Source organism: Hyperoodon ampullatus, assembly GCF_949752795.1.
Source record: "Hyperoodon ampullatus genome assembly, chromosome: 1".
Taxonomy (NCBI): domain Eukaryota; kingdom Metazoa; phylum Chordata; class Mammalia; order Artiodactyla; family Ziphiidae; genus Hyperoodon; species Hyperoodon ampullatus.
This window is the reverse complement of record NC_136914.1, coordinates 136,946,477-137,018,565: the sequence shown is the minus strand read 5'-3', so window position 1 is coordinate 137,018,565 and position 72,089 is coordinate 136,946,477.

The window sequence follows — 72,089 nt, the reverse complement described above, 5'->3', positions numbered from 1 at the left end:
AGCTCATAGGGCCTACACTCCTGAATCTATCTAGAGTTCGGTGGTGACAAATTGGTTTTCTCCTCATTGCCATTGGATGTGATTTTCCTCCTTTCTAGTCGTACTTCCTTCCTTCTAGACATACTTATAGTCCTTACGTATTGTGATTCAGGGTCCCGGATGCCTCCTGTTTTTACCAATGATAGAGTTTATGTTTCTATGTTTTATTCTTTTTGTTTTAGAGGCGATTTTTGAGAAGAGGGTACAGAAATATCTTCACTTTGTCATCTTCACACTAGGAAGTTGCCTTTTTAAGGGTCATTGTTATTTGATGACTAATCTCTTTTGACAGTGCTATAAGAGCAAGCTGACTAGCCTGATAAAATTCTATCACAACATTCATCAATAATGAAAATGGCCTTTCCAGCAAAGACAATCATTTCATGACATTTTCAAAGCATTTACATATCCTTAAGGAAAATATGAAATATTTTACACCTTTCAAATTCTCCTGTCCAGGGAACACACCATGTTATTTTTTTTAAATCCCCTAAGTGTCTGTATAGAGCATGGTTCTCCTCTAAAAATAAATAGATCTCCATATAAGTTAAAGGGAAATGTGGACCTAGAGTTGGGCAATAATATAGTTGAAAATTAAGTCAACAACTGGTCAAAATTTACTCCAGTGTACATGAGAGAGAGTGAATCATAGAGATTTCCATCTAAAAGTTACAAAATCTATGCTTTTCTTAATTAATTTGAAAAAGAACTGAATTAGATAAAAGGTATTCAAATACACTTGAGTATATATAATAATCATTAATAATATTCCTGCCATGTTATTATATGTGAATTATTATTCTTATTAAAATAAAGGAGAGAGTCCTTCTTTCTTCCCTTTGTCTTTCCTGCCTATTTTCATCTGTCATGTATTTGTTACCTGTTATTTTACAGGCACTTTTCTATGTTCTGGTAATCCATCAGCGGACAAAGTAGATGAAAATATTTGCCTTCATAGTACCTGTGTTCAAGTGGAATAATAATTTTTAACTCATGTGGGGTTTACTGTGAGCCAGGTATGGTTCACTGTTCCTCATGCACTAACTCAACTGGCCAAAACCTGAGAGGAACTATTAATGTTTCACAGATAAGGAAACCACAGCCCAGAGAAATTAAGTAACTTGGCTAAGTTACACAGCTAGTAACTCATAGCATTGGGACTGGAACCCAGGCCATCTGGTAGTCAGAGGCATTAACCTTAACTATTAGACATATATATGGTATGAGTGCTGGTCTAATTTACATACAAGAATTAGTCAATTATCAATTGGAGCTGTACTCGTCTTCATTTTCCCCTTCCATATTTCAACAATAATATATGATCTCTGCAAAAAACTAGAAAAACATAGAAAAGTCATAAGAAGAATAAAATAATCTGGATTCTATGACCTGAAGACAGTTAACATATATGTAGATGTATATATTTGCATATATAGGTATTGCGTATGTGTTGCTCAATATGTAAGGTTTTGGAATCCTCATTTTCACTTATATAATTATTTTAAGCTGCCAGTAATCTGTTATATGAATATATGTTTAGCTCTTAACACAAAAAAGAACGTGTTTAATAAAAATTTAAGTACCATAAATTCTTTAGCTGTATCTCTGTTGTTGGATTTATTTTTCTATCATAAACAAAACTGGAGAGAAAAATCTCTGGTTTTCCATTGTTAGGGTAAATTCTTAGAAGTAGACTTTTTTGGAGAAAGTAAGAGAACTTTTTAAAGATTTTGATCCATATTTCCAAATTTTCCCACAGTAAAGTTTGTTTACCAATGATACATACGTGTTCTTATATTCTCACAGTCTGTTAATCCCAGACATTAATGTTCTTTTTAATCTTTGCCAATCTGAGAGAAAACATAGTACATTGGATTTTTTTAATAAACAAATATTAACATTTATTGTGGCTTTGCTTTGATAGACTTATTTTTCATTTATTACACTGATTTCAGTTTTATATTTTGAGAATTTTTAAATTTTTGCTTGCTTTCTGTTATTACTGGAATTTCTTTTCACCTAAATAAGCTTACTATAATTTCTTTTTAAATGGATATATAAAAGTTTGTAAGGAAGATTTCTTTGTGATGTCTTTCTGTGACCAAAATGACAACACATTTTATCAATGTTAGTCACCTTACTAGAACATTTCCTTGTCAGATTTGTTTACCTTACCACTGATTGGCGAATGAGATTCAAAAATACCAGATTCATTATTCTATAAAGGATAAGAGTTGCCTTGTGTAAACTTATCCTTTTAACCTAATTGGAGAACATTTGAAATAAAGAAAGCTTTCATTATAAATTAACTACTTAATAATGATAATAATTAATGAACCTCTGCCAAATATGTTAATAAAATAATTGTGGGTTTTTTTTGTTTGTTTTTTTTTTACTTCCCCTAACTTATAATCATTCAGTCCTGGTTTTATCCATTGTGTCAAAATAGGAACAAAATACTCCCAATTTCCCTAATTAAATTAATAGCTACATAAAATTTCATTTCATTCCAAAATGCATTTCTAAATATCTTGTGGACTGTTTAAAAACATGTAGACATTATACGGGCTTCCCTGGTGGCACAGTGGTTGAGAGTCCACCTGCCGATGCAGGGGACACGGGTTTGTGCCCCAGTCCGGGATGATCCCACATGCCACGGAGCAGCTGGGCCCGTGAGCCATGGCCGCTGAGCCTGCGCGTCTGGAGCCTGTGCTCCGCAACGGGAGAGGCCACAACAGTGAGAGGCCCGCGTACCGCAAAAAAAAAAAAAAAAACCACACAACAAAAACATGTAAACATTATGATAGACTCTCAAAAAATGTAATAAAAACAGTAGTAAGTAAATTTAAAATATGCCCTTTTTTCCAACAAAAACAAAAAAAATTAACAGGTTATCCTAAGTTTCTAGAAACAGTTATCTTACTGGATGTGGCACCTCTATCTGCTGTCTGGTAGGTTTCTATTTTTATTAAACAAGCCTAAACTCTCTGCCTCTGCTTTAGTATCTAAGAGAGAAAGAAGGCAAAGTGAAGTAAAGCAAAGCCACATACCCACAGTTATCTGAAAGCCTGCACTCTCACCCACTGCCTTTTTCCCCATTAGAACTGTGGTGGCCCTTTAGGAGGTACCATTTTAACTTGAGTCCTGCCTGCCCCTGTTAGACTCTCAACACCCTTTCACCTTTTGTGTCCATAACTCTGGCTGATGTACAATTTTCAAGATAAATAGTAGCCATTGTAGGACCAAGTCATCCCCCACGTCTATCCAATATGAAGTCATCTGTTGGACTTATATCAGCTCTTCAGCCAAAGACCTGACCTCACCTGCCCTGCCCTGCCCTGGCTGCCTTTCAGTCAGTATCCATGAAGCTTCCTGGACAGCCACGTCTTATTCAGGGGAAAGCACTAAAAAAAAAAAAAAAAAAAAAAAAAGCCAATCTTTCCTTAATCAGTTGTATATCTTTTCTTTTTTTCTTTTGCGGTACGTGGGGCTCTCGCTGTTGTGACCTCTCCCGTTGCAGAGCACAGGCTCTGGACACGCAGGCTCAGTGGCCATGGTTCACGGGCCCAGCCGCTCCACGGCATGTGGGATTTTTCTGGACCGGGGCACGAACCCGTGTCCCCTGCTTTGCCAGGCAGACTCTCAACCACTGCGCCACCAGGGAAGCCCAGTTGTATGTCTTTAACAAACAACTTAAAAAATTTCATTCTTCTTCGAGACATTTCTTTCTTCTCCTAAAGTGAGTAAAATTTGTGATAAGGAAGAGACTTAGTAGCACATGGAAAAGTCTGTTGATGTCATTTAGAATCACAGAAGAACAATAAAATCTTTACCTTCGTGATGGCTAACTTGCTTCTTCATGGTTTGACATGACTCCACAATTAAGCCGTAACTTGTCAGCCTACATTTTCATGTGGTCTTTGATTTTAACAGCTGCATGCTATTGTGCACTAAAAGACTAGTTTACATCCTTGGCCAAATGAAAACTAAGGATGGGAAGAGTTATTTAAAGGTAGTATTTATTTGGTTATTGGAGATTATTACCATTTAAAAATACGTAGAGGAGTATGTTTGAATCTAGTCATGTAGAAACAAAATAATATCATTAATGGGATAGCTGAATATTGCAATGATATTTGTAATACTGTTATGGCTGTTTGCTAGGAAAAAAAAAAAAATCCCTGCCCTATTGGATTCAATTGGACAGAATTATCATGTCTCATAAAGCTGTCAAGTTAATCTGAATCATACATGTTTGACAGGGAAATAAAGATAAAAATCATTGTTCCAAAAATTGGGGATTATAGATCCCTTACAGAACTATACATGTTCAATTTAATAGTGATAATCCTTCAATTTAGATGAGCAGCATTATCTGCTTGATAATATTTTTTAATATCAAAGGCAGGATTTTATCTTCCACGTCAAAAATACTTGGAAAAATTATTACCTGTGGACCCTATGCACACTGTAAAAGTAAAAGTAATGCTGTAACAGAATTTTTTTTCTTAGAGATGTGAAAGTGGAATTAGAAACTCTGCATTTATAGGTTAAAAATAATCTCTTGAAGCTTATTTTCAATCAAATTTTATAACAAATTCCAACCACTTTGTCTCTCTTAAGGGAATTCATCACTAAGGTTATTTTTCCTCTAAACCTGTCCTTTTAAATCTCTAAAAAGTGGAAGAACGATTTACTACCTTAAGAATGTTTACTGAAGGTGTTTTAGGAAATCGTGACCTTTTAAGTGTGCAGCTTTCATATGCAGGCCTTGTGACTATTTCATTTCATGACATAAGAAAAAATATAAAGAAAAGTAATGAGCAAACATAATCAAGTATGCTACACTGCTATTTTAATCAGATTTGCTAATAGCTTTCATTCTTATATTTGATGATAAAATTAAATTATTTTATATAATGTAATACGAAACATCCAATATGAGTTCTTGTTTCAGTGAGGATTAGAAATTGCGGAGAATTTTTCTTTCTTTCTTTCTTTATTTTAATAAAAAAGACTTAATTTTTATTCAGCTTAAGGCTGGAACTTTCTTAAAGGAAGGAAGAAAGGGAGGGAGGAAGGAAGATCTTGATTCATGTGTTTAGCCAACTTTTATTGCAGGGTTCTATATGCCATATTTTGTGTTTGAAATCATTCCATTTGGGTAAGGTCCTGTAACTAATAATAGGTGGAGGTAAGATCCAGAGCACATTCTCTTTACACTACCACCTTGCTTAACTGGTAACATTAAAAGTTGTACAGAAATCAGATGTCAACAACAAGGAATGGTCAGTGAGAACTAAAAAAATATTGGGGTCACAAAGACAAATTGACTGTACTCATTCAACAGTGCCATGGGAAATGGGCAGGATTATACACTTATTCTACATCTCTTTTTATTTTTATTTTTTTTGCCGTACGCGGACCTCTCACTGTTGTGGCCTCTCCCATTGCGGAGCACAGGCTCCGGACGTGCAGGCTCAGCGGCCATGGCTCACGGGCCCAGCTGCTCTGCGGCGTGTGGGATCTTCCCGGACCAGGGCACGAACCCGTGTCCTCTGCATTGGCAGGCAGACTCTCAACCACTGTGCCACCAGGGAAGCCCTTTTATTATTTTTTGAACTGAGTAAATGTTTAATCAGAACACTGTATAGTAAAAAAACAACCGAAAAAACAATATTTGTACTTGCCTTTAGCAATGACTGCAAATATCCATTAATATATTAATGAAAGATATTATGTTCTTTAATAGAAAAATTATCATGTTAATATTTTTATTGAGTTACTTCAAGGGAAAGAATCAAGCACATAATCTCTGAAACTGTCAAATTCCAAACGTTTGAAGGCATAATTTAAATAATCAACGAGGCAACTTTTAAAGATTTTATTTTATTGTGGTAAGGATACCTAAAATGAGATTCATCCTCCTAAGATATTTTTAGGTATACAATACAGTATCCTTAACCATAGGCATGATGTACAGCAGATCTTTAGAACTTATCCATCTTGCATAATTGAGACTTTATACATTTGATTAGCAACTCCTCATTTTCCAATTCCCCCAGCCCTAGGCATCTACCATTCTATTCTCTGATTCTATGAGTTTGACTATTTTAGGTAACTCATGTAAGTGAAATCATGTAGTATTTGCCCTTCTGTGACTGGCTTATTTCACTTACGATAATGACTTCAAGGTTAATTTATGTTGCTGCATATTTAATAATTTCCTTCTTTTTTTAATGATGAATAATTTACATTGTAAATATATTATAATATTTTCTTTATCCATTCATTTGTGGATGAAAATTTATATTGTTTCCATGTCTTGGCTATTGCGAATAGTGCTGCAGTGAACACAGGAGGGCAGATATCTTTTTGAGATCCTGATTTCAATTATTTTATATATATATCCAGAAGTGTGATTGCAGGGTCATGTTAATTTTTGAGGAACCTCCACACCTTAAAGTATGTAGCAGCTGCACCATTTTTACATTCCTAGCAACAGTGTTACAAGGGTTCTAATTTCTCTACATCCTCACTAACACTATTGACTTTTTTTTTTATAGTAGTGGGTGATTATACCTCATTATGGTTTTCATAGGCATTTTCCTGATAATTAGTGACATCAAGCATGTTTTCATATACCAGTTGTCCATTTATATGTCTTCATTGGAGAAATGTCTATTCAAGTCTTTAGTTCATTTCTTTTATTTATTTTATTAAAAACTTTTTTTCATGGAAAGGCATTTTATTTTAAATATAGCAGTGTGTACAAGTCAATCCTAAACTCCCAATTTATCCCTCCCCCCACACGCCCCCCCAGTAACCATAATTTTGTTCTCTAACAAAATTATGTGAGTCTGTTTTGGTTTTATAAATAAGTTCATTTGTATCATTTTTTTAAGATTCCGCATATAAGCGATATCATATGATGTTTGTCTTTCTCTGTCTGACTTACTTCACTTAATGTGATAATCTCCAGGTCCAGCCATGTTGCTGCAAATGACATTATTTCATTCTTTTTTACCACTGAGTAATATTACATTGTATATATGTACCACATCTTTGTCCATTCATCTGTTGATGGACATTTAGGTTGCTTCCATGTCTTGGTTATTGAAAACAGTGCTTCAATGAACATTGGGCTGCATGTATCCTTTGAACAGTGTTTTTTTTTCCAGATACATGCACAAGAGTGGGATTGTGGGATCATATGGTAGCTCTATTTTTAGTTTTTTAAGGAAACACCATACTGTTCTCCATAGTGGCTATACCAGTTTACATTCCCACCAACAGTGTAGGAAGTTTCCCTTTTCTCCACACCCTCTCCAGAGTTTATTTTTTGCAGATTTTTTAATGATGGCCCTTCTGACAGGTGTGAGGTGATATCTCATTGTAGTTTTGATTAACATTTCTCTAATAATTAGAGATGTTGAGCATCTTTTCATGTGCCTCTTGGCCATCTGTATGTCTTCTTTGGAGAAATGTCTCTTTAAGTCTTCTGCTTATTTTTTGTTTGGGTTTTTTGTTTTTTTGATATTGAGCTGCATGAGCTGTTTGTAAATGTTATTTTTGTTTTTGTTTTATTTTTGTTTTGCTAGAGAGTAGTAGTGGTTCTATATATTTTTGGGATATTAACCCTTTACCATATATATATTGTTTGAAAATATTTTCTCTCGGTTTGAAAATATTTTCTCTCATTCTTTTACTCTCTGGTTTTCTTTGCCATCACAGAAGAATTTTACTTTGATTTAGTCCTACTCACCTGGCTTTGCTTTCTTTACCTATGCTTTTTGTGTCATATCCATGAAATTATTGCCAAGACCAATGTCATGAAGATTCATTTCTATGCTTTCCTCTAGGAGTTCTAAGGTTTGGGTCTTAAATTTAAGTATTAGATCTGTTTTGTATTGAATTTTGTGTATGGTGTAATTTAAAGGTCCAATTACATTCTTTGGCATGTAGATATCCAATTTTCTCAAGATCATTTGTTGAAGAGACTGTCACTTCTCCATTATGTATTCTTGGCACACTTGTTAAAGATCAGCTGACTGTACACATGCGGGCTTAGTTCTGAGCTCTCTGTTCTGTTTTATTGGTCTATATGTCTGTTTTTATGACAGTGCCATACTGTTTTGATTACTGTACTTTTGTAAAGTATTTTGCAGTCAGGATATGTGAGACCTCCAGCTTTTTTCTTCTTTCTCAAAATTGTTTTGGCTATTCAGGGTCTTATGTAGTTCCATGCAAATTTTATTATTATTTTTCCTTTTTATGTATTTTAATTGTAAAATATGTACTAAAAATTCAGTAACATATTTAGATATTATATCTTTTAAAAAGTATAAAAAGATCACCAGACATTATTTTAGAAACTATTCTTTATAAAGTAATATAAACTTCATGCATTTATCCTTTTGTGGTCTTGATGACTGACTGCTCTTAACGATGTTGTTTCATTTGAATCATACAACCATGTTTGATGGAACTAACAGGTATCATTATACCTATTTTTTAGATTGTAAATCTGACTCAGAAAGTTAAAAAAATATTTTCAATATCACACAGCTAGCAATTGAAGGATACAGGGCTTGAAACAGGTTTATTGACTCTTAGATAGGGATCTTTTCAAAAAAATTTCCACAGACACTTCACTGTGTATTTATTTTGAGAGCACTAATAAACTTTGTTATGTAAGGATCATATCTGTGATGCCATAGATCTTGATCTGTAATAAGCTATCTTAGGAAATTCAATTCAATATTATTTATAGATTGCTTGCTATGTGCCTGGCACATAGCTTGCTATGTGCCTAGATTAACCCTACTAGCTTATGGCTTCACATTGGCACACTTTAGAAATGTACCTATGCTTGTAATGAATCTACCCAGGGTTAGATCAAATTTTAACAACACTGTATAAACAAAAACCAAAGGGCCAATAGTTTTTCCAGGGATGAATTAGGATAGGAACAGGCTACTCATCAGAAGCAACTGAGGAATCAGATTTTAGTAGCTGTAGTTTGGTTATTGTTTTTGTCTTCTATTATTTATTGCTTTGTCTTTTAGTTTTCCATTTTATAACTTTGGGTCTTTTAAAAACTGTCTTTCGACTTTTAGCATGTAAGGAGCTTGTATGTCAACACTCCATCCTAACAAACAAAGGCTGAACAAACTGAAAAATCAACAACTTTTTTTTTTTTAATAAATTTACATTGTTCACTCAGAGTCATGTTTTTTTTTTATGAATATGTTGAAGTCCTAACTCTTAACTAATTAATTTATTTTTGCTGTGTTGCATCTTCGTTTCTGTGTGAGGGCTTTCTCTAGTTGTGGCAGGCGGGGGCCACTCTTCATCACGGTGCACGGGCCTCTCGCTATCGCGGCCTCTCTTGTTGCAGAGCACAGGCTCCAGATGCACAGGCTCAGTAGTTGTGGCTCACGGGCCTAGTTGCTCCGTGGCATGTGGGATCCTCCCAGACCAGGGCTTGAACCTGTGTCCCCTGCATTAGCAGGCAGATTCTCAACCACTGCGCCACCAGGGAAGCCCAACAACTTTTCTTAATAAAAGTCTTTAAGACATTTATCTCTCTTCTTAAAGAGAAGTGAGGTCACGAGGCCAACTGCTGACCCCCAAATTGAAGAGAGAGACAGGCAAATACAGAGAATCACAACTTACTGGAGCAGAAACTTGCATGGGAACCAGAGTTGAGTTGGGAAAACCTAAACTGTCATTGACAAGTTGCAAGAGGCTCAATGTTGACAAGTCTGAGAGTTCAAACTCTAGAGGGACATAGAGAAAGTCTCCACATTTTTGTGTTTTGTCTCCAGTAGCTTAGCCTAATTCAATATCAATTAAAATAGAACTGCCGTATGATTCAGCAGTCCCACTTCTGGGTATATATATGAAGGAAATTAAATCGCTGTCTTGAATAGATACCTGCACCCTCATATTTATTGCAGCATTGTTTATAGTAGCCAAACATGGAAACAACTAAGTGTCTGTTGATGGATGAATGGATAAAGAAAATATTATATATGTCAGCTAGGTGGTTTGTGACCACCTAGAGGGGTGGGATAGGGAGGATGGGAGGGAGGGGGATGCAAGAGGGAAGAGATATGGGAACATATGTATATGTATAACTGATTCACTGTGTTATAAAGCAGAAACTAGCGCACCATTGTAAAGCAATTATACTCCAATAAAGATGTTAAAAAAAAGAAAATATTATATATGTATTATATAACTCTCATTACACACCAAAAATGGTAGTTATGTGTTGTGATGGGTGTGTTAACTCACCTTATTGTGGTAATCACTGCACAATATGTCCGTATCAAATCAGGACATTGTACATCTTAAACATACAGTATTATATGTCAATTATATCTCAATAAAGCTGGAAAAAATTAAAAATTGATTTCCCTAAGTGTTTGTCTTTAGGTCTGTTTGAAATGCTGTTTCCTTAACTTCTCTGATAGCATAAGTGCACAACATTTCTCCTACCACTTTGCCCACTGTTTCCCAACCATCTTTAAAGCTTTTTTCTTTACTTATGTCTTTAATATTGGAGCTCCTTAGCATTTCGTCCTATGTCCATATGTCTTCTTTCTCTGTAGTTTGACCTTAGATAATTCCATCTACCGCTCAATTCAAAGATTTATCTATATCATGGCATCGAACTCTGGGAGTATATTTTCATAGTCTTGCAAAATATTATCACCTAGGTGACCACATACACCTAAAATTTAATATGTCAAAAGATGGACTCTTTGTACTTGCCTCTCTCAACTTCATGTTTTTTCTTCATTGTTTCCCATCTTAGAGTATGATCCCACTCAGTTGCCCAAACTAGAAACTTAGTTGTTGTCCTTGATTCTCCATCTTTGTTCATCTTGATTGCATCTCTTACACATCTTTAATTCATCTACTTCTTTACACTCTACTTCCAGTAGCCTGGTTCGGACAACCTTCAACTCCAGCTTCAATTACTACCAATGATTCTAACTCATCTCTTCCCTGTTAGCCCACCCTCTGTATTAGAGCTGTAATTATTATTGATATCTTCCTAAAATATAAATATGTTCATTTCACTCCTTAGCTTAACATCATTGGCTCATTCCCCATTACCTATAAGATAATATCCCAACTCTTTTAACAACAGCTTAAAAATCTCTTCCTGCTCTGGACCATGTCTACTTCTTTAGCCTTATCCGCACCACTTCCTCCCTAACTGTATGATCCAGCAATATTATTTTGCTTTTATTTAAAAGATCACCTCAGTTAGGATTTCACTGTCTCTTTTAAGTCTCTCCTGATCATCCAAGTCTGGGTTAGGCATTAGGTTCCTCCAGAGAACACTGTTATCTCCTTCTCTGTGGCATGTATCACATTTATTTGTACTCCACTATTCACTTGTATGCATTTCTACTTGGCTGCACAATTTCTGTAAAGGAGTGCCCCCCACAGCGTTCCCCCTTATATTCCCAGAACTTTATATGAATGTGTGAATGAATGAATGAACTTGTTTTGAAGAGTTTACATAAAGAGGCAAGGGGAGGGGAGAACTTAGCAGAAGGGAAAATATCATTTATCTAACACAAATCATTATGCTAAATGTTTTTAAATGTATTACTATTTAAAAATTCTTATTAAAAACAGGCATGATCAAACTAATGTTCAGAAAGATTAGGCAATTACTCAAGACGTACATAGCAATCAACAGAACCAACAGAACTGGGATTTGAACTCTAAAAGTTATAGTGTTTTGTTTTTTTAACATCGTTATTGAAGTATAATTGCTTTACAATGGTGTGTTAGTTTCTGCTTCATAACAAAGTGAATCAGTTATACATGTACATATGTGCCCATATCTCCTCCCTCTTGCATCTCCCTCCCACCCTCCCTATCCCACCCCTCTAGGTGGTCACAAAGCACCGAGCTGATCTCCCTGTGCTATGCGGCTGAGTCCCACTAGCTATCTATTTTATGTTTGGTAGTGTATATATGTCCATGTCACAGCTTACCCTTCCCCCTCTCCATATCCTCAAGTCCATGCTCTAGTAGGTCTGTGTCTTTATTCCCATCTTACCCATAGGTTCTTCATGACCTTTTTTTTTTCTTAGATTCCATATATATGTGTTAGCATACAGTATTTGTTTTTCTCTTTCTGACTTACTTCACTCTGTATGACAGACTCTAGGTCCATCCACCTCACTACAAATAACTCAATTTTGTTTCTATTTATGGCTGAGTAATATTCCATTGTATATATGTGCCACATCTTCTTTATCCATTCATTTGTTGATGGACACTTAGGTTGCTTCCACATCCTGGCTATTGTAAATAGAGGTGCAGTGAACATTTTGGTACATGACTCTTTTTGAATTACGGTTTTCTCAGGGTACATGACCAGTAGTGGGATTGCTGGGTCGTACGGTAGTTCTGTTTGTAGTTTTTTAAGGAACCTCCATACTGTTCTCCTTAGTGGCTGTATCAATTTACATTCCCACCAACAGTGCAAGAATGTTCCCTTTTCTCCACACCCTCTCCAGCATTTATTGTTTCTAGATTTTTTGATGATGGCCATTCTGACTGGTGTGAGATGAAATCTCATTGTAGTTTTGATTTGCATTTCTCTAATGATTAATGATGTTGAGAATCTTTTCATGTGTTTGTTGGCAATCTGTATATCTTCTTTGGAGAAATGTCTATTTAGGTCTTCTGCCCATTTTTGGATTGGATTGTTTGTTTTTTTTGTTATTGAGCTGCATGAGCTGCTTGTATATTTTGGAGATTAATCCTTTGTCAGTTGCTTCATTTGCAAATATTTTCTCCCATTCTGAGGGTTGTCTTTTGGTCTTGTTTATGGTTTCCATTGCTGTGCAAAAGCTTTTAAGTTTCATTAGGTCCCATTTGTTTATTTTTGTTTTTATTTCCATTTCTCTAGGACATGGGTCAAAAAGGATCTTGCTGTGATTTATGTCATAGAGTGTTCTGCCAATGTTTTCCTCTAAAAGTTTGATAGTGCCTGGCCTTACATTTAGGTCTTTAATCCATTTTGAGTTTATTTTTGTGTATGGTGTTAGGGAGTGTTCTAATTTCATTCTTTTACATGTAGCTGTCCAGTTTTCCCAGCACCACTTATTGAAGAGGCTGTCTTTTCTCCAATGTATATTCTTGCCTCCTTTATCAAAGATAAGGTGACGATATGTGTGTGGGTTTATCTCTGGGCTTTCTATCCTGTTCCATTGATCTATATTTCTGTTTTTGTGCCAGTACCATACTGTCTTGATTACTGTAATGGTTATAGTGTTTTTTATTCTACATTACTTTTTTATTCACACCGGAAGTTTGGGAAATAATTAGGGAGAAGTGAGAGGCATTAGGATTTTTTTTTTTTTTGGTAGGAATCCATTTAATACTCTTGGGACATCTCATAATGGTGAGTCTGTGATGAGCTGTTGGTATCTCGACACTTTCAAAATCTCACCTCGTGCTATTATTCCAGATCCTATGTCAGCAATATGAGACTTGTTTTTATTACTCTGTCAGTTATGGTCTTATCATTCAGTATGCTGAACTCAGTTCAGAGATATTGATGCTTTTATCCATCATCATATCATTGGTGACTTCTGTCCTAAGGATGTATGAATAATCCAGTGACACCTAGTGAGAGTAAGAGAAAGGGGTTGAAGGTATTGATCACCATCCTGAAAAATCTGATTCAGAATTCTATGATGCTAAAGATGAGACGAGCCCTGCTATACAATAGTAGTTGCAAACCTTCTTTGAGTAAAATAATGAAAGGTCATTCACATAATACACTTTTACATATCAGCCACTGTTCTGCATGCTTTACATTTATTAATTCAGCCCTACCAACTCTCCAGTGATGAGTTATTCTTCTTCAGGTTTATTTAGGAATTTGAGGCAGATATTGCTCAAGATCACATAAATAAGTAATTGAGTTGAGATCTGAACCCAGGCAATCAAGTTTTAGGGTATTATAACCATGGTGCTAGGCTTTAGAATGGTATTTTAAAGTATATTTTCTTATGATACTTTGAATATAAATTTTATTTTTAGAAGCTGTTGCTGTTTGTAGTTAGTTAAACTCCTTGTTCTCATCCCTACTAGGGATCATCACTAGGCGAGATATGTTGTATGCTGTATTTCAATTCTCTTGGATGGTAGCAAGATAACATTTGTTTCTAAATAAAGAGCTGAATTTCAAAACCATTTTGCTTCATTTTGTGCCCTATTATTTTTATAAATATATTTCCATAACCATTGATCAGGATTACCTTAATGGTCCCTCAGCTTGACTAAACTGTAAGTAGGCTTCTTCCTGACTCTACGGCTCTGAACTCCCTTTTCTTAGAGCATTTACTTTAAAAATCTTGTAATTTTGTTTTCTCTGCCAGTTTTACAACCCAGGAATATGTTTCTCAAGGATCTGGGCAATATCTCTTTGAAATGTCATCAAAGGAAATAGCACCCCCTTTTCCCAGTCTCCGTTTGACAGTATGGCCTAACTTTGATGGGTGTCTTGCTACAAATTGGTAAAACTACTTCCTGTTGAAAAGGTAAGAAAACTTTCCTTTTTCTTTGGGTAAGGCCAATTAGCAAACAAACACAGATGGCCTATGAGCTCCCACTCACTGCAGCCTTTAAAAACTGCTACCCTTTGTTTCAGTGCAATTGAGTTCACACTTAAATCTGGCCTCTTTCATCTATTACAATAACCTTGAATAAAGCGTCCTTTGCCTGTTTAACTTTTTCAGTCGCAATTTTTGCTTTGACACCATATCTGTAGGGAAAAAAACACATAACAAAATCAAGATTTATATGTTGACATTAGAGATCCGTCTTTTCTAGTCTTAATTCTTTGCAAACATTCAAAATTGCAAGACTTTGGTGAAGAAGATCAGGTTTGTTATTTTATATTTTTGAAAGAAGAAATTGAGCCTCAAAATACTCTTTGGTAAGCTCTGTTTAACATCAAATGAAAAAACCTATTCTGGAGAAGAAAGTAAATTTCCCCCACTTTTAGTTTTGGGCTCAAGGTATTACATCTCTTTATAAAGGTTGAGACGGTAAAGCTGTGAAAATATGTATGAGTGTAACCATATCATTGTGAGGATAGGGGCTGGGGGAATTTTAACCATAAGAATTATATAAACCAACAGAAGTTAAGAAACATATTAAAAGAGAACACTTGGGTTTAAAAGATTAATAGTGCTTAGTTTAGTCATATATTTCCTTAGGCAATAACATTTGGTCTCTTCATTTGTTTGGAGGGAAGAACCAACAGCAGGATGAGATAGATACCTGAGGGAATTACTATTGTTTATAACTGCCCATGGTCATTTACATATATCTAATGTAACCAAAAGAGAGAGTTTTCAGCTATTCTGATCGCTACTTTTGTTTTATTAGAAAATTCTCTTGCGGTTTCCATTGAAGATTGAATGGAAATCACTTTTTTTCCTTTGGAAGTTTTCAATTATACTCAGTTATTTATCTGGCATTTTCATAGGGATCTGAGACTTTTTTTTCCTTCAGAAATAAAAAGGGCAGTACGCTCAAGTAGGACACATTTTATTTTTTTCTCCAATGTTAAAAAACCCAACACAATGTTTGCATATTTTTCACATTGCTTTGTGTGCTTTCTGAAGCAGTGCTAAGCAAATCAGCACATTTATCTAAGGAGGAAATGATACCCTAAAATATACTGAGAAACTTAACTTGTTAAAGAGCTTCTTAGTGTTCATGAAAGAACAGTACAAAACCTACAAAGTATAAAAAGATCACAAATCAATTCATCAAGTTAATGGCTTCCTTTAGGACACTTGATCAGATTTTAAAAGTGTATTAAGTATAAAAATTAAAAATCGAATACTCTGGGGAGAAAACATATATCATTTGAGCAGAATAGTTAACTGATTTGGGGAGAAACAAAAATAACAGGAAATTCAACCCACCATAGTTGAGAAAATATTTTTCATCTATCTGCTCTCAGGGAATAAATAATAAGTGAAACTTTGATTGTTTTCTCATAATTCCCATCAACTCCAAAAGCAGGCACTATTTGGCTTAATTTTTTTTAACCCAGGAGTGGTCCCTTTTCAAGTTATATTTGTGAAAGCTGTATGAAATCTAGTTTAAAATGTAATATATAAACACCATGAGGTGGCTGCTTTTGATCAGTCATTTTGCTTCTTGTTTCTGGAATTGCTTACTCTGAATAGAGAATATAATAAGGGTGTGTTATCTCTTCCATTAATTTTGGGACCAAACCATAGGGATTTTAATCGTTAATTCAAAGTAAACACTGCCTATGAAAAAATAAGCTTCTTCTGGAGAAAGTTCTTACAATTCTCCAAGCATTTTGGACATGGGCACTTATTAGAACTTCTACCTGAAAGTGGTACTCAGGAATGATTCTCTGCCAGAGCCACCCCTGCCTAGAGGGTTAGAGCAAAAGCATCAACATCAACAGATTTCTCTTCATGCTCACTCTGTTTGACAGTTTAGAATAGAAATATCCACCAGCTGTTCCATTTCCTACCTTTCTTGGTTTTGGTAAGGTGACAAATATAACAGATTTATCACCATTTTTTTTCTATAGTTAAAATGTCAGAGTCAGCTTTCTAAATACAACTTCCAAAAAAATCCCCTGAAAACTAGCTTTTAAAAACTGTCAGGACTTCAAGAACACTGCACCTAATTTTTTAAAAATGAGACTACCCACAAAATTAAACATAAATATAAGCTACTTTTCCTTTTGAATGACTACAAGAGGAGAAAATAAAATTACAGTGCTTCCTATTAAACTTGCAGAGTATACAAATCTCCAGAGAAAGGAGAAAGAAACAAAGAAAAACACAGCTCATGATTACTTTGTAGCTGAGATACACCTTGACAGGGGAAGGGGCTGAGGGGAAATAGGAAAAGCAGTGTATGGACTGCTTCAAAATTTACTTCCTGTATAACCTTAGACATTTCCCACAACCTCTATGAACTTTCATTTCCTAGTTTTAAAATAAAAATAATACTTGCCCTTCCTATCTGAAAGGATTTAAATGATGAATGATAAAGCTTTACATATTGTAAGGCACTGTACAAATGTAAAAAAGATTACTTGTTTTTGAACTCATTGAATATGTAATTTAAAAAATAATCAGTAAAAGTTTACCAATATTTTTCACTCTTTCACATACTTAACATGGGGTGTGAAACTTAGTTGAGTCCAATAGAATCTTGATTTGGAACTAGGGAGGGTCCAGGTGGTTCTTGCTCATTGTAATAGGTCTCTGGTTGCACTGCCTGACTCACCACCCTTCCCTAATCTTTTACCTGGTCTTTCTCTTCCTAGCTAAGTTCATTGCAAGCATTGACAAAGTGCCAGACACTGAGGAATCTTCTGTGTTTCTGTCTAAGAATGCAGTGGAGAGATCTGAATTAAGGTCTGGCTGGGTCCGTACCAAGGGATGGAGAATGGTTGGAAAGTAGGGAGATAGTGAAATCTTATGCTGACCATATGTTGGGTCTTGCTTCTTCTTGACAATGGGGAACTGACCTCTGCAGGCAACCCTAGCATACAAGCTGCTTATGAGAACAACCAGTTTTCTGGATAGCTGCATATGCTTTGTAGCCATTATTTATTCTTAAAATGTGTCTGAATGAGATCTGGAATGCTGTGAACAAGTTTTCATTCAGATGTCATGTGCAGATTGAATCCCCTGTTCCTCTAAACTTTTAGTTGGAAGCTTCCCTTGTGAGGATGCTGTTTGGGTTATGGGTGTGGGTGGTAGCTTGTAGTTCCTCCAGCATGTTGAGAAAACCTCGCTGGAAAATGCAAGGAGGTCTAGACATTGTATGGGGAATGTAGTCAAGTCTAACGTGTCAGACAAGTTGCTACTCTTTGCTACCAGTCACCATGACAGCCCAGCTGGTTCTGTCCCTTTATTCTCTGCCTCAGACTAAACCAGACAGTGCCTACCTTAAAACAGAAAAGACAAGCCAATACGTGCTCAGAAGAGGGCATGAGGCAAACACTGATCCTAGGAGAGGAGAGATTATATTATTCGGCTGAATGTTGCATCATTGTCTCCCACTCTGTATTATTTCCAGCCCAATCGTATGGGTGTGGTGAATTACAGTGAAAGAGGTCAGGGGGCTGTGACCCCATTGCCTCTAGGAGACTATCTACTCACCAGAAGGCCAACAGCAACTCTTTTCTCACTAAGTGAAGCTATTAGAAATCTGCAAGACAATCCTCCCTTTAGTCTTCAGGAAACTTCTCCATAGAAGGTCCCTGCATTCAGATGATGTTCTAAAGGCCTGGGACAATAATCCAGGAAGACAAATTCAGTCATCTTAATGATCCCTGAATGATTTCAGTTATCTAACCAGCCCCTCAAATAAGACAGTGCTTCAAAGAGGTACAGACCCGTTAATCAGACATCCGAGAATGATCGCATTAGAAGAGACTTTAGTCAAAAGTCTTCTAAAACAAGTAGTAATCCCTTAAAATAGCACCGTTGGCAAATTGTTATCCAGACTTGATCACCCACAACAGCAGGGAGTGCACATGCTTTCGAGCTTTTTGGTGTAGGAGAAAGCACTCAGCTTTGGGGGTTAAAAGAGACTGGTTTCAACTCTGCCCTTTAGTACTTTGGTAACATAGGCTAGATGGTTTACCTTTGGATTCCTGATATGTTTATAACGACAGTGAAAATCATATTGTTTTCATTGCGGTCATCTGAGCATGAGGTGAGACAATATGAAAAAAGCATCAAAGAACATTCTTAATAATTGGTAGTTTTCTTCCCACCCTTTTCATGGTTGGAATCTGCCTTCTGCCTTTAAGTATTGCCACAAACTGTAGCCTCAGGAAAAATACTCTACCTCTCTGGACCTCAACTTCTTTGGTTATAAAATGAGAAACTTGGACTGATTGACTCTGAGGTCCCTCCAAGGACATTTTTCACTAAAATATGAAACATCATGGTAGATTTCTGAAGACATTACCTTCGCTTTTGTTCCCTGATAGCCAGCCATCTGTTATCATAGGCTTGGCTGGGCTAGACATAATTACTTTTTCCCTATGGAGTCAAGAAACAAACTAAATGGCAGTGTCCTGAATAATTTATTTGACTCCTAGAATTAGTACATTATCATTGTTGCTATGAAAGAAGTAATTTACATTTTGAAAGGGTATTTTACTTCTTTTATCTCTGAATGTATTTTAATCCTTTTACTACTTAGGAGACATGAGTCCATTATTTTATGTCAATACTTCCCATATCCTGTGATTTGGGTGGGGTCAGTTATTATGTGCAATGTCTGATGAGGTTAATGCACTGGGACTCTAAGTGCCTACATTTAGTTAATGAATTTGCAGCAGAGTCTCTGGAATGTGCATACTGGCCAGTACCTTATCAGCCCCTAAGCTGTTGTTTGCTTTCTGTTGTGTGATCTGTAGAATAATAGTCTGTATGTACACAGAGTTTAACAATGAAGAGTAGGCGTCAGATTTGGAAATAGGTAGTGCTACGGAAAGAATATATAGTCTGTGATCAGACATAGATTCAAATCCAGACTTCACTTATTATCACTTCACTTTGGCTATACACTATACATATCTAAATTTCAGTTCCTTTCCCTGTAAAATGAGGACAACATTGATCTCCAAGTTGGTTATGATATTAGGTGAGAAATGATTTGTTAAAGAATATTATTTTTTATTATTGTTATGTGTTAGAGAAAAACAAATATGGTATCACTTATACGTGGAATCTAAAAACCAATACAAATGAATCTATATACGAAACAGAAAACAGACTCATAGGCATAGAAAACAAAGTTATGGTTACCAAAGGGAAAAGGGAAGAAGAGGAGGGATATATTAGATGTGTGGGATTAACAAACACACTAAGTACTATACATAAAATAGATAAGCAACAAGGATTTTCTGTTCTGTACAGGGAACTATATTCAATATCTTGCAATAGCCTATAATGGAAAATAATCTGAAAAAAATATATATATATACACACATATATAACTGAATCATTTTGCTGTACACCTGAAACTAACACAATGTTGTAAATCAACTATACTTCAAATAAAAAAGAAATTATTTGTTAAAGTAGCTTTTAAATATTTCTCTATACCAATGTAATGCATTATTTTGATTAGTAAGATTATTTGATTGCTATGTATCAATTCCTGAGAACATTAGCTTGGAGAGAATTACAAGGTAAGAGAAGGTGAATAAGATTTGTGTGTTATAGAATCATTGAAAATGAACATCAGTAAATGAAAGTTGTTAGAATAAATGCCCTGGAGTTAGTATAGATATGGTAAAGAAAGCACAACACAGGATAAGAGGAAGCCCTGAAAATGGGTATGAGAAACTCATTTTTAGCCCTTTGAATCCCTAATGATAGTAAATATATGTGGTCAATATGGTTATTTACCAATATTGTGGTTCTCCTCACTCCAGAAACACTCCAGGGTTGCACTTCTTTGCTCCTTTGAAATCGGATGAGGCCACGTGACTTGCTTTAGCCACTGAAGTGTGTATGATTATGACATGCAGTTATGTCCCAGATGGTTTTCACTCCCTCAGCCTACCTCCCCCCGAATAAGGATAATGTGGAGTAGAGTCCCCAGCTGACCTATGAAAGTCATGAAAAATGAGCAAGGAATAAGTGTGTCATCTTAAAATATTTTATGGGTTTTTGTTAGTTCAACATAACCTAGATTCTCCTGACATATGGAATAAATTATGGTCATTAACTCATCCAGAGGCTTAAAAGAACCTCTGCTCTTTCACTTAAGTGAGAAGCCAGAAGCAAGGTTTGGGATGGATCTTAATCTGGGGGGGGATCAGGAATGTGAGCATGAGAGAGAATTGCCCTCTTCAGACAAAGCGCCGTTTCAGGATCCAGTGCTGTGCCGCACACAGCGGTAAAAGGTCAGTGGCCCAAGTTCTGCCCACTGCCCAGTGACCACTCCTGTTTCCACGGTTTCCACTGTTCCCTTTCTATCCCAGGTGTAAGGGATAGTCATTATATGTGTTAATAGCGCAAGAGGAACCTCACAATCCTTTGAAGGCTACACTTATTACATAGCTAGGTGTATATTAAGGAATACAGAGAAGTTAGGTTTAGGTGTTTTCACTTGGTTAGATAAGGGAGATCATGGCAGCAGTGCACACAAGGGGGAAAGTGTAGCTTTCATTTATTACCTCCTTATGCATATACTTGAAGACCTTTCCATCCTACATTGTCTAACCTCACTATCTCTCCAGTCTCATCTCATGCAGTCCTCACTTTTCTTCCCCCCCGCCTTTTTAACTTTTCTTCACCCAGTGAACTTGAGTGAATCCATCTTATATCAGCTCACTTGTCACTTTTCAGATGCCTTCCTTGACGAAAATACACCAAATAACCATATTATCTACTCTCATACTTGTATGCATTTTTCTTTTGCAGTACTTACCACGATCGTGATTTTAAATTTAGTTTTGTAATTGCCTGATTAGTGACTGTCTCTCTCATAAGCCTGTAAGCCACACTGGGGGAGGAGGCTTTCCTCTGTGTTTAATCACCTTTGCTTACTCTGACACTAGTATAGTGCTTCACACGTGGTTGCCCTCCACAGATATTTGTTAAGTTAATAATGAATGTAAGTCATGGGGTGGTCACCTAATGTGCTCATCTTTTAAACCATTCAAAAACCCATGAGATAAGTTGCTATGTCTTCATTTTAAAAAATGAGGATTGGTTAAAAGATTTGCTCCAGGGGTTCCCTGGTGGCGCAGTGGTTGGGAGTCCGCCTGCCGATATGGGGGACATGGGTTCATGCCCCGATCCAGGAAGATCCCACATGCCGTGGAGCGGCTGGGCCCGTGACCCATGGCTGCTGAGCCTGTGCGTCCGGAGCCTGTGCTCCGCAACAGGAGAGGACACAACGGTGAGAGGCCCGCGTACCAAAAAAAAGAAAAAAAAAAAAAAAAAAGATTTGCTCCAAATCACACCCTTCTAGATGGTGGAGTCAGATTTTGAATTCATGTTTATATGACTTCAAAGCCTGTGGTCTTTCCATTACAAGCCTCAGCTTTGCCAGAGACTAAAAGAAATGCTTTAATTTTGAGGGAGTTAATAATGCATGGGACCTGAATTGAATATAATTTTATGCTGTTCTGCTCTAGAAGAATTTTTTATTATCCAGCTGTAGCTTTGTGCCTTCATCTCTTATCAAGAAGAGATAATTATCTTCATTATCAGGCAACCCCTTTACTGCCATATAACTTTGATGCAGTTGGTAAAACTCTATTTTCTTTCCTCCTTGCTCCCTGTGAACTACTATCTTGAAAAGCTGTCAAAGTTTGCAACCAGATGGCCAGCTATTATTCACTCTTTAAGTTCCTCTGCAGCAATGCATCATCAGGTCCATCAGCAAATAGTAACATATGAAAATGTATTGTCTCATCTTCAGTATTTCCAAATGTCGCTTTCACATTTGTTATTCCACTCTTGTTCCTAATTAAAGAAAGCTCATTTCCAATTCTCCTGACTGATATCTACCATTTCAATAATGCTCTTTATGTTTGTCCTGGAATGTTCATCATTGTCTTATTAACACAGTTGTTTTCAAACAAAATTTTAACTAACAAAGTCCTTTCTTGACTTTCCTGCAGTCTGTGATTATTTCTGTTTGGCATCTTCGTCTACCTTATGGTATGATTCCACCCTGGATTCGTATACAGTGACATCTGCCATCTGAAACCTGATGGGTGTTTTTACCTTTTTAAGCTCTTTATCACACTTTATCCAGCTACTTCTGCTGCCAGCCTGAATGGTATCTTTCCTGCAGCTCCCAGGCACTGTCCCCTTTTCCATCTTACTTCCCTGGCTGTTTATCTCACACACTCAGCCTGCCCCACTCTTTGCTTAGGTTTGCTGAGGTCTAATACCTCTCATGTCACTCATTTTACTCTCATATTTATTGAGCTTCTTAAGAAGATCAGCTCATCTCTATGATTTAATATCTAGTCCTTAATTTTATACCTAAAAGATAATACTCAAAATTATTCTTACCTTCTCTGCTCTGTGTTTGAAAGGCATTTGATCCTATCACAGTGACATTGATTTGCATTTTGAATTTATTGCCATTTAAAATAAATTAAAATTTTGTCTTAGCTTATAATCAGCTTATAGTAGCAGCACGAATCCACCTGACTTTAAAAAATCTGGAGAGAGCCATTTGCTTGAATAATAGGTCAACTCAAATAATATCATTTTGCATGTATATTGTAGTGCTGGTACCAGTATTTTGTGATAATGACATTGCTTCTAAAAAATTAAAAGATTTGACCATGAGAAAAATTCCTTTAATAGGACTCTTAAATTCTAGAGAGCATGTGGCTATTCTTTAAAGAGTAGATGGCAAGATATAGGATGTATTTGCTTTTAGTGCTCAAAACATTGGATGGGAGGTGAAGGACTGACTGTCAGGGTGCCCCTATTAATGCTCCCATAGGCTTGGATTGTTTATGAGGCAGTCAGTGTCACAATATGGGACATTCAAAAATTTGGTAACAATGTCCTATTAAAGTCACAGAAATTAACTTGATTTAAATGCCACACAGAAGTCAAGTTTCTTCTCCAGGTATAAAACCAGGTCAAAAATGGATTCAAATTAGGGCTACTGAAAATGAGAAGATAGACCTAAATATATTTTACCCACCATTTATTTGCAAACATTTTAGTGGGAATATTATTTCTAGGGAAAATAAGTATATTTTCTAAGGATATTTGTGAAATAGAAATAAAGGCACTAATGAAATGAAGTAGAGATGAGAAGAGCTTGTTAAATATGAGTTTGGTCAATACAGATTTTGCAGAATATTATCTTTGGACTTTTTAAGTAGAAAAATAGGAACATATTCAGTTATACCAATAAAGTATATTAATATAAGAATACTGCCTCATTGTTTTCTATATTGGTCAGCACAAGGTGAAATTTGATCACAGGTACAGATCAAATGTGACTTCCACGATTTTAAAATTGGACAATGATAAAATAGAGAATACAAAGAAAGATGGCCAAGATGGTATAGAATTTGGACAGCATGTTATGACTATTTATTCATTCACGTGATAAGTTCATCTAGCTCCCTGCCAAATATTGGAGATACAAGGACCAGTATGGCAAACCTAGCTCCTACCTTATAGAGGAAATGAGAAGACAGAGAATTGAATATCACAATGAGGTGATTAATGATATGGGAAAGAAAGCAGAGAAAATGAGGAGAACATATAGAAAGGAGCTTCATCAAATTTAGGATCAGAAGAGATGGAAGGATGAGGGAGTGAATGAAAGAAAAGCATAAATGATTCTCTGCAGAAGGCTTAGCAGATCAGAGAAAGTGTGGTCCTAGGAGGAACTGAAAGTAAGTTAGGAAGTTTGGTGAGTAATGTCAAGGGAGAAGAGGAAGAAAAATAAAGCAGAAAGTGTAGTGGGGCCAGATACTGAGAGTTCTGTAAGCCAGGCACTGGAGCTTGCATTTAATCCTAGGAACAATGGAACAGGCCTTGTCACTCAGCTCCAATGAGTGATGCTTACATTGTAGTCTAACTAAACAACAACCTACAGAGTGGTATAGTGCATAACTTGGGCAACTAACTGCATTGGCCCTAAATGGAACGTATTTTCATAGCTGCAAGGAAAAGAGTGATGTAATTAGGCTTAGGTTTGTAATTATAAAAGAAGACATTTGCTGTTACATGGAATATAGGTTGTAGGATATAAATATATTTATTCACTCATAAATATTTATTATATAGATATTATGTGCCTGGAACTGGTCTACTTAGTATGGGATTCAGCAGTTAGTAAGATAGTCAAGGGCCCCATAATTGTGACGCTTCCATCCTAGTATGAGGGAGATAGGAACTAAAACAAATAATTTATCACTAAGTAAACACAGTAGTTTCAAACACTGATAAGTGTTATGAACAGAAAGAGACATCATTTGAACTTAGACTGGAAAGATCCCAAAGATTTAGCCATGTAAATATCTGGAGGCACAGGACATTGGGAATAGCAAGCATAAAGACTTAGGCAGGAATGGGTATTTTGGGATCAAGGAACAGAAAGAAGATGAGTGTGACTATAGTATAGTATGTGAAAGAGAAAGTGAAACGAGGAATTTTAAGAGGTAGGGAGGGGTCCAACCACATAGGGGCTTGTAGGAGTGATTGGAAGAACTGGGTGTGTGGATACGTTCAAGAGAAAACAAATTGAAAACAGAATAAATATGTTCGAATACGTGGTGGTAATTCACTTTAAAAGGGAATTAAAACTAATTTTATGTTGCTACACCCAAGCCAATTAGGTGTAATGGGTGGTTGTTAAAAGAGGGAAGATTTTGGTTCCACAAACTGTCCAAGCATGAAGGGAGCTGCCTGTCCCTTGAGAACTTATGCAGAGTCAGTAGAAGGAACTTGGACTCTGTGTGAAAGTCAGGGCTAGTTTGCCTCTAAAGTCTCTATAAATGCTTTAAGTTCATTTGGTGAAAATGAGGTGCACAAAGGTTTCCTAAATTTAACAGGAACTTTTGTCAACTATGGTTATTGCATGTAGTTACAGTGCACAGAGGAGAAGGAGGGCCAGTGTTTCTGTCATTCTGAATCCCTAGTTTTTTAAACACATGGGTGGTTGGGTTTTCATTGTGATTGCTTATAAGTAACATAATTCTGTCCTGTCTTCATAGGTCAGAGACAGAAAAAAGGAGCATTTTCCTACAAAATATTATTCAAATAGGATAATCACACTTTAGGACAGAAAAAAAAAACCTCCACATTTTCCACATTCTCAAATAAAAGCACTGATCAATTTTCTTTTTCATTTTTCCCTTTCTTTTGAATCTTGAAGCTTGTATAATTTTTTAATCTATGTTTCCAGATTATACACAAAACCTTTACACCTGTTAACATGTTCAAAAGGAGCATCATAATCTTTCTAAGATTACACTTATTATACAGCTAGTAATATATTGTTTATTAGAGTTACACAGAAGTTATGTTTGGGGTCATTACATGGTTTGGCCATAGATGATTATTTTAAGCAATGGGTACAAAAGAGGACAGATTAGCTCTGTCTGAGAGCAGACAGAGTATTGCTGTAACTGAGTATCTCCTCATGGGCATACTTCAATATCCTTCCACTAATCTTAGGATAAAGATAACCGTTTTCATCTTGGCTTGAACAATCCTACCTGCCCTTGAGCCCATGGCCTCTCTAGAATCTTCTCATACAAAGTAGAGACAGAATCAATCCTAAATTAATTGAATTACTTGTTTTCTTAAAATATATACACTGATATATTTACTTTAAGTTTTTGGTAAGGCTTTTCTAAAATATAAAAATCTAAACATTTAAATATCTTAATCTACTTTCTGTCTCAGTGCAGCAGATAATGTAAGTGGACTTGATATGGACCAGTGTTCTTGGCCTTCCCCAATCAATAGAAATTTACTAGAGGCCAGACACGAAATTCATGTAAGGCTTTACTGGGGCCCCTGTGGCTGCAGGAGGGGGGAGTGAGAATAAGTAACAGGTTCCCTTACTGGCTCCCCGAGTGGAGGACGAGCTTGTTCCTTATATGGGGTGAGGGTAGAGGTGTCCAGGGGTTGAGCCAGAGGGGTGGCTTAGGTGGCCTGCCCACCCCTTTGGTGGTGTTGAGTGCAGGGGACATGCTCAGTACCCTGCTTTTGCTCCCGACACCCTGATTTTGCTCCAGGCTCTTCAAAAGTGGCAGTTGGTTTTTTTTAAATCTTTTTGTACCTTATTGTCCAGAGTTTGCCCCACCTGCACATGCATGCAGTTATTTTTAGACCCATATAGTTTATTTGTATTTTGTTGCTCGAAGAGACACTTGTCCAGGTGTAAGCATTGCAGCACTGCAGCAAAGGGTCCCATGTCTCAGGTCCACTCCTGTCTCAAATTCATCTTAATCTCCATTTATTACAGAACCTTCAGGACCCTGAGGAGTTGGGGGCAGGGAGGTACTCATAGACAAGGGTCCCTTGGCTGGAGGATTTTAAAAGGGACAATTGTTAATGTTTTAATGTGGTACTGTGAAAAGTTTTGTCTCTCCCACTTAAAATATTGTCATATAAAATGTCTTATATAGGAAACATTGCCTTTTGACAAATTGCAAAAATAGTTCCTTTAGAAGGGGTAGGTCCCTTAAGAATTTTGTGAACAGCAGAATTTCTTTAGGACTGATGGATTGCTTTTAATCAATTTAGTTTTCTGCTTTTGTGAGTCCTGCTGCTCCATTTTTCAGAATTCATTTAGTTTTACATTAGCCTGTGTCCATTTAGTACAAGATGAGGAAAACGTTCTTTTGCCAGATCATCAACTTTTAAAGGATTCATCGTCACTAATAAAACAAAGTTGAGGAGTATGTCAATTAGCCCAATAATTGGAGCAAAGACTGAACTTTTCTGTATGCCTTTTTTTTTTTTTTTTTTGTGGTACGCGGGCTTCTCACTGTTGTGGCCTCTCCCATTGCGGAGCACAGGCTCCGGACGCGCAGGCTCAGCAGCCATGGCTCACGGGCCCAGCCGCTCCACGGCATGTGGGATCCTCCCGGACTGGGGCACGAACCCGTGTCCCCTGCATCAGCAGGCGGACTCTCAACCACTGAGCCACCAGGGAAGCCCTCTGTATGCTTTTTAAAAAGATGTTTTGAGCTGGGCTGTAATATTTCATTAGAACTATAAACAACGGGCTCGTGGCTTTGGTGAAGTACATTTTTTATTTCCTCTTATGGGCTGACTGGTCAGGAGAAACTCTCCATACCTAAGTGCAACATTGCCATTTAAATTTACAAAGTTAATCTTGCACATTAAACTATTTTAAGGGAGCTCCCTGGTTTAAAAGTCAACAAAAGCAAACAAAACCTGAAACACTAAAGAAAAACAAAACACTTGAACCCAATCCATTTAGACACATAAGCAATAGCTAATGTATAAGATTTAAATGTTTACCTTGATTTCTTTACTGTGACATTTAGATTTTAGTTTCTTATGCTTTATTAAAATAGTGCTGATTGTGTTGATATTTTAGCTCCATGTGCTGTCATCTATACATTTTATTTCCTTTTTGCTGTTTTGAATTTTTTAGATTGCAGTATAAAGGAGGTCAGAGAAATGCATTTTGTATAATACACAGGTGGCTGATATGAATTAATTACGGATAATATTTATAAATTTTTTTTCATTTTCTTGAATAGTTGGGGCTTGAATGTTCTTGAGAAAGTTTTCAAAAGGATTTTCATCCCTGTAAAGTGAATAAGAGTCTATATTTGCCCATAAAACTCTTTTCTTTGTGAAAAATTTCAGCTTTTAAAAATTAAATAATGGAAGGAGTTTGCATAGATTCATGCTCCCTATGCTAAAATTATGTTAGAAATGAAGACTGCCTGAAAAGAGAGACAATACAATGTAAATTGGTCATTGCATGTCATTAACCTGACATCTATGATGTGCCTTGCTCAATTTCAATACTTAATAAGTGTCCAATTTCTTAAGTATGAATAAAAATTAGAAACAATAACAAGTAAGTTACTTTTCAATAAATAGACATGTCCTTACTGATTTAAGAATAGTAATTAGGTGTAGCACATTAACTGAGTGGCCTAGAGCAATTTTATAATAATCTTCTAAGAGCTCAGAAAAAAAATCAACACTTTATTACTTTTAACACACTGCAGTTACTATTTCTTTTAATTCATTTTAGTGAGCTGTTGATAAATTTCACTCCATTAGATGCTGAATTTAATTAGCTCCAGGGTCACAATTTATGTGATTTCTAGGTTGTGTGCTATTTACAACATGTAGTAAACGTTACCTATGGCAACATAAATATATGTAATCTATAGCCCGCAGTGGACAATTATTTTTCATTCCTTGGATATTAAGCATTCAATAGTGCTCTTTCTGATTATTTTCTGGACTTCTCTGCTATGTTATATGGGGATAGGAATGGCTACATAATTTGAGATTTCTAATGTACAATGAAAACACCGGGACCCAGAATTTTAACATGGCAACAGTAGAGCATGAGGGCAGGGCCCTTTTGAGCTCGGTATTTCATGGAACTGCCCAGGTTGTAGAGCCCTTTGTGCAAGTGTAAACATTTTTAACTCACAACAATCTCTAATGTGTAAAAATTATATTCTTGGTATATTCTATCGCTGAATAAATAATAGTAACTGGAGATTGGCCTGCGATTTATAAAGGCAGGAACTCTGCATTTTCTTTGACTTTCAGCAAAGGTGACATAAGTTTATGATGTAACCAGAACAGTCCTTAGGAAAAGATAAATTATCCTTTGATCAAGTGTTTGATCTGAAGATCTGTGTCCCAAACTAGTGGATTCCAATACTGTGAATTATTTTTGAATTTCCATATCTTATTCTGAAACAAGAACCTGTTCAAGATAATTGAGCTTTTCTTTGGAATTGTGATTTGGTGAGACATTCTGGTGACCTGCATGTTCTCCATTCTTCTGTCCTATTTTTGGTATCAGAATACTGGCAAGACAATATGCTGAAAAGCTAAATTTACATCCTCCTTGAAGACAGGTGTGACCAATACATTTTAAGTAAAATCCCTCTGCTAGCCCCTCTCTCCCTGTCTGTAACAACTGTGAGGGCTGAAGCTTCAGCAGTTACCTTTGAACCATGCAGCAACCTTGAGGATGGTAAACACAACTTAAGGTGGAACAAAAAGACAAAGTTATCCTGCTCTCTTGATAACTTTAAAGAGATTCTAAATCAGCCCAGAATTGCCTGTGTAAATAAATTACACCCTAATTTATTGAAATCTCTGCAGCCCATTTTGTTAGTTGCAGCACAATTTTGACTGAAACAGGAGATAACACTCTTCTTTTTTTAAAAAATTACATTCTACTAGATCCTACTTTTGTTGTGGTAATAACAGATTAACTCAAAAGCACCTATATAATAACATAAAGCAGAGAAAAGTTATTAAAGGCAAAACAAACAAACTCCACTTCTTTTTTGTTAGAATGACTTAAAATCTGGTCAATTGTTTCCTTTGCTTGTTTTATACAGTTGATTGGAGGTTTTATTTTGCTTTTGTTTTTTGGTTTTGTTTCTGTGCTTGGCTGTCTATTTTCTTGATTTCTTGTAGCCTGTTGCAAATTAGTATTTATTCGTTCATCTAAGCAGTACACCATACCAAAGATACAAAAAGAGTAAGGTGTGGCATCTTCCCTTAAATGACTCATAGCGTAAGGAGAGATCAAATATGTAAAAATGTAGTTTAAAATACAACCCAGTAAGAGATAAAATAGAAGAGAAAATATTTATGGGTCTCCAGTTCCACTAAGGCAAACGTCTGTATAACTTACTAGGAAATTTAGGAGGGCCAGCAAATATCCACTCTGAGAGAAATATCTTCCAGAATTTGGGAATTTGATGTCCCTTGTCACACTGATAAATAGATAAATCTTTATTCTTTGACTTTTTCACCTTTAAAATAAAAATATTAGATTGAATTCATACACTATTTCCCCTCAACATAAAATCTAAGGATGAGATTTAGATTTTAAAAATTAAGCTCCCTCTGTTTTTTAAAGGATAAAATTGCTTTATTTCAAGAAGCAGAGAAAGGTTCATAAGTATTAGTAACATGCATTTTCTTGGGTAAAACCTATATATTATACCTGCCAGAAGGTGACATTAGCTTTTAAGTCACTGTTACTTAGGAAGTATTTGGTTACACTCTAAATTTCATACTTGGTGTTTCTGCCATTCATTAATTTTCAATATTTTAGTGGAGTTATGTCCAGCTGAGGTAATACATTTATTTCTCAACAGGATTCTGTAGTAGACTGCTGAAAAGTATAATTTCACACACATATGATGAAAAAAATAAGGAAAGCAAAGCTGCATTTGATAAGAGAGTAGACTAGTGCAGGCTTCAAAATAGATAGAGGATGTAGCCTTTATTGATAGATAAAACTTCAATGACTACTACCGTCTTCATTTAAAAAAGCAAGAGATTCACTCTTGCATTCCTATACACTAATGATGAAAAATCTAAAAGAGAAATTAAGGGAACACTCCCATTTACCATTGCAGCAAAAAGAATAAAATACCTAGGAATAAACCTACTTGAGGGGACAAAAGACCTGTATGAAGAAAACTATAAGACACTGAGGAAAGAAATTAAAGATGATACAAACAGATGGAGAGATATACCATGTTCTTGGGTTGGAAGAATCAACATTGTGAAAATAACTATACTACCCAAAGCAATATACAGATTCAGTGCAATCACTATCAAACTACCAATGGCATTTTTCACAGAACTAGAATAAAAAATTTCACAATTTTTATGGAAACACAAAAGATGCCAAATAGCCAAAGCAATCTTGAGAAAGAAAAACGGAGCTGGAGGAATCAGGCTCCTGGACTTCAGACTGTACTACAAAGCTACAGTAATCAAAACAGTATGGTAGGGCTTCCCTGGTGGCGCAGTGGTTGAGAGTCCGCCTGCCGATACAGGACACACGGGTTCATGCCCCAGTCCGTGAAGATCCCACATGCCATGGAGTGGCTGGGCCCGTGGGCCATGGCCGCTGAGCCTGCGTGTCCAGAGCCTGTGCTCCGCAATGGGAGAGGCCACAACAGTGAGAGGCCCGTGTACCGCCAAAAAAAAAAAAAAAAAGCAGTATGGTACTGGCACAAAAACAGAAATAGAGATCAGTGGAACAGGATAGAAAGCCCAGAGATAAACCCACACAAACATGGTCACTTTATCTTTGATAAAGGAGTCAAGAATATACAGTGGAGAAAAGACAGCCTCTTCAGTAAGTGGTGCTGGGAAAACTGGACAGCTACATGTAAAAGAATGAAATTAGAACACTCCCTAACACCATACACAAAAATAAACTCAAAATGGATTAAAGATCTAAATGTAAGGCCAGACACTATAAAACTCTTAGAGGAAAACAGGCAGAACACTCTATGACATAAATCACAGGAAGATCCTTTTTGACCTACCTTCTAGAGAAATGGAAATAACAAAATAAACAAATGGGACCTAATGAAACCTAAAAGCTATTGCCCGGCAAAGGAAACCATAATTAAGACCAAAAGACAACACTCAGAATGGGAGAAAATATTTGCAAATAAAGCAACTGACAAAGATTAATCTCCAAAATATACATGCAGCTCATGCAGCTGAACACCAAAAAACCAATCCAATCCAAAAATGGGTAGAAGACCTAAATAGACATTTCTCCAATGAAGATATACAGATTGTCAACAAACACATGAAAGGATGCTCAACATGACTAATCATCAGAGAAATGCAAATAAAAACTACAATGAGGTATCACCTCACACCGGATACAATCGCCATCATCAAAAAAATCTACAAACAATAAATGCTGGAGAGGGTGTGGAGAATAGGGAACCCTCCTGCGCTGTTGGTGGGAATGTAAACTGATACAACCACTATGGAGAAGAGTATGGAGGTTCCTTAAAAAGCTAAAAATAGAACTACCATATGACCCAGCAATCCCACTACTGGGCATATACCCTGAGAAAACCATATTTCAAAAAGAGTCATGTACCACAATGTTCATTGCAGCTCTATTTACAATAGCTGGGACATGGGAACAACCTAATTGTCCATTGACAGATTAGTGGCTATAGAAGATGTGGCACATATATACAATCGAATATTACTCAGCCATAAAAAGAAACGAAATTGAGTTAGTTGTAGTGAGGTGGATGGACCTAGAGTCTGTCATACAGAGTGAAGGAAGTCAGAAAGAGAAAAACAAATACTGTGTGCTAGCACACATATATGGAATCTAAAAAAAAAAAAAAGGTTCCGAAGAACCTAGGGACAGGACATGAATAAAGATGCAGATGTATAGAATAGACTTGAGGACATGGGGAGGGGAAAGGGTAAGTTGGGACGAAGTGAGAGAGTGGCATTGATATATATACACTACCAAATGTAAAATAGTTAGCTCGTGGGATGCAGCAGCCTAGCACAGAGAGATCAGCTTGGTGCTTTGTGACCACCTAGAGGGGTGGGATAGGGTGGGTGGGAGGGAGACGCAAGAGGGAGGGGATATGGGGATATATGTATATGTATAGCTGATTCACTTTGTTATACAGCAGAAACTAACAACAACAGTGTAAGGCAATTATACTCCAGTAAAGATGTTAAAAAGAAAAAAAAGGAGCTGGAACCCAGTGGTCATGGAAATGTCTTGTCCACCTTGGATTATCTGTATTTACCTACATTTACATGGGAGAGAATTAATTTCTACCCATTTTGTTTAATTTATTATTGCCTTGATGTTTCTGCCATTTTCTGTGAAACCTAATTTTAACTGATATGGTTTCTAAACTTGCAAGGAGACCAACTGGTTCAAAATCTCTTGGTTTTAAGGCTCAGGCAGCTTGCCAGTTTTTTAAATTTCCTAAAATGCTTTTATTGTCTGAAAACTGTGAAAATAGAGGGGCATTAAAAATTAGAATTGCAATAAATAAATAAATAAAAGCAAGAGATTCATAATTTCAAAACACTGCTAGATGCATGAAGTATCTAAAAGGAAGTCAAATAATGCAATCTACTCAGAGCTTTAAACCCCAAAATACAGTAGACAAACTAAAATAATAAATAAATCTCAACCTATACTCAGAATACCTAAAGCATTATAAAATTTTTTGTGATTATATCTATCTATCTGTATATATATACACACGTTAACATGCATATACCATAAACACATGATAGAAAAATTGGAAAACACAAAGAAGAAAATTCGAAAACCAAATGACCACTTATCTTTTTATGACCTAGAAATAAAATTCTGTGAATTATCTGCCATTTTCAGGACTTTCCTGGTGGTGGAATGGTTAAGAATTTGCCTGCCAGTGCAGGGGACATGGGTTCAATCCCTCGTCTGGGAACATCCCACATGCCATGCCACAGAGCAACTAAGCCTGTAAGCCACAACTACTGAGCCTGCACTCTAGAGCCTGCGTGCCACAACTACTGAAGCCCACGTGCCTAGAGCCCATGCTCTGAAACAAGCAAAGGCCCCGCTCACTGCGACTAGAGAAAGCCTGTGCAACAATGAAGACCCAACACAGCCCAATAAATGGATAAATAAATCTTTAAAAAACATTATCTGCCATTTTAATAGATCAATATAAATAAATCCTAATAAGTGTGTATATTTATAACACTATGGTCCAATTGTATATGGCTTAATATAAACATATAAGTCAGCTTTTTCATTTTTTAACATTTTGGTACAATTCTGGGAAAAAATAAGGCAGGTGCAATCTGAACATAAACTATTTTTTTTCTTCTACTCCCAGCCCCAATCTACTGATCTTTGCTTCTCCCGAGCCTCATGGTAGCTTGTGCCTTCAGATGGATGAGTGTAGGCAGGTGAGGCCTGGATTTTGTTGGAGTTACATGGAGAGAATCTGCCAACTGGAAGCCTTGAGAGAAGTATAGAAGATGGAGCATCAGGGGAAATTATTGGTTCCTAAATAATTGTAGAAACCATAGTCACATTGGCTTTGTATAAATAGGTCTGCTTTCTCTGGGCACAAGGCCAATGGACAGGGCCAAGCCTCCCGAGACCCAAGGCATAGTTGATTTAATGAGACCACAGAAGATTCTTTGGGGATTTCAGAAAAGCACGGAAATCTGTATTTTTACTCACTACTGGCCTATAAGGGCAGTGTGTGTTTTGTCTCCCAGCCCCTGTACAACTCCTGTTGCTTGGTACCAGCTATCATACCTGAGCCCAAGGAGCTCAGCCTGATGAGTTACAACCCATCTGAACTGGCCATCACTAAGAAGGAGTGATCAGTCTGGTCAGAATAACATTAACCCAGCAAAACAGCTGCTGCTTGAGATGAACAGACAATTGAATAAAATATAGTAACAAAAGTGCCTAAGGAAAATAAAGTTCCACACCAAAAAGGAAATAGAATAAATTTTTTGAAAAATTTAGAATGAAAAATGTGATTTGTCATCCAAACAATTTAATAGATGACTTGAAGATATGATAGTCACAAGATCTGGAACAATGGTCTGTTAAATGAAGTGCAAGAAATAGCTCAAAGATAAAGGCAAATTATATAGAGGCAGAATCATGATAAAAAGAAAAATGATGTAGAAGATGAAATAACCAAACAAGTGAAAACCTAGCAAGTGAAATAACATAGTTGCAGGGAAAAAAGAATAAATGTTAGAAGCAATAATAAAGAAATGATAGAAGAAAATTTTCCTGAGGTAAAGAGAGATCTGAGACTCATTAATTGAAGATGTTCATTAACTTCCATCCTGGACTGAAGATAAACAGCACACACATATAAACTACTAAGTTTTTGCATGCTAGTGAGAAAGAAAAAAATTTTACTTTTATCTTTTTAGATAAAATTTCATCAGAATTTTCAGGAATATTATATGATCAAATTTGCACCTATTTATAACTACAAAGTAGATTTCTATGAACTTATAAATACTTAGATGTAAAAGCAGGACAGAATATGAATCTTTTTTGGACCGTTGAGCTTTATAATTTTAAAGCTTTGAAGATCTGTTGGAAAATAGTTCCTTTGATATTAATATTAACCTGTATCCTGGAGATATTTAATGAGGCAATGAAAACAAGCAAACAAAACAAAATGTGTAATGAAAGGAGTAGATAGTGCAAAAACAAAATTTTTAATTAGCCACAATATTTTAATTTCTAAAGTTTCACTTTGACATAGAGCTGTGGACTCTAGAGGCATCTAGAGGAATCTAGACATGGGAGCATATTCTTAGGAATTAGTTTCCTTCAAGTTTGATAGCAAAACACAATTCAGAAGTCTAGGAACTATAGCAATATAGTTGCTATATAGTTAAGAATTATAGTAATGCCAATTTGTATTTGTTACACTTTCAGTATTTAGAGTATTTTTACCTATTTGATTTTCACAATAATCTTATTGAGTAAGGTTAAAAATTTGTAGCCTCATTTTATAAGGAAAAAAACGCAGAGTGGAGACTTTATCATCTGCCACCATTACATATCTAGTGACAAAATCAGGACCTAGAACCCAGGTGTTCTGAATTGTTGGAGTGTATATGATCCACACCAGTTTGCTTTTATCTTGAATATTAGAGAGAGAAGATCAATTATTTTTATAACTGCTTATATTAATTTACTATTTTTCCAGATTGTATGCAAACACATTTTTAAATAATCATCTCTCATTTTTTTAAAAACTGTATTTATTTAAACTCTTCAATGTATTATTTTAACACAATTTTTGTAGAATTCAAGACTAATAATCAGTATGGTAAGAACACTTTTCTGACTGAATGAGTGGTTTCATTGTTTGTTTTTGTAAGTGAAGAAACAGGTTATGTATCTCAAATTTATTAAGAGACAAAAAGAGATGTTATAAGTATAAACATCTTAACATGAGATGTAAATGGAAGGAAAGTGACAAGAAAGCACACACAACATCTTAATATCTCTCTTGAAGTATTTATATTATTTTCCTGTATTTCTGAAGCCCCTGAAACAATTACTCATATAAGAATATTTTATCAATAATAATGTCAACACATTACTGATATATGAAGTATTTTGTCCAAATACTGCTCACAAAAACCTTTATAGGAGGTTTTCCCGTAGTGAAAGTATCATTACAAAGTCAGCGCCTATATTCAAAGTAGATTTGTCCAACCACTACCATTCAGCACCTTTGCAAGAGATTTTTTTTAAATTATTTATGATTTTAAGTCTTAGATTTGCATTTCACCGCTCAAGCATCAGCTGTGGAAATGCAAATAGATACATCATAGTATTTAACCACCATAAAAATGCTTATCAAAAGAAGTGGAATGTACTCTCTTTCTTTCTGAAAACTAACAACTCTCTATTGAGAAAGTAGAAAACATTTTCTAAAAATCCATCCTTTCTGAACAGTGTAAATTGGAATAGATCAAAATATCTCCTCTACCTAGAATGTATCTGAATAGCAAAAAGAGTTCATAGATTTTTAACTACTAATCTCCAAAGGAGACAAGAAAATGTTAGATGATTATGTGGTCACAAGTTCTACTCCCCTGAGAGCCTATAAATGTCTCAGGAATTAAAAGAAAAGCAATCCACTTCTACTCTGAATAGCATAGTCTTTTTTATGGCCAATCCTTGCCCAATATTAAATTAAAAACTGAAATCCAGAGTGTGCTACAGACACAAAGGCCATATAAAAACATATAGCTTCTATGAAAAAGACAAGCACAGTGACATTTTAAAGTCAAACTTTATGTGTATGGGTTAGAAATGAAGGAATGTAAATACTCTGTGTTCTAATTTGCATCCACTTGGAAATCAGAAATGGAGCCTCATAAATTTCATATTAAATGATACATAAATATCATAGGTTAGAGGACACATTTTCAATGCAGTGTTATGCTGCAAAAGTGAAATTCACTGAAGCTAGTCCAATGAATAGAGTTAATGCCCCAGGTATTAAATTTGAAATATAATCTATAGGTTTTTAAAGTAGGCTCTAAATAGCTCATGATATTTTCTTCGGAATATGTAAGCAAGTTTCTAAATTTGGCAGCTGTATTATGTTCACTTAATTTTCTTCTGAGTTTCAAACAGACCTCCAGAGCTGAGGAGGCTAATGCATTTGCTTAGAAATTCAAGATGTCAATCATCTTCTGAGAGCAACTGTTTCTTGGAGAATGTCAGCCATATCGCCACTTCTTCACACTTTGGTGTCTTTTTCCCCCCATAGCCACTGGAGATATGTCAGAGGAGATTAATAACCAAATGAGTTGCCTCTGGGTGCTACTGGATACAGCAGGGGATAGAGTTGCATTTATTTCTAACACTGCTTGTCTGATATCTCCACATCCATGAAGCCGAATAAAACAACTTCACAGTTGTACATGGGCCACGTGAAACATGAATGGAGTGGACCTCCTCTCCTCTGCTCTTGGGGGGCTCTTATTCCCAAAATTCATTTCACTTCACAGTATTACAGCATCTGGATTTATTAAACAGTAGGTGTTAAACCAGGATGGAGACTGCACATTTATCTGTTCCATACAGAGTTGTGTTATCACTTTCACACGATCTCATTTTTCTACTCTTGCTCCCTTTTTTCTTTCATCTCTTAACAGTCTCCTTACAGGCTCTTCATTGTCTATTGTCTTTCCTCATAATGACTTTCTTCAGAGGACAGATCAGAGAGGAAGGCCACTGCCATCTTGGGGGACTAGTGGTGCCTAGTTTCTCCTATAACAGTGCCCCTCCAAATCCTCATCACACCCTGCTTTGTGGCTGCATTAGCATTATTTAGAAGAGTACCTTTGAGAGTCACTATAGTGCTCTCCTCAGGGCCCTTTATCCTCTGTCTTAAGGTGAAGCTGTTTCATAAAGAAATCCTTTCAATTCTTCAGTGACAAAACTGTCTTTTAAATGGGGTTCAGACCTTTTTTGATTTTAATTCAATTCTATAATAAAGAAAGTTACTTTCATTTTTTAAAAGTGTGGAGAGTAAGTCCCCATGGGGGGAAAAAAAATCCTCTCATTTGGTTTAAGACAGATGAATAATAGAGAAAAAGATAACTGGATTGTTAAAATTTGACTGCAAGGAGAAGATAATTTCAACTCAAGAGCTGTCAGCACAGGGCAGAGGAAGGATGATAAAACAGGGATGAGAGGTACTCGAGGCTAGTGAGAGCTCTGAATGAACATCTAATAATACTGAACAACCTGTAGACATTTTGAGAACATTAAGAAGGTGGTATCTAAAAGCATCTTTCCTTATACTCTGTGTTCTATGGAATCTGAATATATTACTAAATCACAGTAATTTACATGGATGCTCAAATATTCTTCACTTATCATGAAAACAATGCAAAAAAGTGAAATAGCCCAAATGACTGGTAAGAGACCCACACATGCAAAGGATGTTTTTATGTTATTTTAAAATTTATCTCTATGTAAACAAATAATTATACTTGATGCTCTCACGTGACACATAATTTTTAGGTAAGTCTCTGTTTTTATTTTCCTTTTTCAATTATTTCCTCTCTCTGTTTCTTTCTCACATCTTTCCCCATATATTGTCTCTCCCCACAATCACGTCAACAACCTATTATATATATATTTAAAATATATGATATACTTGTAATCTCTTAGTTTTTCTTGTAAGGTTTTTATTGTTCACTTGTTACTTTTAGGCTAAAATCCATCAAGAATTTTTCTTTATTTATGGTCTAAGATAAGGACCCAGCTGTATTTTCCTTCAGAGAGATAGAACTTATACCGGCTCATTATCTAACCTATTCACCATTCTCTTTTTCACAATGAGTAGAATGGCCACCTTGGAGAAATACTCAATTGTTATGTAAACTGGGATATATTTCTGCATTATCTTATGTTCCAGTGACCTGCTTGCTATTCTTCCTCCAACATCACATTGAAATGATTATAATGGTGCATTAGTTTTGTATTTCAAATTACCACTGACTTGGTGAATTAAACAATACAAAGCAGTTATCTTACAGTTCTGTAGGGCAGAATTCTGACATGGATCTCACTGAGGTAAAATCAAAGTGTTGCTTGGCTGTGTTCACTTCGGGAAGCTCTAGGGGAAAATCCTTTTCCTTGCTTTTTCCACCTTCTAGAAGCTGCCTGCATTCCTTGGCTCATGGAATTCCTACCTCTATTTTCAAGCCAGCAGTAGCTGGTCAGATCATTCTCATGCTACCATCTCTCTGGTTCTCTGCAGCCTGAAAGGTTCTCCACTTGTCTCTCCACTCTATTTAAAAGATGGTTTTAAGGGCTTTGTAATTAGATTGGATCCACCTGGGTAATCCAGGACAGTCTCCATCTCAAGGTCCTTAACTTTAATCACACCTGCAGAATCCCTTTTACCATGTGATGTAATATCATTCAATGTACAGAACACCTACAGTGGTCTATAAATTAGGGTGTGGCATCTTTGGGGGCTATTGTGCTTATCACAGATTTGGTTCAAGTTCTGATATCTAGTAAGGCTAGTTTCTGACCTGCCCCATAACTGTTATTTTTCATGCTTTTCTTGCTATTACTCGGAACGTATTCTTTAATTTATGCTTTAAGAATGTTTAACAAATCTAGGAACTTGCCTGGCAGTCCAGTGGTTGGGACTTCACCTTGCAATACAGGGGTGCGATCCCTGGTCGGCATCCCACATGCCTCGCGGCCAAAAAAAAAAAAAAAAAAAAAAACCCACAAAACAGAAGCAGTATTGTAACAAATTCAATACAGATTTTAAAAATCGTCCACATCAAAAAAATCTTTAAAAAAAGAATGTTTAACAATTCTAGAAAAAATTATAGTTTTAGAATTGCATTAACTATTGGAAACTTGTCTGCACATTTCCCAAATTTTGTGGACAACATAAAATGCCATGTCTGTGCATTTTTGACTCTGGGAATGATAAACAGAGGACCGTCTTTGCACTTTATTATGATTCAAATCAATTGGAGAATAAATAAAACAAACAAAAATGTGGGTGTAATTGTAACCTTAAGTTTTCATTAAAATGTGGAGTAGTTCTTTTTGTAAATCCTGAAGGTCTTTACTCCATCATTTCTGGAGAAATGTGGAGAATGGGACTAAGCACACAAAACACTCTGCAGCCATACATATTCTTTTCCAAATGAAGTGAGCCATGCTTCATTTCATCTGACAGCTATGAGTGTGTGTGTGTGTGTGTGTGTGTGTGTAAAGAATTAGACGGTATTTAGCTGTCACTCAAAATTCTGTCCAACTATGAGAAGTACATTTGTTTTTTGATTGAAAAAGTTGGACTAGCATAATATCTTTGCCAAGAACAGAAAATATCTAGTCTTCTTTATAAGGTAGTATTATTTGTATACACACACACACACATAGATATACATATTGAAGCAGGATCTTTTTAAATTAAAGTTGACAAGAATCCAGAGTTTCATTAGGAGGTGTATTGGTTACCTCTTTTGTACTGCTGTGGATCCCCTGGCCTCACGTATCTCTTATTTCAGACACCATGGTAGTGACTAGTTCTGTGTGAGCTCTGACAGCTTGTTGCACACTCAACCTGGTTTCAGTCTTGCCCCTCTCAGTGACATTTGTGCAAACTCCAAATTCAGGGGCATTAGCATTTTGTGGGATGAGTCATTGACTAATAGGGTAAGGGAGCTGATGGCTAAATGTTTCTCCTTTTTCCCCTCAAAACAGTGTAGACTCGCCCAAGGGGAGTAGTCCTCCTTGATGATAGCTCTCCAGGCCATGACTGCCAGTCTTCATGACTGCCTTTAATGCTCTTCTCTGCCTTGACACCTGACGGATCTTTCTGGATAGAATTTTCTGATTTTATCATGGCCTTGTTGCCTAAATATGATTTGATATGCATTCTTTGGCTTGCTTTAATCACAGTCACTGAGCATTGTCTTCTCTTCAAGCATCTTGAGACCCTCAACACATAACACTTTTCCCAGAACTCACTACCTAAAAGAAGAGTCTCTTGAGGGTCTGCACACCCCTGCAAGTTCACCAAAATGTCTGTAAGACAAAATATGTATAGAAAACTAACTTAAAATTTCAATGGGGGGCTTCCCTGGTGGCGCAGTGGTTGAGAGTCTGCCTGCCGATACAGGGGACACGGGTTCGTGCCCCGGTCCGGGAATATCCCACATGCCGCGGAGCAGCTGGGCCCGTGAGCCACGGCCGCTGAGCCTGCGCGTCCAGAGCCTGTGCTCCGCAAAGGGAGAGGCCACAACAGTGAGAGGCCCGCATACCGCAAAAAAAAAAAAAAAAATTTCAATGGGAATGTTTTCAAACTTTATGAGAAAGGGGTTTTACATTTCTGAATCTTTCTTAATCAAAATCCAGAGCGTTTATTGACTCTAAACTAAGCTTCCAAGATATTTACTCAAAAATTGATATGCAAAAGGTTACCCAGTACCTAGTCTTCTTAAGTGTTACCTTCTGTCATTTAAAACTTCCGATGTCAAATAAAGACTCCCAGAGTGTAATCATCATTTGTCTCCTGGTAGACTTGATTTCCTCAGGTTTCTGAATCATTTCTAACCACTAAGTGAAGTCCTTAAGTGGGGCTTCCCTTAGGACAAATCAGGCCATTGAATGCATTACCCGTTGTTGCTTTAAACAGCTTCCTCTGAGCCAACAGCTTGACTGTACCTCACAGAGCATTTACTTGAGAGTACCTCAGTGCTCATTATTCCTGACATGCTGAGGAAATGAGTATTACCATTTTTTGAATCTGAAAAAAATCGAGCATTCAAAAGCATTTGATGAATTCTAGCATTTATAAAGAGTTTAGATTCCAAAATGAGTTTGTATAACTATTAATCATCACTGTCTACAAACTATTGTTGTGTATTCACAAAAAGACATTTTATAGGCACTAATAGGGTTTCAGGGATTTGGTTAGACATACCCTCCAGGAGCTCATAGTCTCATGAAGGAGTTTACAGTCTATGAAATTGCCTTTTGCAATTGCCTGGAAACACCAGGTACTTTGATTTCTAATTCTTCCATTTAATTTAGGCTTAAAAGACATGAGAAAGAAGTAAATAAGTAAGCTGTTTTAGAATATCTTGGAAATTTATAAATTGTAGCTTGTAAAAAGTAAGTCATTTGAAGTTGTTGATCGTATGAAATGTCTACTAATTCCAAGCAGATTTTGGAGAATTCTCATTGCTTCAAGAGTTCTACATTTCTTATTTTGGGGGAGTGGGATTTCACATCCATCAGCCTGCAAATATAAATTAATTCCTTGTGTTAACATGGTTTCTACAAATGCATCTGTTTGTTCATTTATTTAGCAAATATTTAATTTCCACTATGGACCATATACTGCACAAAATGCCAAGGATTCAAGAGTGAACAGGGAAGAAATGGTCCCTGTTTTCATGGAACTTACATTCTTTTGGTGGAAAATTTCAGTAAATAAGCAAACAAATACAAAAAGTAATTATAAATTATGTAAAGCAAAGAAAAGCGTGATGCATTAAGCAGTACACGTGGCTATATCTTAGATAGGGCATTCGGGAAAAGTTCTCCAAGAAGGTAACATTTAAGCTGAAAAAGGTAAGTTGAAATGAGACAGGCAAAATTCTGAGGAAAATATTCCAGAAGAGGCAGAGGAACACTAAGTGACATGTGGGACCTCTCCAAGTTGTGGTGCAGGGAATAGAATCAATGTTAAGAGATTACGCTGGAGTTGGAAGCAGAGGCCAAATCTTGCAGGGCCTGGAGGCCATGATGTGGAGTTTCCATTTTATTCTAAATGCAATGGGAAGCCGATGAAGAATTTTGAGCATAATTTATATTAATAGGGGTAATACGACCAGTTACATCATTCTCTAAACAGGTATTAAAATACACAGAGCCTCAGCTCAGTGTAGATACCTCTTTTGAAAGTATGATTGAACAAATGTAGGTTTTGAGAAGTTGATGTGATAGATTAATACTTGACCAACAGCAGAAGGATTAACGGGTAATGAAACCAGCTAGGATCCCAAGACTCCCAGGTCTGGGGACATAAACTCTAGGTCTGGAGAAAAGGAAATTCTCAAGAAAATACTAAGGAGGATTCCGTGCTGCTCAAACTCCATCCTTGATGAAAGGAACAATGGGAAGAATTTAGAAGAGAGTAGTATTAAAAATTCTGTCTGATGAAAATTAATTGTTGGGGAACATTGTTAGAACCTGAGAAAGATACTGCTTTTTTCAAATAGTTACAGCAAGAATGAATGCCCAGTTGGCCTGTGAGTGAAGTAAGGAGACACTGAGAAGCCAAGAGCTCATTATAAGTGAGAAAGATGATTATGTGGTACCTATCCCCATAAAATTTGAGAAGGCTTACATTGCATTATAATAGCTCTTTTAATCAGATTGTGTGCAATAATTGAAAATATAATGTGAAGAATGGTAGAATAAAAGGGGAGTTCATACTCCATTCCCAAGGTTACAGTCTAGAGCTCTTAGTAGGATTGTGTGGACCAGGGAACCTTCTGTTTGAAGATACTTCTGAAGTGTTCATCATGGATACAATGGCCTAAAAAAAGAGAGCTGTGCATCAAAATCCATCAAAATCAAAGTCCATCAAACTCATTAACAGTTTCTTATAACTAATGACCAAACAAGTGGAGGGGAGGTCAGCCCCTCTGAAGAAGCCTCAGGGGCAGCAAGTGTGGGGCTGGGGAGACAATGAAGAAAAATGTAGAGAAAAAAATCAAGAAAGAGATAGTTCCAAGACAGCAAAATGGAAAATTAATGCAGAGAAACACAGAGACATCCCAAATGTAGGAAGATCTATGCAAGTGATTATGCAAATGAAGAGAAAAGGGTTAAGGGTTGAGGTTTCTTACAAGTGAAAATGCCCAAAGGCATTATCTCATGTCAGTTCGGGGTTCATTACTAGAAAATGATTAAAATCAATGCTATGAAGTCAAGAGGTACCTTAATAGAGAATTTGGCTTATGAAAAACAATAACAGAATTAATGAAGGGGCTTTAACCTTTAAGTTCAATACATATTTAATTCTGTTTGTCTGGGTAAAACTTAAATATAAGGAAAGTAATTTGTTGTTGAAGCCCTGTAAAGTGCAATGATTATTATGCTAATAAGACTGGATAAGTAAAATCTCTTGCTTTATAAATGTCATAGATTAAAAATGGATCGTGCTAATAATTAGAGCAATGACGATTTTATGATTTTAACACAGATCATTTTACTCCAGCTTTAATTATCTTTTCTAATTTAACAATTTTTAATTATGGGTAGTCATTTATAATTATTTTGAACTTCGCAAAATTATTCAGGAGTACAGTAGTTTAAAGCCTTATGCTAGATATTTAAAAGAAATTAATCTTCTCACAATGCTGGCTGAAGGTTTTTCTAAAGGAATGGCCAGCTTAAAATTATGTAAGAGGGCTTTTATAAGAGGACGATTTGCATTAACAGTTGCTACTTTTTTGGTTTTCTGTCATGAAATGAAGGCTGATCATGTGTAAGTGGCTTTCATATTTTGAATCAGTTATCTCTGGTATTTGCAATTAGCGTACTGGTCACTTTATAGTTGCTCTCAAGTCTGAAATATTCAGATTAGATAGAAGAAATGAACTCGTTTGTGACCTATGACATTAATACTATATATTTCCAATATTTCACAGATTAATTTTGAAAGTAGTTCAATTTTATAAGTCCATCAAACTCATTAACAGTTTCTTATAACTAATGACCAAACAAGTGGAGGGGAGGTCAGCCCCTCTGAAGAAGCCTCAGGGGCAGCAAGTGTGGGGCTGGGGAGACAATGACAATGGAAAGTAGGGCTGTCTGTGTAGTGTTTTGGGGAAGAGGAATATTTTATAATAGATTTTATAATCCTCCTAATTTTACTGCCTAAATATTTCACAAATTATTTCCCCCACCTCACTGCCCCTTCTTCATCTACACTACAGCTGTCCTAATTCAGTCCCATGCCTAAACCTCTACATTCAGTTTCTCTCCTCCATTTTTGCCTGGGTATTACTTACTTGTCCTTTAATGTCCATCACAGTATGACTTCTTCAAGTACATCTTCCGAAACTCTCTTCTCAATTTTGTGTATTCCCACTAACAAAATCCTATTTTGATCGTGTTATCAAACCTTCAGGGAAGGGTAAGATTGACCTAAACTTAAGATAAAGTTAGATTGGCTAAACTTTGGCAATGATTGTTTTAGAAGAGGCAGGTTAACACCTAATTGTGGCCAATAAGGCATGAAAAGTCTGCTGGAGACTTTCTAGGGAAGGTTTATTTGGAGAGAAAGAAAGAGAGAGAGAGAGAATGAATGAATGAATGAATGAATAGAAAGAGCAACCCTTCTTCAAATGCCAGACTGTTATGTCTAGATGTGATTGCTGGATCTGCTGCAGGATAAAACCAACTTAGAAAAACAAGAAATTTTTAAAAGAATCACAAAGAAGCTGAGCTGGAGTTTGCAGAGCTGAGAGCCTGTCCTACTGACAAGCTTCTTGTCATTTGATGTAATCAGTCTCTTTCTATTTAAGCCATTTGAGTTATTTAAATTACTTCCAATTGCTATACATAGAACTAACTACAGCTGAAAAAGGTGAAATTACTGATGGCAGAAACTTGGGACATGGAATGACATGTGCTATTTCTCTTTCTTTAAAACACTGCCCATACTCCTACCAAAGGGTAGCTGGAGATAAAGAAAATATATCATAAACTACCAGATTTGATGTAAATCTAACCAGATATGAGAAGAAAGCAAAAGTGGAGGTTTGGGGTAACTGAAAAAAAACTGGTTTTGGCTTCATCTTGCTATTTCCTGATTTTTCAAAGAGTGACTTAGAAAAATGAGTGTGTTTGTTTTCTATTGCTGTTAACACATTACCATTTAGTGGCTTAAAACAATACTCATTTATTATCTCATCGTTTCTGTGGCCAAGATTCTAGTCATGGCATTCCTGGGCCTCTGTTCAGGGTCTCACAGGGCTACAGGAAGGTGCTGGCCAGGGCTGCATTCTCATGTGGAGTCTCAGTGGGGAGAATTCTTTTCCAAGCTCATTCGGGATGTTGGTAGAATTCATTTTCTTGTGACTCTGTAACTGAGGACCATGGCTTCCTGCTGGGCGTCACTGGAGGCTGCCCTCAAATTTTATGGGTCACGTTCAGTCCCTTGCCAGATTGACCCTCTTCATGGGCAGTTCACATGATAGCAGCTTACTTCTTTTTTTTTTTTTAAATATACCTTTATTGGAGTATAATTGCTTCACAATGCTGTGTTAGTTTCTGTTGTACAACAAAGTGAATCAGCCATATGCATACATATATCCCCCATCCTCTTCTTCTAGAGCCTCCCTCCCACCCTCCCTATCCCACCCCTCTAGGTCGTTGCAAAGCACTGAGCTGATTTCCCTGTGCTACATGGTTGCTTCCCACTAGATATTTTACATTTGGTAGTGTATATATGTTGTTGCTTCTCTCACTTTGCCCCAGCTTCCCCCTCCCCTGTCCTGTGGCCTCAAGTCCATTCTCTATGTCTGTGTCTTTATTTCTGCCCTGCCACTAGGTTCATCAGTACCATTTTTTTTTTTTTAGATTCCATATATATGCGTTAGCATATGGTATTTGTTTTTCTCTTTCTAACTTACTTCACCCTGTGTGACAGACTCTAGTTCCATCCACCTCACTAAAAATAACTCAATTTCGTTTCTTTTTATGGCTGAGTAATATTCCATTGTATATATGTTCCACGTCTTCTTTATCCATTCATCTGTCGAAGGACATTTAGGTTGGTTCCATGTCTTGGCTATTGTAAATAGTGCTGCAATGAATATTGTGGTACATGACTCTTTGGAATATGGTTTTCTCAGGGTAGATGCCCAGTAGTGGGATTGCTGGGTCATATGGCAGTTCTATTTTTAGTTTTTAAAGAAACCTCCATACTGTTCTCCATAGTGGTTGTAACAATTTACATTCCCACCAACAGTGCAAGAGGGTTCCCTTTTCTCCACACCCACTCCAGCATTTATTGTTTGTAGACCTTTTGATGATGGCCATTCTGACCCATGTGAGGTGATACCTCACTGTAGTTTTGATTTGCATTTCTCTAATAATTAGTGATGTTGAGCATCTTTTCACGTGCATCTCGGCCATCTGTATTTGTTCTTTGGTAAAATGTCTGTTTAGATTTTCCGCCCATTTTTTAATTGGGTTGTTTTTTTTTTTTTATATTGAGATCCATGAGCTGTTTGTATATTTTAGAGATTAATCCTTTGTCCGTTGTTTCATCTGCAAATATTTTCTCCCATTCAGAGGGTTGTCTTTTCTTCTTGTTTATGGTTTCCTTTGCTGTGCAAAAAAAGCTTTTAAGTTTCATTAGGTCCCCATTTGTTTATTTTTGGTTTTATTTTCATTACTCTAGGAGGTGGATAAAGAAAGATCTTGCTGTGGTTTATGTCAAAGAGTGTGTTTCCTGTTTTCCTCTAAGAGTTTTATAGTGTCCTGTCTTACATTTAGGTCTTTAATCCATTTGGAGTTTAGTTTTGTGTATGGTGTTAGGGAGTGTTCTAATTTCATTCTTTTACATGTAGCTGTGCAGTTTTCTCAGCACCACTTATTGAAGAGGCTGTCTTTTCTCCACTGTATATTCTTGCCTCCTTTGTTATAAACTAGAGGACCATATGTGCGTGGGTTTATCTCTGGGCTTTCTATCCTGTTCCATTGATCTACATTTCTGTTTTTGTGCCAGTACCATACTCTCTTGGTTACTGTAGCTTTGTAGTATAGTTTGAAGTAGGGGAGCCTGATTCCTCCAGCTCCACTTTTCTTTCTCAAGATTGATTTGGCTATTTGAGCTCTTTTGTGTTCCCATACAAATTGTAAAATTTTTTGTTCTAGTTCTGTGAAAAATGCCATCGATACTTTGAGAGGGATTGCATTGAATCTGTAGTTTGCTTTGGGTAGTATAGTCATTTTCACAATATTGATTCTTCCAATCCAAGAACATGGTATATCTGTCCATCTGTTTGTATCATCTTTAATTTCTTTCATCAGTGTTTTATACAAGTCTTTCACCTCCTGAGGTAGGTTTATTCCTAGGTATTTTATTCTTTTTGTTGCGATGGTAAGTGGGATTATTTCCTTAGCTTCTCTTTCTGATTTTTCATTGTTAGTGTAGGAATGCCAGAGGTTTCTGTGCATTAATTTTATATCCTGCAACCTTACCAGACTCATTGATTAGTTCTAGTAGTTTTCTGGTGGCATCTTTAGGATTTTCTATGTATAGTATCATGTCATCTGCAAACAGTTACTGTTTTACTTTTTCTTTTCCAATTTTTCTTCCTTTTATTTCTTTTTCTTCTCTGATTGCCGTGGCTAGGACTTCCAAAACTATCTTGAATAAGAGTGGCAAGAGTTGACATCCTTGTTTTGTTCCTGATCTTAGTGGAAATGCTTTCAGTTTTTTACTATGGAGTATGATGTTTCCTGTGGGTTTGTCATATATGGCCTTTATTATGTTGAGGTAGGTTCCCTCTATGCCCATTTTCTGGAGAGCTTTTATCATAAATCAGTGTTGAATTTTTTCAGAAGCTTTTTCTGCATCTGTTGAGATGATCATATGGTTTTTATTCCTTAATTTGTTAATATGGTGTTTCACATTGATTGATTTGTGTATATTGAAGAATCCTTGCATTCCTGGGATAAATTCCACTTGATCATAGTGTATGATCCTTCTAATATGTTGTTGGATTCTGTTTGCTAGTATTTTGTTCAGGATTTTTCAATCTATATTCATCAGTGATATTGGTCTATAATTTTCTTTTTTTGTGATATCTTTTTTCTGGTTTTGGTATCAGAGTGATGGTGGCTTCGTAGTATGAATTTGGGAGTGTTCCTCCCTCTGCAATTTTTTGGAAGAGTTTGAGAAGGATTGGTGTTAGCTCCTCCCTAAATGTTTGATAGAATTTGCCTGTGAATCCATCTGGTCCTGGACTTTTGTTAGTTGGAAGATTCTTAACTACAGTTTCAATTTCATTTCTTGTGATAGGTCTGTTTATATTTTCTAATTCTTCCTGGTTCAGTCTTGGAAAATTGTACCTTTCCAAGAATTTGTCCATTTCTTCATTGTTGTCCATTTTATTGGCATGTAGTTGTTGTAGTAGTCTCTCATAATCCTTTGTATTTCTGCTGTGTATGTTGTGATTTCTCCTTTTACATTTCTAATTTTATTGATTGGTGTCCTCTCCCTTTCTTTCTTGATGATCTGGCTAAGGTTTTATCTATTTTGTTTATCTTCTCAAAGAACCATCTTTTAGTTTTATTGATCTTTGCTATTGTTTTCTTTGTTTCTATTTCATTTTTTTTTTCTGCTTTGATCTTTATGATTTCTTTCCTTCTACTACCTTTGGGTTTTCTTTGCTCTTCTTTCTCTAGCTTCTTTAGGTGTAGGGTCAGATTGTTTATTTGAGATTTTTCTTGTTTCTTGAGGTGAGATTGAATTACTATAAACTTCCATCTTAGAACTACTTTTGCTGCGCCCCATAGGTTTTGAGTCATCGTGTTTTCGTTGTCATTTGTTTCTATGTAGTTTTTAATTTCTTCTTTGATTTCTTCAGTGATCTCTTGGTTATTTAGTAGCGTGCTGTTTAGCCGCCATGTATTTGTGTTTTTTGCAGTTTTTTTCCTGTAATTGATTTCCTGTCTCATAGCATTGTGGTCAGAAAAGATGCTTGATATGATTTCAATTTTCTTAAATTTTCCATGGCTTGATTTGTGACCCAAGATGTGATCTATCCTGGAGAATGTTCTGTGTGCACTTAAGAAGAAGGTGTATTCTGCCACTTTTGGGTGGACTGTTCTATAAATATCAGTTAAAACTATCTGGTCTATCGTGTCATTTAAAGCTTGTGTTTCCTTATTTTTTTTCTGTTTGGATGATCTGTCCATTGGTGCAAGTGGGATGTTAAAGTCCCCTACTATTATTGTGTTACTGTTGATTTCCCCTTTCATGGTTGTTAGTATTTGCCTTATGTACTGAGGTGCTCCTATGTTGGGTGCATAAACATTTATAATTGTTATATCTTCTTCTTGGATTGATCCCTTGATGATTATGTAGTGTCCTTCTTTATCTCTTGTAACAGTCTATTTTATCTGATACAAGTATTGCTACTGCAGCATACTCTTTTTTTTTTTTTTTTGTAGTACGTGGGCCTCTCACTGCTGTAGCCTCTCCCGCCGTGGAGCACAGGATCTGGATGTGCAGGCCCAGCGGCCATGGCTCACAGGCCCAGCTGCCCCGTGGCACGTGGGATCCTCCCAGACTGGGGCATGAACCTGTGCCCCCTACATCGGCAGGTGGACTCCCAACCACTGCACCACCAGGGAAGCCCCAGCTTACTCTTGATGTCCATTTGCATGGAATATCTTTTTCCATCCCTTCACTTTTAGTCTGTATGTGTCCCTAGGTCTGAAGTGGATCTCTCATTGACAGCATATATATGGGTCTTTTTTTTGTATCCATTCAGCCAGTCTGTCTTTTGGTTGGGGCATTTAATCCATTTACATTCAAGGTAATTATCGATATGTATGTACCTATTACCATTTTCTTAATTGATTTAGGTTTGTTTTTGTGAGTCTTTTTCTTCTCTTGTGTTTCCTGCTTAGAGAAGTTTCTTTAGCATTTGTTGTAAAGCTGGTTTGGTGGTGTTAATTCTCTTAGCTTTTCCTTGTCTGAAAAGCTTTTGATTTCTCCATCAAATATAAATGAGATCCTTGCTGGGTAGAATAATCTTGGTTGTAGGTTTTTCTCTTTCATCACTTTGAGTATATCCTGCCACTCGCTTCTGGCTTGCAGAGTTTCTGCTGAAAAATCAGCTGTTAATCTTATGAGGATTCCTTTGTATGTTATTTTTTTTTTGCTTTTCCCTTGCTGCTTTTAATATTTTTTCTTTGAATTTAATTTTTGTTAGTTTGATTAATATGTGTCTTGGTATGTTTCTCCTAGGCTTTATCCTGTATGGGACTCTCTGTGCTTCCTAGACTCGGGTGACTATTTCCTTTCCCATGTTAGGGAAGTTTTGCACTATAATCTCTTCAAATATTTTCTCAGACCCTTTCTTTATCTCTTCTTCTTCTGGGACCCCTATAATTCGAATGTTGGTGCGTTTAGTGTTGTCCCAGAAGCCTCCAAGAATGTCTTCAATTCTTTTCATTCTTTTTTCTTTATTCACCTCCTCGGCTGTTATTTCCACCATTTTGTCTTCCAGCCCACTTATTTGTTCTTCTGCCTCAGTTATTCTGCTATTGATTCCTTCTAGTGTATTTTTCATTTCAGTTATTGTATTGTTCATCTCTGTTTGTTTGTTCTTTAGTTCTTCTAGATCACTGTTAAACATTTCTTGTATTTTCTCTATCCGTGCCTCCATTCTATTTCTGAGATTCTGGATCATCTTTACTATGATTGCTCTGAATTCTTTTTCATGTAGATTTCCTATTTCCTCTTCATTTATTTCTTCTTGATGGTTTTTACCTTTGTCCTTCATCTGTGACATATTTTTTGCCGTCTCTTTTTTTTTTTTTTTTTGTGGTGGGTGGGATTGTGTTCCTGTCTTACTGGTTGTTTTGCCTGAGGCTTCCAGCACTGGAGTTTGTAGGCTGTTGGGTAGAGCTGGGTCTTGGGGCCGAGATGAGAACCTTTGGGAGACCTCACTCTGATGAATATTCCCTGTGGTCTGAGATTCTCTGTTAGTCCAGTGGTTCAGACTCAGAGCTCCCACCACAGGGGCTTTGGCCCAACCCCTGGCTCGTGAACCAAGATCCCTCAAGCTGCGCAGGGTGACAAAAAAAAAAAAAGAGAGAAAAACTGAGAACAGTAACAAAGAGTAAAAAATAAAATTAGACTAGGAAGCTAACAGATATGTTAGAAAGAATATAAAAATAAAAAATCTATAGGTGAAACAACAGCAACCAGAAGGTAAAACAGACCCACAATAGTAAAAGAGAGGAGAAGAAGAAGAAAAAAAAGGTGGAAAAGACCTTGGCTGTAGGGGCCGGGGCTTAGGCAGGGGCAGGTTTAAGCAGTGGGTGGGTCCTATTCTTAGGACCCACAGGGCTGGAAAAGGCCCTGGGTGTGGTGTGAGGTGGGACTTAGACTCCAGAAGGGCAGAAGGGGCCCAGGTGTGCCGCTGGTCTCAGAGGGCAAGGGACCAGGCCTGGGAGCCCAGCAGGCTTTCCAGGCTCAACTGTGCAGGGCAAATTCCCTCTGGGCCTCTCCTGCTCCTCCAGGGTCCTGGAGGGCCCCTCTTCCCTGCCTCTCCTGTTCTCCCTTGGCCTCCCTCCTATGCCCCCAGGACCAACATGGCCCAGAGGGGACCTCTGAGGGCATAGCACCTAACAGAGCCAGGCAAGCTTCCCAGGCCGATTGGGCAAGTGAAACGCTTGGTGCACTTCCCCAGATCAGAGCCCCTGAGGGTCCCTCCAGGCGTGGAAACTCCTCCCCCCTCCCAGCCACCCCTCAGCTCCTGTCTGGCCTCTACTTCTCCTCCCCCCTCAGTCCCCCCACATCCTACTGGTTTGCTTGCAGGTTCCTCCTGTCTCCTTGGGTGTCTTGGTCCCCCACCAGTGTCTGACAGGTGCCCTAGTTGTGAGGAGATGCAAACTGTGCATCTTCCCATGCCGCCATCTTCGAGCGTTTTAGCAGCTTACTTCAAGTTCAGCAGGAGAGTCTCACTTGTGTCTACTAGCAAGACAGAGTCTCATAAACATGTCATAACCTTAAGGGCATTACAATAAGTGAAATAAGCCAGAGAGAGAAAGACAAATACTGCATGGTGTCACTAAATGTGGAATCTAAAATGAGAAAATGTCAAACTCATAGAAATAGCAGAAAAGTGATCACCAGGGGCTGGGAGTGTTAGAAATAGAGATTTGTAAAAGGGTACAAAATTTTAGCTATCAGATGAATAAAGTCTGAGGATCTAATGTATAACATGGTGACTATAACTGGTAGCACTGTATTGTGTAATTGAAATTTGCTAAGAGAATAGTACTTAAATGTTCTCATGCATACACAAAAAAGTAAACATGTGAGGTGATGGATGTGATAATTAACTAGATGAGGGAATAAGTTTACAATGTATACATATATCAAATCATCATGATGTATACTTTAAATATTTTAAAATTTTATTTGCTAATTATACGTCAGTAAAACTGAAAAAAATATATCATCACCTAATCATGAGACTTTTGCCATATTCTGCTAGAAGCAAGTTACTGGTCCCACCCACTGTCAAGAAGAGGGACATATTCAGGGTGCAACACTAAAGAACGGAGATCATGTAGACCATCTTAGAATTCTGTCTATTATAATGAGATACTTCAATAGACTAGAGAACACTAGTTGTATTATTTGCCAGAAGCAAATTGCATGTCACTCTACAACACTGGGAACTAGGTTAGAGTAATGGGGAGAAAACTGCTTTATGTGACTATTCCTTACAAACATTGCACAAATTTATTCATAAAAGTTATAAGAATATATATTAAAAAAACTGCCTTTAAGCAAAAGCTGGATGTAATTATGTTGAATATTTTCAATGATGTTTATATTTTATAAATATGTATTTATATTTATCAAAACAAAATGAAAGAAAACAATACCATCCCTAAAATTCTTGAAAGATTAACCTTGCTGTTGTGCTGACCTGATTCTGTCTCATTTAAGCTCTGTCCTCTACTGAAACAATTATTTTTATAACTTTATATTCAATGAGGAAACTTCTTTAGATTGAGACTCTGATGTTATAGCAGAGAGAATATTTTGAAATGGTTGAGAATAATGTGACAAAGTACAAAGGTAACTCTCTGGACCCAACACAGCATTATCTCTGTAACATTTAGGGACTTGGTTTGTATTGAGATTTTAAATGGCAGAGAGAAGCTACAGAAGTAGTTTCTACTTCTACTTCCTGCTAAATGTCCTACCTAGTGATAAGCCCACTTAAACTAACAGAGCTTTACTAGTAAACTTTTGTGGTTCTCCTATTTAAAGAGAACCAGAGTGAACTCAGATAAGCAGAATGCTTTTGAATATGACCTTTCCTCAAATGTGAACAAGTTTTATATTTTCACAATGAATTACCTTTGTTAAATGGTTTTATGATGAAATATGCTTATCCCAGAGGTGTCAAAAAATAATAATAAAAACAAAACAACAACATCAACAAAAATCATGTAACGCTTCTTATATCTGAGCTCTGATTTTGTGCGAGAAACTCTGGGTTCTAATAAGAAAGCCATGTATAATATTCCATTTAGTCCTTGCATTAACCTTATAGGGTAGATTCTATTACTATCTTCAATATCTGGATGAAGAAACAGAAAAAAAAAAAAAACAAGAGTTAGATAACCTACCTAAGAACACATAGATATTATCATATTCTAGACTAACCTGGGCAATCTGACTCCAAAGCTCACCAGCTGAACTGTGCTGTTGTTCTTTCAGAGAATGGGTATAATCTTCCCTGGGTCTGATTATATCCACTGTGAATAAGGGACAGATTCATATAAATATGAAGGCATCTGTTCCTTTAGGTGGTAGATAAAACTCTTTAGTAACTTGAAGTGTGTGATGTGTTGATCATGAGTGTATGGTACATAATCCTGAAATATTTGTAAGGTCTCAGGGAAATGTACATCAGCAATTTTTCTATTTCTGTATTAATGGAGATATTAAGATACTTATGCTCATGTTGATAGAAAGGGATATAAATGCAAGCAGATTGGAGAATAATGAACAGGATATTAAATATTAAAGGGACTAATTTAGACTACATTGTTTGAAGGTTTCTCTGAGTTGTAATTGGACTTGGACATTGACTAGTGCTATGGAGTGAAAGAATGAGACCATGAAATGAATAAAGTAGAAGATTCTGTGAGAATCTGCTGCCAAGTTTTCTCTCTCTCTTCTATATACTCTTAAGATTAATCACCTATAGATTAAGAGGGGTTCATATTGCTAGCAATAAATTAAATATTTCCAGAACTGCAGTTGGATAGGAAAATTTTTCCAAAGAAATTGTTCAGCATGGTTTAGAGAAAGCCTCCTTTGGGGTGAATTTCTCTCTTATCATTGGGTTGCCTGTCATAATGTAGGCACAGTTTACAAGTGAAAATAAAAATGCATTTAGTGACCTCTGAAGGGTGCTGGGAAAATGCACTACCGTTTTGTATATAGCTTTCGATAAGAAATGTGAAAGGTATTTTGGACTTGTCCAAAAAGCAATCTTGAAACTTCAAGCAGGGTTAAAAAAAAGTCTATGCTATTGAGGGTGTCCCCCGAACTGCAGCAAACTGACAGTTTCTATGCAGTTTTGCTGTCTAGAAAAAAAAAAGTCAATGCAAATAAGGAAATTTTCCTACTAGCAGTAAAGACATTTAAGGACAGAAGGATTAGGGATGTATAAGGCTACTAAAAGATATTTACTGAATCTTAACTTTCAGTTTTCAGTATTTTCTGTTTATTTTCAGAATCTTTGTAACTGACTTCAATTTTTTGTTCAATAAATCTAAATTGTAAGAATTAAGCTCTTTGATTACTGAAATATAACCAAATAGCTTAATTTTTTAATACAAAAGGAATTTATTTTAATAGGCTAAACAGTACAAATCATTTTTTAATGCATTGTATATTGATGAAGCTACTGGGAAGGGTTCGCAAAGTAGGTTCATAGCCAATGGTATTTTTTTCTTCCATAGCCATTTTCTATTGGCAAATAATGATGTTGCCTATTTGTGTTGAAAGGAGGTGAAATGAATATTGTAAGATTTACTTTTCTATACCCTCTAAGTGCTAAAATGCTGCTTTCTCATGAGGCTTTCTGTTACACAGTTTGTGGCACAAGTTTATCACTGTTTCTCTCCTAACTCAAATAAAACTGTTTCAACTTCTTTATAAATATAATCCTGCCTGCTTAAATATGAGAGAAAATAGAGTCTTTTAAGGACAGGCTCAGTATTTTTCCTTTGGTGTTAAAAATGTAGCAATTATTGGGACAAACAAAGGGACAAACAATATCAGTTGATTAAATGAGTTTCCTATTTAAGTTATGAAATCTGTTTCTATCGAGGGACATCTGAAAGAAATAAATGGCTTTTGAATAAGAGCAAGGCAAATTCTCTCTCATTACATAATTAGGTCAGTGTAGATTTACTCTTTGTTTTGTGTCTCATATGGATTCTGGGGTACTTTGACCATTATGGAAAATTTGTCTTGAGCTAATGGAAGTATAGGTCTATTTTTATATTGATAATAAATTCGGCTATTTTGACATTCTGATTGGTAATGAGACAAATTATTGTGAGTACATTAACAGTTATACAGTATTATCAACAAAAGGTGTATTTGTTAAAACATCCGATTTTACATTTCTGAATTTTCCTCTTTAATACCTGGTGTTCAAATTAAAAGGATTTTGGTGTAACTCTGTGTGTGCGTGTGTGTGTGTGTGTTTTAAAAACAAAGGTGGAAATAAAGCTTTGCCTAAATTTATTTCATAAAAGTATCATTTGTCCTTTTTCACTCTGAGGACCTTATTACTCTTTGAGATTTTATTACTTCTATATAATTTACATTTCAGTATTTTTCAAATTAATTTACTGGTTCATAATTCTTGACTTCCTTAACTTCTAAAACTTTCCCCTGTTTTACTAATGTTTTTCAGCCACTCACAAGAATGGTTACTTCCCAGGTCTATTAATATTTAATATGGCTTTATGTACATGACCTCAAACTTTGAAATCCGTGTCTCTGGCCAAAGCCTTTTTTTTTTTTTTTTTTCTTTGCGGTACGCGGGCCTCTCACTGCTCCTGTTGCGGAGCACAGGCTCCGGATGCGCAGACCCAGCGGCCACGGCCCACGGGCTCAGCCGCTCCACAGCATGTGGGATCTTCCCAGATCGGGGCACGAACCCGTGTCCCCTGCATCGGCAGGTGGACTGCCAACCATTGCGCTACCAGGAAAGCCCTGACCACAGCCTTTTATCTGCCCCTGCACTCAATCAGCCCCTTACTTCAACTGAACACATGTTTTGCCCTTAGGTTCAACTCTTGTCTGTTACTGATCATCCTAGTGTAGAGTCTCCCATTGCTCATTTGTCCTCTAAACTACATCCCAGTCTTTTTACTTCCAAACTCACAAATACCTTAAAATTCCACCAAATTGTCTGCTTTTGATTGTAAGTTCCACCATTTGCTGCTCTGTTCCTTTAGTCAAGGTAGTTAATTTTTCGGTCTCCCAGTTCATCTGCTAGGTTGGAGTTATAAAATACCTCTCTCCTAGGCTTGCTGTGGGGAGTAAATGAGATTACACTTGTTAGGGTGGAACAGTGCCTGGACCATACTGCTTGATACATATTGATATTATTTTGTTCCTTAACTCAACTTGACAAGTTACAAACTTGGGTAAATTCTGCTGCCCATTTTCTTATTACTTATGAATCACTGAGTATTGTTGCAGTGTGATCTTATATTTTAGCTCTGCCACAAGTTGCTGTTAAAATGTTATGTAATATTATATTATGTATTTTTACATAGGACAAATATAGATCATAATGTTTATCATCCAAATTGGGACACATCTGGGAGAAAAGAAGGTGCTATTAGCATGACCCTGATTCTGTCTTTGGCACAATGTTATCCTATTGTTATAAGAGCAAAACTGGGTGATAAGTATGCTCCATGATCTATTTTTGTAACTTCTTATTAGCTAATGTTGGGGAGGAAAAATAATTTTCCCTCTACCCTTCTAGATTCTTGACTGAGATACCCCCTGTGATAAACAAGAAATGAACAGGAGAAAAATAAATTTAATTAAGTATGTATTGGGGCCCCAAAATATAAGAGCCTCTGACAGTTAGGCTGTTGAGGTTTTTATATGCCATCCTGAGCTTAGGAGAAAAGGGTAGGAGTCTGGGACTTCAAAGGAAAGGAAGACAATTCACAGGAAGATGGGAAGAGCAAATGTTTGGTAAATAAGTAATTGTCATGCCATGCAGAGACAAAGGGACACCAAGAGAAAGGTGGACAAACAGGCCTTGCTAAGTTCACCCCAGTTTACTACACTTAGCTCATATTCTTTGCTATTATCTCTGATAATAGCTCTGTTCTTGCTACAAGCCCTCTAAATCTTTTAGGCAGGTAAGGGAATGATAAAGAAAACTTCATGAGTTTTCTCTTTCTTAAAAATATTAAGTCCAAAATAATCCTTATGCCGAGTGAGACATATTTTGGGGTGGTAAATTTTGCTCCCCTACACTATCTTTCTTTTTCCTTTTAAATTAAAGAGGATATGGGCAATATGGCTATTCAGGCTGAACATATAGGTAGTTGCAATGCAGGTGAAACAGTTCACAGTCCTCACCTAAGTGGTGAAATCGCCAAGGAGAGTTTGTTAGTGGGATCTTACCTACACTGCCCTGTGGAATGTTCTTTTCTAACATGATCTTCATAGAGCTCTAGTCCATAATATGTTCTGTGTACATATCCACTTTTCCTCCATGATGTTTAGGTGATGAAGACCATCACTGGTTTCAGAATGTGGTCTCAATCACTCCACAGTCACTGTATTGATAACCATTTTGTTTGACCCCTTAGTCACATCTGACTTATATCTTTAAACCTCCCGCTTCTCTGGCCATTTCTCCTTGACTTACAAACATGTTCAAGTTTTCTCTATCTTAAAAAATATTCAAATTGTTATCCTTTATTCTTCTACAATCTAGTGTCATACTTTGGGAGAGTAGTCCATGTTCATTGTCTCTACTACTTCATTTTTCTCTCACTCTTCAACCATATACAAACTGGCTGCAGAGCTCACTGCCTTAGTCCAGTTCAAATTCCTCAGTTTTCACCCTACCCAATATTTACTGAACTCATATGGTGGTTGGTGATGTTGATCATTAGTTGAATGAGAAAGACTCTTCTCATCTCATCCTTGGATTATGTAAATTTGAATTTACCTTTCTCTTCTTACCTACATTTCCCCCCCTCTTTTTCCTGACTATGTTAAAGCAGGCAGTTAGCTAGATATGAGCAGAGAAAGGGCGGCAAGGGCCAAATGGCAGGAAACCACACAGCTTGTAAACAATGGGGGTCCTCGGACAAAGCAAAGCAGGAACCTCCAGACTGACAGGAAAACACACATTTTGGGGTGATAAGTGTCCTAGAGGCAAAGAAAGGTGGGAAAAGGCGGGAATCTCCAGCATCTGAATGTAACCTTTTGCTCATTATGCTCTCATTACAATAAAATTAGTCTTGCAAATAAGAAGTACCCATCAGGCACTGACACCATGACACTTCTAATCAAGACTAAATAAGGACAAAAATTCTTCCTCCCCTTGAGAAGGTGGAGCTGGGTTGAAAATCAGGGAATACGACTCCCAAATCTCTCCCTCCCCAATAAATACTCTGCCCCTTCATTCGTACACCCCACGTAACTGGCTTGCCAAAGAAACTCAGGGCAGCTACCCACCTGAGACTGCCTGTTCTCCCCTTGAGAGTGTACTATCGCTTAAATATGTTTTTGCTTTGCTTTCTTGACCTCCCTGTCTCATATCTGAAGTCTCTGAATTCTTTCTGCCACAAGACAAGAACACGCTCTCTGGTATCATTTACATCTTCTCTTCTTAGACATTCAGAGCTTGTCATTCTCCTGTATTGTTTCTCTTAGGGAGGTCAACCACGTCAGTTATCACTACCATATTCATTCAAATCAATCCAGTCCTGTATTTCTGGCCCCAATCTCTCCACTGAAATCCAAACTACTGAAAGTCACTATTTTGATATTCTGGTACCTCCTATTTGGTTCTTCCAAACTTCATCCTCTGGGTGTTATATTCACATTAATGGCATCATTATTTATTTAGCAATTTATTCTCTCAACTTTAGTCATTGTTAGTTCTTCCTGTTATCCACTATATCTCACATGTTTTGATTACCAACTTATTTATTAATTTAACATCCGTTTATGCAACAAATATTTATTTTTTCTTTTTTTTAATGCATGATACAATGGCAAATAAGAAGAAGTTTCTGGACTCATGGAACTTTCATTCATGTGGGGAGAAGACAGCTAATAAACTAACAAATGAATATATAAAAGCTGATTTTTGGATAGTGAAAGCTAGTGCAAAGAAATTGAGACAGGTAAATACGTTAGGGAGTGGCTGAAATGATGATTTAGATGATCAGGGAACATTTCATGAAGTAGATGACTTTGCAGGTAAGATCCAAATGATTCAAGAGAGGCACATATGTGAAGATCAAAATGAAGAGAATTCCGGGGAGAGAAAACAAAGTATAAAGTCCTTAAGTTTGGACTAGACACCATAGTGTACGAGCAGAATGAGAGAGAGCATGGCTAAAGCCTCACAAGCCAGGGGCACAGTGCCAAAGGGGTTTAGGGTGTGCACAGGGCTAAAGTCAGGTAACATCTTTTAGTTCTTAATTACAAGAGTTGTAGACAAAGAGGTGTCCTGATCTCATTTATGCTTTGAGAAGATGTCTTTGGGTTCTTATATATAAAATGAAGTCCAGGCTAACAAAGAAGCTGTGAGGCATTTGAAGCAGCTCGATTGATAGTTGGTGGTGGCTTGGCTTAGAGTGGTTACCAGGGGAGATGATTTTTTGGATATATTTTGGAGTTAGTGTTCACAGGCTTTAATGATAGATGAGGAAGGAGAACACATAATGGGCTCAGTGATGGTGACTTTAACTGAGATGAGGAAGACTAGGGAAGCAAAGGAGGTGGGTATTAATTGAGTTCAACTTTTAGGTAATTATTAAATATGAAGTTGTTAATGCTAAGTAGGCAGTTGATGGAATCTGGGGCTCAGAGGAATGTTGAGGCATAGAAAAGAGGGAAATGTGGTATCATGGAAGCCAAGAGAATAGTGTTTCCTGCAAGCCCCATGCTGTCAAATTAGGTGGGAACATTGTATCGGCCAACATAGAAGCCATAAGCCACTTTCCTGTTTCAGCAGACCGGTGGCCATAGATGCCTAACCAGAATGAGTAAATGTAGTGTAAGTGCCTGACGTTAAGCTTTTTGAGTCCTGAGGCATCCATTTCAAAGATATCTTTCTCAAATAAAGATACTGCAAGCTGCATGACACAACTACTAGTAAAGGAACTAGATAAGAAACCAGGCTGCCCCAGCAATGAAATTCCCCTTTTAGAAAGCCCTGGTTTACCTAGATAACTGACCATTTGAATGACATCACTTTTTCTTTCCTGTGCTTTAGTCCTAACTCTGCTCTTATGTTTTAAATTCACCAATAAAGAGTAAACCCACAAAACCCTAGGCACCCCACTCTCAGACCCCAATAAAGGCAGAAACCAGGTCCCTACTCTCTCTTTCTACCCATAACCTCACTGTGTGGCCCCAGATGTGCCATGTACCCTTCAAGACTTGTCAATAATATATCTGTTTGTACCCCAAAGTTCCCTGATGGTTGTTGCTGAGCTGTGTTTTGTAATGATAAGAACCACAGGGGCTTAGCTCTGGAGGGGAGATGTCTATGGAGACTGGCCACCGTTACAGGGGCCCAAGTGAGTGCCCCCCAGGACATTTCTAGCCCATAGCATCATCAATAGACTGGGACCAACACAAAATGGTAAAGAAAGACTACAGGTAGAAAATGGAAACTACAGATTTTATACCAAAATGACCCTGCATGCTATTTCCTCTTTCTGCTTATCATTACCATTTCCTTTGCCCTTCTTCATGCCCTATTGTTTATCACTTGAACCTTTGAAACAATCTCTGGACTACTTTCTGCTTATGAAGTTTATGTCTCCCCTCTCCAGAATGGCTCTTCATTGACCAGAGTCATCTTGAAGTGTGGCAGACTATCAATTGTCCCATGGAGATTTGATAATTTTCTATGAATATAAAAAGATGAAAACTTTCGTTCACATATATATCATATATTTGAAATTTGAGTTAACTATTTTGCATAGAAATTCTATTACATCCATAATAATTATTAAGTTTTTGATAATGGACTATAAGTATTGTGCTGGACAGTTGGTCTAGGCTAACATTCATTTAACAGGCAGTAATTTGTCTTGACTGAGGCATTTTCATATAAATTGCATTTTATTAATTAAATTTGTTAAATTTGCATTTTTATTGTAGCTGGGATATTGCTTTATTTTATCCCCAATTCACAGAAAAGGATCAATAGCTTAAAAGTCACTCATTAAAGCATGAAGGTAGTAATAAAATAGGATCATAAATACTGTAACACAGAATAAAGTCATAAATATAAACATTGACTAGGACTTGTAATAAAATATTGAACGTGAATTTGTTCTTAGAACAAAACTTCTGAGCTTGTAATAATTTCATAAATGCAACAGCAGAAGAAAATTGCAAACAGGAATTTCAAAGAAGATCATGTTAAATTAGGTTTGTTAAACTGGTAACCATCTATACAGAGTGGCAGTGCCTAAACTGTTCTGAAGTTCTGACAAATGGTTGCATGGAGGCGTCACAGTTTATGTGCCAACTGGAAACAAAGCATAGTGACCTCTGTGGTAAACAGTTGAATTTATGTCTAAAAGGTGAAAATCATCATTTTCTGTGTGAAATTAATTAGTTCAAATAGGAGAGAACAAAAGTGAAACTCAGCTATCAAAGTTTATCATTGCAAGTTTTAGTCTGTATAATAAAAAAATTTATATAAATCATGCCATTTTTTAAAGAGCTTCACAAATCAGTAAATGATAAATATGCTCATGTGAGGGAAAGCAGAACAGACTATAGAAAAAATACACTTGTCAACTGATACGGTATGTCTTTGCATAATATCGTGAGTGTGCAGTGTGGAAGAACTGTCACCATCCAGTATACATGCCATTATCATGTTCTTTATCTGTGGAAAGAACACTGATGTGTAAAGTGCATTTGGTCTCTGCATATAAGAGAGAAGTGTTCAACATGTTTTGTTTTGTTTATTATTGAAAAATCATGATACAGGAGAGGAGTTTTCTCATTTAATTGAGGACTATTTTATGAATTGACTGGAAGTGGCTATACTGCGGTGCCAGTTTATGCACCATTTTATTCTCCAAATATCTGTGACTCTAAAGAAATCCCCACTGATCTTAATCTACTGTTTAATAAGACAGAGAAAACTGTAAATAAAATCAAATTATGGTCATGTTGTCTGTATGTTTTTAGTGTGCTCTCCGAAAAAATAACAAGTCATGACTTTGCTTTTCTATTCTGCTGAACCCTGACTCTAAAAGGTATAATGAGTTTGAAATGAGATTAGGAAACAAAGAACATTTATTCATGACACTAAAAATGCCTTTAAAGACCATTCTTGAGATTTCAAGTGTCTTGCTCAGTGATTTATTTCAATGATAAGTTTAGTAAATTTGGTATATCTGGGGTACCTAGAACCTATCACTTAATGGCCAATATATGTCTACTTTAGAAAATTAAGTATAAATATAAAGATTTCTCAAGAAGAAAACTATGATGCAAATGGCTAGTTTTCCAAGAGTTTAGTTCCTTCAGAGTAATATTTTCTTCACTTACTGATGAAAGGAATTAATGATTTAATCAGTATATATTTGTTTTCTTAAGTCATACATGCCTATATGCTGTAGAAATACCTAAATGCACCCAAAGAATGATTTGGGCACTTATTGCCACAATCTAAGTTGAATCACTCAATCTTGAAGATATGATTGTGATATTTTTCAACTTAAAGTCTAATGGGACACTGAAAATAGTCTTAGTTTAGAAATAGTCCATAAATTCTATCCAAATATCTGCTAACCAGTTGACAGGATCACCAAAAACTAGCTGCTATTCCTGGTGAATGATATTTATTTAACAGAATGAAAGACTGGAGGGATATTCATTTCCACTAATTAGGTAGCTATTAGATTGCACCATATGAATCAATAATGTTGAACTGTTTTGGACTGACAAAAACATGGACATTTTATATGGCTCAACCTAATAGATAATATGAAAACCCTTCAGCTTCAAAACATTCAGAAATACTGGATAAAATACAATAAAATACTTTAAAATGTATACTTTCATTAACAAGGGAATAAGAAAAATCCTGAGAAGTTATAAAGTAAAAGAAAGCTGATGATATGCATGAAAAGTGGGAGATGAAGCTGTGGTTTTTCTGGGAGTGTTTGTTGATGCAGGTCACCAGTATGTGTGGTTTTCCACATCCCCGCAGGGACAGGGCACAAGGCTTTGGTTAGGAAGAGAAATAGCTAAGACTGTGTGAAGTCAGAACCCTTGAACTTCCCATCTAAGCTCTCAGAGGAAAACAATTAAAGATTCTGAGGGTTTGTAACCAAGTCCTTGCCTTCATAAAGTTTGGTTTTCAATGTATGCTATCAGAGAGGCCAAAGACATCTAAAACCAACAAATTAATTCTCTTTTATTAGTGCTCTAGCACTCACTGAAAGAAGCAAATATGAATACTTTCTGGAATAAAGCACTCACAATCCAGGTTGCACAGGGTTCTCAGAGAAAAAGTTCTTGTGAAAAGGAAGCCACAGCCCCAAATAACATAAAATAGCCATGACAAATAATAATCAGAATAGATAACCAACAGCTAAATTAAACATAGAGTTATCAGTTAATGAAATGATAAGATTTAAAATATAAGTACATTTAAGCATCTTAAAAATGAAATATGGAGTTGAAAACACAAGAAACAAATTAAAAAATCACAACAAAATTTAAAATAAACCAAAAGAACATATATAAATGAAACATGTAATCACGAGAAAAAAGCAATAGAAAAGTTAAATGGCAGATTAGATATAGCTATTGGAAAAGGTGCAAACTGGAAATGAGATGAATACATTTCTCAGAAGGAAGCATAGAGAGTTAAAGAAATAAAATAAAATGAAAGCAGTCTTTCATTTCAAACATGGAAGAACAAATGAGACAGACCAACATATTTCTAATTAACAAGGACGAGTGAATACAGAGAGTAAAATAGAGGTAATATGAAAGATGTAACTCCTACAAATTTTCTGGAGTTGAAGAAAATCTTGGTATATCATGTTTGTGAGTCATGGTGAATCCCAACCAGGATGAATTAAAAAAAAAATCCACATATAGACACACTTTAACGAAATACTGAGTATTCCAAAAAAAAGTATATAATCACACTTTTTAAAAAAGCAATCACATAAAATATTACTTACAAAGATTAACTTAGTGCATTTACTAACATCAATAGAAACAGATGACAGAATGAATTAAAATACTAAGAGAATATAACTAGCAACTTAAAATTTTATATCTAGTCATTAGCTGAATTTAAGATCCAGATAAACCTATTAAGGAAATGGTAGTTAAATAAAGAACATTCTAGAAAAAAAAAACCACCATGTGTTTTGAATGCAAATAAACTCTTACCAAAATGCATACTAAATGTTATACTATGAAAAAACGAAACCAAGACCAGAAAGAAGGAGTAAGATGTAGATAGAAAGGTGAACAAAGAAACAGGAAATAATGAGTTAAATAGTCAAATATTGTTTGGGTAAAATAATAATAATGATGATGATGATGATGAATAATTTGGTCCAGATTCAGAAGGGTCTTAGATCCCACCTCTCCATGGCATCTTTAACCTGTCGTAAGTGGGATGGGGTCTAGGATAACGATTAACATTACAGGTGTCTTGGTTTGTGATCCCAAAGAAGCAAACAGGCAGCAAGCATTTGGGATTGGCTAGTTGGCTGGGAGGTAATTCTAGAAAACAAAAGTAGAGAAGTGGCCAATTTAGATAGGAGACAGACAGTAAAGAGTGCATCAACAGTTAAGTTACCACCATGGGCAGCTGGAAGTTAATCTTTCTGAGGAACTACAGAAAACAGTGTAATACACACACACCTCAGATTTTTTTCCACCTGGAATGTAAGGAAGCTGAGGTATTTATACACCAACTCCTGTCAAGTCCCTGGTTGAGAACTGCTGGACATGGGGACATTAATTCCCCAGAACTTCTGGCTGCCTTTCATGAACACAATCAGGACAGGTTCCATTGGACAGAGAAAGCCCTCAGCAAAGAAATGCAGGCACCGGAATTGAACAGTGCAACACCAAAGAATAGTTTTTTGTTTCAATTTTTAAGCCAGAGCCCTCCCTTCTTTCTAGCTTCTGCCATATAACTAACAGATTACACTTTGTCTTAGAATCCAAGCTCTTTTTTTCCCCCTCCACTCAGTGAGGATTAAGTTTTTCTCTTTGGATTTTCTGAAAGCAAAAATAACAATCAAACCATCTTTTACTTAAATAAGAGAAGACTGATAAATTTTTCTATGGGATACTTTACCACAAGTTTACTTAAAGGTAAGGCTGAGAGGAAACCCCTCTCTCCCTCCTGTCATTTCGTACAGTCAGCCTGAATCCAATACCTAACTGCCAGTATACAGTCAAAAAGGAGAACTCGGAAGTTAGTGTTCTGGTAGTAAGGTGACTTACGAAGACATCATTCACAACTCTGGGAATCACAAACATCTGATTTTGTGAGTTAGTTTTATTTCAGCTTCAGAATTGGGAAGAAGCTACACACAGTGATTCTTTGCCATTCATTTGCCATTTAGTGATGAGGCTGAGCATGTGATAAGAAGCAAGGATGTCTGGTGAAGTCAGCTGTAGAGTGGACTTCAGTCAGCAAGGAAAATCTGGTGTTGGAGGCTGGTTTGGAGCCCTCTTGAACATCACAGTCAGGGCCTGGGATATGACTGAAAAGGGGTATTATATTTTTCTTCCAAGAAACACCATGTTAGATTAACAGTGAATCATGTTACTTATTTTCTCCTAAGATACCCCTTCATTGTATCACGCTAAGATTCAAGAACATTTCCCTCTTTTTCAAAGCTCACTTCCAACACTTCAAAAATAAGATGTGCCATTCTGTATGTTCAACATGTCAGTTGCTAAGTGTGTGTATGTGTATGTGCTAGTCACAAGTCTTTCAGTTGCAAGTGATAAAGATGCACTCAAACTTAAGAGACCAAAAGGAGAATTTATCATCTCACGTAATTGGTTGTGGAGGAGAGCTGTCTAAGGAATAAACCTTACTTAGGCACCATTGGGTTCTGGGCTTCTAACAATGTTACAAGGCTACTCCTTTCACTTTCCTCAGAGTTGGCTCCATTTTCAGGCAGTCTCCTCCCATATTGTGACAAAGATATCAGGCCAGTACTAGCTCTAGGCTTCTATTTTCCTCACACTGACTGTCCTAGTGAAAAGAGAGTCTGTTATCCAACTGTTCAAGAAAAAGTCCAGGGCAGGGCTCTGATTCCTCAGCATGTCTGCATCTCTTAACCATCAGTGTGGCTAGGGAGATGGGGTTCTTTGATAACCAAAGACTAGCTCATCTGCTTGACTTTGTATTGGTGATGAAAGGATTTCCCACAAGGAAGAACTGTTCAGTTAGCCGAAGAGAGGTGAAAAGAAAGCATCATGGGAAGCCAGTAATTCTGCATTGCTTAGAAGATAAAGGGTATGCATGTGAAAGTAACTATTTGAAAGTGGAATTCTGGACTAAAATAGAAGGACATGTCTTCATCAGAGTTTAATATGAGCAAACAAAAAACATACCCAATCTTTTCAGTAGAGTATCCTTTTGTATACTTAGTTGAGAAGTTCTTATTCCAATAAATTTTGCATATAATCAAACCACTTTTATCTCTCCTGAAATTAATTGAAACAGAAGCATACATCATTGTTATGACACCTATAGGTAATTTCTATAATGCACATTATTGATTGTGTTTTCTAAATCTGCTTTTACACCTTAAAGCTGAGTGCAAATATGATTCTGACAACAATGGGAATAAAATCCTTTAAAAGCAATCTCGTGGTCACACATTATTTTATTGTAATGAGATTCTCTTAATATCAATATATTTCTGTAAATCGCCTTCTCAGTTCACATGATCAAAAGAAAATAGAAGGCAAATATCGTCCCCCAGTAGTTAATTATCACATAAATAATTGTATTTGAAAACAGAAGACGAGAAAGAGACATGCTATTTTCTTACCATTTCAATTCCTTTTGACTCTATAAACTTGTTGGGTATTATACACGTAACAATATTAACTTCAATTCATACATCTCTGATTTGTTATTTTTCTCTACAATAGATGAATAAAAACATTATCTTAGACATATAAACATACACATATAATGGCACACTGTTAACATATATTTGTGTGTATACAGACACACACACACACACACACACACTTCCCATACACGGTGTTGAACGTTGTCACACATTCTCAGCCCAGGAGAGGTGGTGCAGCAGGCAGAAGGTATCCGTTTGGCCATTGAGCATTAGAGTCGTGCTGCAGATGCTCTCAGCCAAATAGCACTTTTCTAGACACTGAGCAGAGAGTATTCTCTTGATGCATTGTTTTCCCACTGCAGCTCTCTGTCATTTATTTTGTTCTCTGAAAAACATCCCTGACCCCAAATGAAAACACATCAAGAAATAAAATAAGATATAAATTTGATAGTGCGAATCTGTCCAACAATGCACGGAAGAGGTTTGACTGAGGTGTAAGGTAACTTGAAAGAGACAGTGTAGTCTACTGAGCATGAAATGAGCGGTTGGTGAGTGTTTGATGGCAATCAGTTGGCATTATGAAGGGAATCATAAGCATCATTATAGACTGGTGAATAAAATAACAATTATTTACATAATAGATGGAAGAAATACCAGAGGCATGCTGTGATTTCAAGGTATTAGAAGAGAATAAAAAAAGATTTCTAGTACCTAGAGGATAGCCACCACAAGAAACCAATGATGCTATATATGTCATTGAATCAGTATTTCCAGGAAAGCATCCTCTTACCCTGTCAGTTCAAACCCAATTGTTCTTATTTATTTAGAGGGAATTCAGAGATACATGAGTGAAAAGATAAGGAAAAATTATTTCTAAATGTCAGAATATATAACCACAAATCAGAATACTTTTTCTGGCTTATAAATAAACAGATATGAATAATTATTTCTTAATAATAACTTACATTATTAGTATATGTTTTATAATATATGCAATGCCTTATACCATTACTAAGTGTATGTTTTTTGTGAGCCACTTGATATTTTCAAAACATTGAAGCAGAATTCTTTTCACAGAAAAGCTATTTGTGAATACCTTGTTAAAATACCCATTTGCCTCATTCTTCTTTAATACATTCTTTCTAGAAGCTTTGCTGAAAGCAAAGTAAAACTATAAATGACCTTTTTTTATAATAGTGTTAATTACAGTCACACTCTGTCTTGGTTTAATGCAGCTACAGAAATTCTTTTCAGTGGCAGCAAAAGAGCAAAGAAATGAAAGCAGGGACTCTCTAGTCTGCATTTCCTTTTCCTCCTTTCAATTTTTATGAAAACTAAGTATCACTTTAATCATAACTTTATTATTTATCCTTAATCAAACACAACTGTAATTTCTAATTATTATTCATCTTAATAATTAATGAAATTATATTGGGAGAGTTTCTGTAATATGTACAGACTGCTCTCAAACTGTCCAATATAATTACTAATGAAAAAAGAGCCATAATGAAATGGAATTTCACAAGTGTTTTGAGTTCATGTGCACACAAGGGGGATGCTATGGATCATTGGCATTAGCTAATGATAACCTGAGATCAAAGGCAGAGCCCTATGGAACTCTAGCTTTCAAGGTGGCATAATAAGTCTGAAATGTCAAATGAAATCTTCCAAAAATGAAATTTAAAATACAATAATGGCCCATCAAAACTGTCAAGCTGGCTATCCAAGTGATATGTATATGATTGATGATTTCTAAAGCTCTAAGAAAGTGAAATAGTTCTAGACAAAAGGCCAAAAGCAAATTCTTAATTCCAATTACAAGAAAAGTAAATTTACCAAAGCTGTCATGTGGTTTACCTCGTGCCATGCCAGCAACACCCAAAGTAACTGACCTTACCAGGAAACAAAGAAGAAAACAAAAGAAAGATCAGTGAATAAAACTCGTACTGCTTCTGCATAACAATTTTAATCAGGAAACTCTAATTCTCCTGTTATCTTACACCTGCTTCTAAAGCTCTGAATCTCAGCGTTTAGAGTAGAGTACACCACTGTTTAAAGCATACAAGCACAAAAGTAGAGATATGGCATCCAGCAGAGAATGAAAAGTTGTAAGAGCACACAAAGCTGCCATAATGGCAGATCCCTGATTATATGCAAGTAATTAGTTTAATTCTGATCAGAACAATCCTTTCCCTCTAACAGTTTGTTGCAATTAATGATAATAAGACTTAAAAAATTCTTAACGTATGTCTCCGACTCTACTGGAAGCATTAAAAATAGAGCTGTGAAATCTTCGTGAAGCCTGTGAGTTGAGCATTCACTGCTTCACTTCTGAGAGAGAGAGGAGGGCAAAAGACGAGCTTAGGGAGGATATTTCATTAAAGTCAGAAAGAACTTTAATATAGAAAAATTAGTTCCGTGAAAAATCTTTTTCCATTTCCACTAAATCGGAAACAATTTATACTCTGAAATGAGAATTGAAAGAAGAGAAAAAAAAATCCTTAATTGGTCTGGACTTTTCCATTGTGCTTCTGGAATTCTGACCCTTGTACTCTATTGAACCTACTTGTTTCAATTATTCGTTTATTTGTTCTTTCACTCACATATTCATTATTTATCAATTGATATATTCTTCAGCCATTCATTCATACATTCGTTTATTTATTTAACATTTTCTGTGTGTTAGGCACCAGGCTATACGTTGACCATGCAGAAGTGTATATGGCATGAGGTCTGCCACCAAAGTACTTAAAGGAACAGACAAATATGTTACTCAGTACAGGTAATAAAATGTGATACAACTTGATATGTTAAAGAGGAGAACAGAATTATTAAAACCTGCCTGTGCTTGTATCGTAGATACAGTCAAGTAAGCTTTCAAAGAGGAAATGTTATTTGAGGATTTCTTATGATAGTTTGTAATTTACCAGAGAATCTACAAAATCTATCCTTAAACAGGAAGAATATTTTGAGGAACATTGACATTTGCAGATAATTAGAGAGGACAAATTTGAGGCTTATTTTCTATTATGTTTCCCCAAATTGCATATTTCAAGCAATAGGTAGTCAGATTTGTATGTAATGAACAAGTAGAACAAGTAAATGGAATAATAATTCTTGAGGAAGCAGTGATTATATTTAAAATTATGTCAGCCTTGACCACAAGGCCAACAATACGAGTGAGGTAGGTTACCAAGAGGGCATCAAACTTCCCTGCATAG